This window comes from Mesoplodon densirostris, chromosome 3, assembly GCF_025265405.1.
Source record: "Mesoplodon densirostris isolate mMesDen1 chromosome 3, mMesDen1 primary haplotype, whole genome shotgun sequence".
Taxonomy (NCBI): Eukaryota; Metazoa; Chordata; class Mammalia; order Artiodactyla; family Ziphiidae; genus Mesoplodon; species Mesoplodon densirostris.
This window is the reverse complement of record NC_082663.1, coordinates 142,899,294-142,971,382: the sequence shown is the minus strand read 5'-3', so window position 1 is coordinate 142,971,382 and position 72,089 is coordinate 142,899,294. Positions and strand designations below refer to the sequence as shown.

Genomic DNA, 72,089 nt, shown 5'->3' with positions numbered 1-72,089 from the left:
TTCTCAGCCACTTTTACTAGTTCACCCAGAATACCCCAAGTATCTATTCCTTTCAGAAAAAAAAAGGTCAGTCAGTTAATTCCAAGGCAAGTTTAATTAGTACGTAAGTAATCACACTTGAATACTTTTTGTCTCCAAGTCTAAATCCTGGCATTTCATTTGAAATCAACCAAAAGTAAAGGAGAGTCTAAAAGAACTTACCATACTCACTAGGAATTGAAAAAAAGTGAAATAAAAATTCCTTTTATTTACTTACTTACTTACTTACTTATTTATTTTGGCTGCATTGGGTCTTCGTGGCTGCGCGCGGGCTTTCTCTAGTTGTGGCGAGCGGGGGCTACTCTTCGTTGCAGTGTGCAGGCTTCTTATGGTGGTGACTTCTCTTGCTGCGGAGCCCGGGCTCTAGGTGCACAGGCTCAGTAGTTGTGGTGCACGGGCTTCGTTGCCCCGCGGCATGTGGGATTTTCCTGGACCAGGGCTTGAACCCATTTCCCCTGCATTGGCAGATGGATTCTTAACCACTGCGCCACCAGGGAAGCCTGTGAAATAAAAATTCTTAACAACTGGAATGTAACACTGGATTTTTTTTCCCCCTGAAATTTACCCTTCTTGCCTCTTTGAAAATATTTTATACGGGCTTTCAGCCTCTATTAATTAAGTACATTTTACACTATTGAAAAAAGAAATTTAAATAAGTGAGTAAATCTTTTCAAGGGCACTAACCCAGAGATGGGCAGTGGTCACAGGTTAGCTCGTCCAGAGAAGTTTGAAAAAAAAAAAAACCCTCCACAAAATGATTTCCCATAGGATGTCTCTTCCAAGAAGAAAAAATTGGGAGGAGAAGGGATTTCATACACGTACTTCCAAGTGGTTATTCTCGGCTTTCCGCTCGTGTAAAACATCCACAGACCGCCCTCCTCCCCGATGCAATCCACGGCTCTGCGCAAATAGGATAAACAATTAAAATACTGGGTGTGTTTAAAATACACCACGGGAGACGAATAGTTGATAGATGATGTGAATCGGAGAGGGGAAACTGACTTTGGGAAGGCGGGGAGCGCTCTGGAAATTTCATGAGTTCTTGCCAGCCCTACTAAGAGCTATTCTGCGGGTCAGTTTCATGCCTGGCCACACAGCCTTACACCAAGCCCTTGATCCCTGGAGGACATAAGACCCTCTTCTTCCAGGCAGGACTGGCCTGGGCCATCCTCTTATCACAGGCAATCCGAGGCCAGGGAAAAGTTCTGTCTAGGCGCATTTGGAGAAAAAAAGGACATCCACGCCTGTGCAGAGCATCGCCCCACCCACCTGCCTCAGCGGCCTCCCGCTTGGACAGATTCCCAATACCCCGCCCCCTCGTACCTGAGTGACAACCTGCGAGAGGAAGCCTGACTCAGCAGAATCACTTAGCGCCCCTGGGATTGAATCTGTCCCCGCCTGGCACTTAAGGTTTGTAACAGAACTTTTCCCTGGCCTGGGATTGCCTGGCATGGAACTGTGCTTCTTGTTAAGAAAGGCAGACACTTAGATGTGAACTCACCGTTTGTAATGACGAGGCTGGCTCCAGTTTCATCTTTGCGCCTTGACAGCGCTGAGCCTTCCACCCATCCCTCCCCATCCCCACTCATTAGGTACTTAAGCTAAAGAATCCCAGAGCACTTGGCTTTGGTAGGAGGTCTGAATCACTCAGTCCTAGCTGGGTGCCAGGACAAATCTCAGTCAAACCACAGGCTGTGAGATGTGTGCATTAACTTTTCAGCTGTACATTTTACACTGGAAGGAAATTTATTTTAGATTAGTGTTCCCTGTGTGCCTAGAAAACCTTGAAATGTCAGCATTCAAGGCAATTGTATTCCCATTTCCACTGATAGAAGAAAAACAGTAAGTTGTACTGAAAATTGGAAAATACCTTAAAAGTCTTCCTGCCTCCCCTCAGGTTTATTGAAGTATAACTAACTAATAAAACTGCATTTAAAGATGACAACATGATGATCTGATACACTTATATTGTATTGTATAATTGGAAGTTATGAAGAGAGGATCTTTTTTTTTAAGGGAACCCTAAAAAAAGCATTTTAATGGGGAATGACAGAAATCACAATAGGCTATTATCATCATTGTGGAAGTATCAATCGCACACTTTAAATATATTCATGTTCAATGTCTCTCTGTTTATTCCTTGTTTCTCCCATTCCACAAGTGCATAGGTTGTTTTCTGTAGATCTGTGGAAAATGGGCCAGGGGTGGAAGGTCCATACAGGCTAGACAGAGTGAAGAGCCCATGACTGTTCAGCACAGAAGGAAACTGGAAAAGTGTGTTAGTACCTTGCAGTCTGGCTGGACTTAGGGGAGCAACAGGGCTGAGAGTACTCCAAAAGTGGATACTGGAGACCAAGGGACTCAGAGTCAAGAGGGGTGTCTGTGAAAATAATGCTAGCTTAATCATCAGTGGGCTTGGATCACTGCCTGTGATCATGATGGTTGGCGCTAGCTCTAACCCTTTGGGTTTCTTGGACCTTGATGAATTACTTGTTTTGTCTTTTTCTGGCAAAGCTGAATCCTGGTCTTTAGGCTCCGTGTCTGCGTCCATGTCTGGTCTATGTTTGGGTTGGAACTCAGTGGGCGTGAAGGTGTTCTAGGAGGTTCCTGAAAAGGGCAAATGGACGAAATAGGAGGTGTGGTGGTAAAAGCGGCAGTTGCACTGGATGCAGAAGTTGGTGCTTCTAGCGAAGGCAGTTTGGGGGAAGACAAAGTCTCCAGCGCTTGGGTAGTTTCTTTGGAAGATGGAGAAATACTTGGGTCAGTTGAACTTGTGGCAGCAAGAAGTTCAACTGGTGGCTTTTTGGAAGATGTTACAAATTTGGTAACAGATGGTGTTGGCTCCTGAGGGGATTTTTTTTCTCTGCCAATTTCTCAGCTGGATTCTCAACCTTTATAGATTTGAAAAGCTTCCTGTTGGAGGAGTTCAAAGATCTGAGGGTAAATGAAGAATATAAGCCAGAGTATCTAGTCACTGCAGCTAGGGATCTTGGCACGAGGCTGCGGTGGCTTCTTTTTCCCTCCATTTTCCTCATCTTTGGATCTCTCGCTGCTGACTTCACTGATGCGTAAAGCTTCAGTCTCCCTCAAGCCTGCCCACTGGCATAGGAACTGTGTTCAGAATCTCTGGATGCGAGACAAACTTGTACACAAACTTCTGACCCCTCACGTTTTCAATGATATTCTTCATATAATAGTATCTGAGGGATCAGCTGTGTTTGTCATAATTCATGTTAGCCTTGTTCTTCTGAATCCCTCAGAGACAAGCCACCTCTTCTGCCTGCAAATGCTTGAACTCCCCGTCATTAGAGGTCCAGCAGATCATATGATCGTTCTGAGGCTCCTTTAGGAACTGAAGGAGGAACTGCCACAGGGTGATGGCACTGTTAAGAGCAATGAACGAGGCCACTTGCGAGGCTGCCTCAGGGTCTCTGCCTCAAACATGATGCCTCTCTCCACCGGCCACCTCCTCATGCTGGAAACTCGAGGACAGCACCGTGGCCACTGTGACCCCTGTGGCGGAGCCAGAGAAGGCGGCGGCAGCCAAGCCATTCGTTGCAGCAGCTGGGCCTGCCAGTCGCTCCATGCCTGCTAAGAGAGTGGATCTTAAGCATTCCGACCACACAAACAAAAATAAAATAATTGGGACTTCCCTGGTGGTCCAGTGGTAAAACTCCGCACTCCCAACGCAGGGGCCCGGCTTCCATCCCTGGTCAGGGAAAGAGATACCACATGCCACAACTAAGAGTTTGCATGCTGGAATTAAAAGAGCCCGCATGCTGCAAGGAAGATGGAAGATCCCGCATGCTGCAACTAAGACCCAGCACAGCGAAATTAAAAAAAAAAAAAAGATAGCTAAGTGAAGTAATGGATATTAATTAACCTGGAAATTATTATACTCCCAGGAGACTGCATTGCAAAACTCTTACATTGCAAAACACTTCATGCATTGATTTATTTGAACAACTTTATTGAAATGTATGGCACAAACTGTGGAAGGCACCCATTAAGTATACATTTTCATGCTTTTAGTATATTTGTAGATACATACATTCATCACCACAGTCAATTTTTGAAGATTTTCTCACTTCAAAAAGAAACTCTTCTACTCTTTAGCTGTCACCGCTGATCTTCTCATCTTCCTCCTCCAATCCCCAGCCTTAGAAAACCACTAATCTGCTTTCTTCTTCTCCATCCTGGTCTTTCATATGAAAAGAAATCTATAGTATATGGTCTTTTGATTGACTCAGCATGAGTTTTTTCAAGGGAAAATTATAAGTCAATATTTCCTTCATTTTACATCAGAATAACATTTTATTGATTGGGTAAAACACACTGTTTACCTATTCATCTGTTAATGGAACTTTAGATGTTTCTACCTTTTGGCTACTATGAATCACATTACTCTAAAATTCATGTATGGGCCTCCCTGGTGGCGCAGTGGTTGAGAGTCCGCCTGCCGATGCAGGGGATACGGGTTCGTGCCCCGGTCCGGGAGGATCCCATATGCCGCGGAGCGGCTGGGCCCGTGAGCCATGGCCGCTGAGCCTGCGCATCCGGAGCCTATGCTCCGCAACGGGAGAGGCCACAACAGTGAGAGGCCCGCATACCGCAAAAAAAAAATATAAAAATAAATAAATAAAATAAAAAATAAAAAAATAAAATAAAATTCATGTATAAGTTTGGCCAAACATGTATTTTCATATTCTTGGGCATATCTAGGAGTGGGATTGATGGGTCATATGATAACTCTAAGGTTTAATATTTGAGGAACTCCCAGAACTTTTTCCAGAGTGGTTTCGCTATTTTGTCTTCATTCCAACCTGTATGAGAGTTCAAATTTCTCCATCTATCCTGGATAAAACTTATTATCTCACTTTTTGATTTTAGCCATCCTAGTTTTTGTGACATGGAATCTCATTGTGGTTTTGACTTGCATCTCCTTGATGACTAATAATGGCCAGAATCTTTTCATATGCCCTTGATCATTTGTATATTTTACTTGGAAAAATGTGACTTCAGATGCTTGTCACATTTAATATTGAGTTAATTGACTTTTTATAACTAACTTATAAGAAGTCTCTAGATATTTTCAATATAAGTTCTTTTTTAAATATATGATTTGCAAAATTTTCTTCCATTCTAAGGGTTGTGTTCACTGTCTTGCCTTAAAAGTTTCCTTTAAATTTTGATAATATACACATACCATAAAATTTAAATTTTCACCATTTTAAGTGTATTGTTCAGTAGTACAAAATACATTGACATTGGGAAACCAATCTGCAGAACTATTTTCATCTTTCAAAACTAAACTCTATACCCATGTTGACATAAACAAATAGGATGCCAATTATTTCTCCAGCAAAATATGTGTTTATCCAGGATTAGCAAAGAATTGTAATTTGGGGTCAGCAACCTTGGCATGCAAGTTCCCCTGCAGCAAGGAGAGGAGCATTCTTTTAAAGAAGGGAAAAGGAAGTTGGGAGGGCTATAGTAAGCAAAGAGTTTTGCACAGCAAAGAAACCATAAATAAAACAAAAAGACAATCCACAGAATAGGAGGAAATATTTGCAAATGATGTGACCGAAAAGGAATTAATCTCCAAAATCTACAAACAGCTCATGCAGCTCAATATTAAAAAAACAAACAACCTAATCAAAAAATGGGCAGAAGATCTAAATAGACAATTCTCCAAAGAAGACATACAGATGGCCAAAAGACATGTGAAAAAATGCTTAACATCACTAATTATTAGAGAAATGCAAATCAAAACTACAGTGAGATATCACCTCACACCAGTCAGGATGGCCACCATCAGGAAGTCTACAGAGAATAAATGATGGATGACAGATGAATGGATAAAAAGAAGTGGTACATATATACAATGGAATATTACTCACCCATTAAAAAGAATGAAATAATGCCATTTGTAGCAACATGGATGGACCTAGATGTCATACTGAGTGAAGTAAGTCAGAGGAAGACAAATATCTTATGATATCACTTATATGTGGAATCTAAAAGAAAAAGATACAAATGAACTAATTTACAAAACAAACAGAATCACAAACTTAGAGAACAAACTTATGGTTACCAGAGGGGAGAGGGGGAGGGATACTTAGGGAGTTTGGGATTTACATGTACACACTACTATATTTAAAATGGATAACCAGGGACTTCCCTGGTGGTCCAGTGGCTAAGACTCCACACTCCCAGTGCAAGAAGCCTGGGTTTGATCCCTGGTCAGGGAACTAGATCCCACATGCTGCAACTAAGAGTTCACATGCCGCACCTAAAAATTCCACATGCCAGAACTGAAGATCCTGCATGCCACAACTAAGACCAGGCACAGACAAATAAATATTTGAAAAATAAATAAATAAAATGGATGACCAACAAGGACCTACTGTATAGCACAGGGAACTCTGCTCAATATTATGTAACAACCTAAATGGGAAAATAATTTGAAAAAATAAATAAATAAAATAAATAATTCACAAGGTGCTTTAAGCTCTCCCCTTTGAGAGTATTCCATCATTAGAGGAAAAAACCAAACAAAAACAAAAAAACAATAAATGATGGAGAGGGTGGGGAGAAAAGGGAATGTAAATTGCTGTACCCATTATGGAAAACAGTATGTATGGAGATTCCTTAAAAAACTAAAAACATAGCTACAATATGGTCCAGCAATCGCACTCCTGGGCATATATCCAGAGAAAACCATGGTTTGAAAGGACACGTGCACCCCAATGGTCACTGCAGTGCTGTTTACAATAGCCATGACATGGAAGCAACCTAAAAGTCCATTGACAGGTGAATGGATACAGAAGATGTGGTACATATATACAATGGAGAAAACCATTCTACTTTTTGTCTCTAGGAATTTAGCTACTGTAGGTACCTCATACTAATGGAATCATACAGTGTTTGACCTTTTTTGTCAGGCTAATTTCAGCTAGCATAATGTCCTAAGGTTCATCTATGTTGTAGCAAGAGTAAAATTTGCTTTCTTTTTAAAGCTAAATAATACTCTGATGTATGTATGCACCGTATATTTTTTGTTTATTCAACTGTTGATGGACACTTGAGTTGCTTCCACCTATGGCTACTATGAATAATGTGAAATGAACATATATATCTGTTTCGACATATCTGTTTGAGTCACTGCTTTCAATTCTACTTCAATTGACAGAAGTAGGATTGCTACATCAGATAGTGACTCAGTTTGCAATTTTTTGAGGAATTGCCATTTTTTTCATACCATCAATACAATTTTATATTCCAAGCAATATCACACAAGGATTCCAAAGGATATTTCCACTTTATAGATAGTTTCCTTTGAAGCACAAAATTATTAATTGTCCAAATTATCTAAAAGAATGAAATTAGAACACTCCCTAGCACCATACATAAAAACAAACTCAAAATGGATTAAAGACCTAAAGGTAAGGCCGGATACTATAAAACTCATAGGCAGAACACTTTTTAACATAAATCTCAGCAAGATCTCTTTTGATCCACCTCCTAGAGTAATGAAAATAAAAACAAAAATAAACAAATGGGATCTAGTTAAACTTAAAAGTTTTGCACAGCAAAGGAAACCATAAACAAACACAAAATATAACCTTCAGAATGAGAGAAAAGATTTGCAAATGAAGCAGCTGACAAGGGATTAATCTCCCAAATATACAAACAGCACGTACAGCTCAATATCAAAGAAAAACTCAATCAAAAAATGGGAGGAAGATCTAAGTAGACATTTCTCCAAAGAAGACATACAGTTGGCCAAAAAGCACATGAAAAGATGCTCAACATCACTAATTATTAGAGAAATGCAAATTAAAACTACAAGGAGGTATCACCTCACAGGGGTCAGAATGCCCATCATCAAAAAATCTACAAACAGTAAATGCTGGAGAGGGTATGGAGAAAAGGGAACACCCCCTACACTGTTGGTGAGAATGTAAATTGATACAGCCACTATGGAGAACAGTATGGAAGTTCCTTAAAAACTAAAAATAGAGCTACCATATGACCCAGCAATTCCACTCCTAGGCATATATCCAGAAAAAACCATAATTCGAAAAGATACATGCACCCTAATGTTCATTGCAGCATTATTTACATTTATAATAGCCAGGACTTGGAAGAAACCTAAATGTCTATCAACAGAGGAATGGATAAAGAAGATATGGTACATAAATACAGTGGAATATTACTCAACCATACAAAAGAACAAAATAATGCCATTTGCAGCGACATGGATGGACTTGGAGGTTGTCGTGCTGAGTGCTGTGTGTCAGACAGAGAAGGTTGGATGTCATGTGATGTTGCTTATATATGGAGTCTAGAAAGGGGGTGCAAATGAACTTGTTTTTAGGACAGAGGTAGAGGATGTAGAAAGCAAACTTATGGTTACCAGGGGATAAATAGGGAGGAATAAATTGGGAGGTTGGGATTGATGTGTTCACACTACTATATGTAGAATGGATAACTGATGGGGACCTGCTGTGTAGCGCAGGGAACTCTACTCAATACTCTGTCATGGCCCATATAGGAGGGGAATCTAAGAAAAGAGTTGGTGTATGTATATGTGTGGCTGATTCACCTTGCTGTGCACCTGAGGCTACTACAGCATTGTGGATCAGCTATAGTCCAATACAAATTAGCAATTAATTAATTTATTTATAAAATTTCCTACCAGTGTAAAATGTACACCTGAGAAGTTAATGAACACACATCATAGCCTGTGGTTTAATTGAGATTTGTCCTGGCACCCAGCTAGGCTGACTGATTCAAATTTCCTACCAGAGCCAAGTGCTCTGGGATTCTTTAGCTAAGTACCTAATACGTGGGAATGGGGCAGGGATTGGTGGAATGCCCAGCGCTGTCAAGGACGAAAGATGAAAATGGAGTCAACCCCTTTATTACAGATGGTGAATTCACATTTAAGTGTCTGCGTTTCTTAAGAAGAAGCACAGTTCCCTGCCTGGCCACACTACCTTACACCAAGCCCTTGACCCCTGGAGGACATAAGATCCTCTTGTTCCAGGCAGGACTGGCCTGGGCCATCCTCTTATCTGTACTTGCTGCATCTTGAAACAGAATCAGGAATCCCAGTGCAGGAGGAGCTGCGGAAGACATCTGAGACAATCCCAGGCCAGGAAATGTTGTTTTACCAAGCAAACGTGCCAGGCGGGGACAGGTCCCATCCCACAGGTTGTCATTCGGGCACTAGGGGGCGGGGTATTGAGATCTGTCCAACCAGGCGGCCGCTGAGGCAGGTGGGCGGGGCGGTCCTCCGCTCAGGCGTGGACTTCTTACCCTCTCCTACAGCGGAGGGGGTCGCGTGTCGTTTTCTGTTCACTAACTTGTTAACTCTCACGTACCTTCTGTTGCCCTGTGTTCTGCACTAGTCCTTGGAGTCGTTAGGAGGGACTCAGACCCAGGAAACCTCGAAATGGTGAGTGTGCTGAGCCGGGCTGTGGACGCTGCGAAGTGACTGGTCGCAACCGGCCGAAACTGGCCATCTTTTGACCCGGTCACCTCGCGGTCAACTCCGGAGTCGGCGGATACGCGGGGGTCTGGGGCGCTGCTCGAACCTCAGTCTCTTCCGTGTCTCAGTGGCGGGGTTGGCCCGGCAGCTCGGACCCCGGGCGTCCTGTCCGGTCACTTCGCTGCTGGAACTTTGGCCCCGGAGCCTCACCCGGCTGCTCTGCGTCCGCAGCCCCTCTTCTCCCCCCAGATTGTGTGGTGACCTCAGGCACGGTCTTCAGGTGACAATCGGGACTTGTTTTCCAGGGTTCGGTCGTGGGATTAGCTGTGGTCTGAGGGGTCTCAGCCTTTCCTTTCTGCCCCAGGGGGCACCCGTTTTGATAGGGATAGAATAGGATAATTACACTGGTAGTTGTAGAAGTCCCAGTAGGGGATTGTAAATAGAGAGGGAAATCTAGGGAACTTTGGGAGACCACTGTAACTTATTGATCGCTCAAGAAAGCTATCGGAAATGTCGTGGAACCAAGCAGGCTTCCTTAAGTATAAAGCCATAAATAAAAGCATGAGATATGCCCCAGGTCATTAAGTGAAAGAAAAAATGAGGCCTGCATTCTGCTGGTCGAGTTCAGCAAGATAATGATCCTTAACACCAAGGACAGGAATTTAAGGGAAAGGTGACATTCCAAAGTAGGAGACCCTCATTATATGGAGACCTGAGATGATTCAACATACTTTAGTGTACGTTACCACCCTTCTTCTGATTTGAATAAGCTCTGTGACAGTCCTAGTTTGACCTCATAGGGTCAGACACTCCTGTGCCATACGAAGGAGGAGCTAGTGACCTAAGCCTGACGTCTACTCGAAGAATGAGGAAGAAGGCAGTCTTTTTCCCCTTCCCCACTTTCCTTTGACTATAAAAATATAGCCCACTTAATCCTCAGGGCAGAGCCCCCCCTGCCTGCTTGCATCTCTTGCAAGCGTCCTGTATTAATCTACATCTTGCCTATCTCTTTGCCTCTTGCTGAATTCCTTCTGCGCTGTGACACAAAGAACCCGAGCCTCAGTAAGTCCAACACCAGGTGAGTGATTCTAATTAAAAGACCATAGGTTCAAGTCCCAATCTGGGTTTAGGCAGGGTTCGAGTCCTGGCACGTGGGTTCAAGTCCCATCTGACTTACACGGTTTCATTTTTTCTCTGAGTTTTCCAGATGTTTGGGAAGCAGAATTTCAAAGACCTTAGCCCCCCAGAGGAGCTCTTTGTAGGGCTGGCAATAAATCATTAAATTTCCAGATCGCTCCCCTCAGTCCCAAAGTCAATTTTGCCTCTCCGATTCAAATTACCTATCATCTATTCGTCTCCGCAGTGCATTTCAAACAAATATTTTAATTGTTTATCCTATGTCTGTAGTGACGTGGATGGTATTTTTTTGGGGGGTGGGGGCTGGCCTGTGGATATTTTACATGAGCAGAAGCCGACAATGACCACTTGGAAGTAGGTTGTATGAAGTCCTTTCTTCTGATTTTTTACTGGGAACAGATATCCTATAGGAAGTCCTTTCGTGGAGGTTTTTTTTGAACTTTTATGGACGATCTACCCTGCCCATCCCTAGGTTAGTTCCCTTCAAAAGATTTACTCACGGGCCTCCCTGGTGGCGCAGTGGTTGAGAGTCCGCCTGCCGATGCAGGGGATGCGGGTTCGTGCCCCGGTCTGGGAGGATCCCATGTGCCGCGGAGCGGCTGGGCCCGTGAGCCATGGCCGCTGGGCCTGCGCGTCCGGAGCCTGTGCTCCGCAACGGGAGAGGCCACAACAGTGAGAGGCCCGCATACCGCAAAAAAAAAAAAAAAAAAAAAAAAAAAAAAAAAAAAAAAAGATTTACTCACTTATTTAAGTTTCTTTCTTCAATAGTGTAAAATAGAGCTTCAAAGGCCATATAAAATATTTCCGAAGAGGTAAGAGGTGAATTTCAGGGGAAAAAAAATTCCAGTATTACATTCCATTTGTTAAGAATTTTTTGCTTTTTTTCAATCCCTGAGGGAGTGTGGTTAAGCTTTTGTGGCCTCTCCTTTACTTTTGGTGGATTTCAAATGAAGTTCCAAGATTTAGACTTGTAGAGAAGTATTCAAGCATGATTAATTATGTAGTAAATGAAATTGCCTTGGAAGTGATTGACATTTTTTTCTGAAAAGGAATAAATATTTGGGGTTTCCTGGTTAACTAGTAGAAGTGGCTTATAATTTTATTCTCTCATTTCCACATAAACACTGGATTTGAGTGATTTTGCTGAATTGTTCAAACAGGGTTTGTGTATTTAAAGTATCAGTGGTGGTGGAGAGCACCTGTAGTTGGGAGCAGAGCCTGAGGTCAGTGTCTTCAGGCTAAGGACCCCTTTGAGCCTGCGAGGGGAAGTACTTGAAGACCCTCCTATACTTGGAATCATACAATATATAGCTTTGCCAAATTGGCTTCTTTCCAGTAGCAATATACTTTTGAGCTTTGCTTCATGTGTTTTCATAGCTTGATACTTTATTCCTTTTTATTAGTGAACACTGTTTCATCATATGGATATACCACTGATTATTTTACTCTTGCAAGATATCTTGCTTACCTGTTGACTCATGCCAGTTATGAATAAAGCCCCTACAGGTATTTGTGTATGAGTTTTGTGTGAATATAAGAGTTGATCTCATTTGGACAAATAACAAGGAGTGTGATTGCTGGGTCTTAATATACATACTAAGAGTATATTTTGTTTTGAAAGAAAGCTCTTGTCTTCCTTTGTAGGGGTACCAAGTTCCATTCCCCCCAGCAATGAATGAGGATTACCTACCTTCACATCCATTTGGTGTTTTGCATTTTAGTCATTAAATAGGTGTGTAGTGATAGCTTGTTTTATTTGCAATTTCCCACTGACATTTGACATTGAGCATGTTTTCATATTTCCTGTTTCCCTTCTATATATCTTTTTTGGGGAGCTGTTTGTTCAGATCTTTTGCCCATTTTCAATTGGATTATTTATCTTCTTACTGATGAGTTTTAATATTTCCTGGATATTTTGTATACCAGTTATTTATCACATAAGTGTTTTGCAAATATTAATATTTTTTCATATCCTGTGACTTGACTTTTCATTCCCTTAACACTGTCTTTCTGAGAGGAGACATTTTTTATTTTAATGAAGTGAAATTATCCTTTTTTTCTTTTACAGACCTTGTGTTTGTTGTTATATTTGAAAATTCATCAGCAAACCCAAAGTGACCTAGATTTCCTTCTATGATATTTTCGAGGAGTTTATTACTTTTGCATTTTACATTTAGATCTGTGATGTGTTTTGAGGGTTTTTTTGTAAAACGTGTAAGTCCTATGTTTACATTTACTTTGTGTGTGTGTTTGTTTGTGAATATCCATTATTTACAGCACTATTTGTTTAAAAGATTTTCTTTTCATTTGAATTGCCTTTCCTTCTTTGTCCAAGTTCAGTGTGGGTCTACAGGAAAACGATTATCTTTCAATCTTGAGATATGTCTTCTTTTTTTAAAAAATAAATTTATTTATTTTATTTATTGATTTGGCTGCTTTGGGTTTTCTTTGCTGCGCGTGGGCTTCTCCCTAGTTGTGGCGAGCGGGGGCTACTCTTCATTGTGGTGCATAGTCTTCTCATTGCGGTGACTTCTCTTGTTGTGGAGCACAGGCTCTAGACATGCAGGTTTCAGTAGTTGTGGCACGCTGGCTCAGTAGTTGTGGCACACGGGCTTAGCTGCTCCACGACATGTGGGATCTTCCCAGACCTGGGCTCAAACCTGTGTCCCCTGCATTGGCAGGTAGCTTCTTAACCACTGCGCCACCAGGGAAGCCCAGGATATGGCCTCTTAATTCCAAGAGTTATCTGTTGTTGGAGAATCTTCAAGATGTTTCACAGAGATAATTATGTCCTAGAGACCAAATATTTGAATTTACCTACAGGATACATGAATATGTTCTTTTTCAGGAAGTAGAAGTTCCCTCTATTACTTGTTTGTGATTAAAAATGGATGCTGTATTTTACCAAATCCTTTGAAATTTTCATTTCCCCCTTTGTTCTTTTCTGATATTTCCTTTTACCCTCTGTCTTCCCTTATAGGCATATTGATTAGATGTTTATCAGTGTTATTAATCTTGTCAAAGAACTAGCTTAAAAGTTTTTTTCTACTTCAATTACCCACAATTACATTAATTTCCTTTCTGATTTTTATAATTTTATTTTGCTTATTTTGTGATTATATGGTCTTCTCTTTATTGTTTCTTAAGGTAGATGCTTGTGTTGTTGTTTACAGACCTTTGTTTTTTCCCAGCTGATGATGGCATAAATTTCTCTGTAGGCACTGCTTTTGCTGCATGCCACAATTTAGCTCAAAACAAATCTTAATTTCTTTTCAGACTTCTTCTTTGATCCCATGTATTATTTAGAAATATGTTGTTGAATCTCTTTGTGTTAGGGGTTTTTCCAAATCTCTTGCTTGTATTGATTGCTAGATGAATGCCTTTTAGTTCTAGGAGCATAGTTTGTATGATTTTTCTTCTTTCAGATTTGTTAAGGTATGCTTTATGTCCCAGAAAGTGTTCTGTCTGGTTGAATGTTTCATATGAATTTTAGAAGAATGTGTATTCTGCTCTTGTGGCATGAATTGTTCTTTAGATTACAATTACATTTAGTTATTTCATAGTACTCTTCAAAGCAAGTCTGTCTTTCCTGATTTTCTGCCTGCTGTTATATACAGCTTATGATAAAGGGGTGTTGATGTATGACTATAATAATGGATTTATGTATTCCTCCCTGCATTCTTCATGTCTTGCCTTATGTATTTTGCCGCTTTGTTGCTATGTATGTACACATGAAGGATTGTTATGCCTTCTTGCAGAATGGACCTTTTTGTCATTATGTAAAGTCCTTTCTACCCCTGAGTTTTCCTTGGTCTGAAATCTGCATTCTCTAAAGTTCATATACGAGTACCAGCATTCTTTTGGTTAGTTTTGGCATGGTGTATTTATCTCCATTGCTTTATTTGTCATCTACCAGTGCCTTCATATTCAAAATGAGTTTTTGGTAGACCACATATAATTGTAATTTTTAAAATTACATATTACAATATCAGAAAGGGAAAGTAAGAAAACACAGTATGCATCAAAAAAAATAAAATACTTTGGAGTAAACCTGACCAAGGAGGTGAAAGAGATATGTTGAGCACCATAAAACATCGATAAAGGAAATTGAACTGAATCAAAAAATGGAAAGCTGGGCTTCCCTGGTGGCGCAATGGTTAAGAATCCGCCTGCCGATGCAGGGGACACGGGTTCAAACCCTGGTCTGGGAAGATCCCACATGCCATGGAGCAACTTAGCCCATGTGCCACAACTTCTGAGCCTGCACTCTAGAGCCTGTGCACCTAGAGCCCGTGCTCTGCAACAAGAGAAGCAACTGCACTGAGAAGCCTGCACACCGCGACAAAGAGCAGCCCCCACTCGACACAAGTAAAGAAAGCCTGCGTGCAGCAGTGAAGACCCAACACAGCCAAACATAAATAAATAAATAAATAAATAAGTTTATTTTTAAAAAAATGGAAAGCTAACCCATACTCTTGGATTGGAGGAATTATTTTTGTTACAATGGCCATAGTACCCAAAGCAATCTACAGATTTAATGTGATCCCTTTCAAATTACTCATGACATTTTTCACAGAACTAGAACAAATAATCCTAAAAGGTATATGGAACTGTAAAAGACCCAGAATTGCCAAAGCAATTCTGAGGAAAAAGAAAAAAGCTAAAGGCATAACCCTCCCAGATTTCAGACAATAATACAAAGTTAGAGTTGTCAAAACAGTGTGATACTGCCACAAAAGCAGAAATATAGAATCAATGGAACAGAATAGAGAGGCTAGAAATAGACCCACACACCAATAGTCAATTAATCTTTGACAAAGGAGACAAGAATATACAATGGGGAAAAGCCAGTCTCTTCAGCAAGTGGTGTTGGGAAAGTTGGACTGCCTCATGTAAATCAATGAAGTTAGAACACACCCTCACACCATGTACAAAAATATACTTGAAATGGCTTAAAGACTTAAATGTAAGACATAACATCATAAAATTCATAGAAGAGAACATAGACAAAACATTCTCTGATATAAATTATACCAATGTTTTCTCAGGTCGGTCTCCCAAGGCAATAGAAATAAAAGTAAAAATAAGCAAACGGGTCCCAACGTATAAGCTTTTGCACAGCAAAGGAAACCGTAAACAAAATGAAAACACAACCTACGTACTAGGAGAAAATATTTGTCAATGATGTGACCAACAGGGGCTTAATTTCTAAAATATACAAACAGTGCATACTATCCAATAACAAAAAACAGACAACCCAATAAAAAATGGGCAGAAGACCTAAATAGACATATCTCCAAAGAAGACATACATATGGCCAATAGGCACATGAAAAGATGTTCAACATTGCTAATTGTTAGAGAAATGCAAATCAAAACTGCGGTGAGGTACCCACCTCACATTGGTCAGACTGGCCATCATTAAAAGTCTGCAAATAACAAATGTTGGAGAGGGTGTGGAGAAAATGGAACCCTTTTATACTGTTGGAAGGAATGTAGACTGGTGCATCTACTTTGGAAAACAGTATGGAGGTTCCCCAAAACACTAGAGTTGCCATATCATCCAGCAGTCCCAGTCCTGGGTATATATCTAGAGAAAACTCTAATTCGAAATGATACAGGCACCCAAATGTTCATAACAGCACTATTTACAACAACCAAGACATGGAAACAACCTACATGTCCACTGGCAGATGAATGGATAAAGAAGATGTAGTATATATATTCAGTGGAATACTACTCAGCCATTAAAGGTGAAATAATGCCATTTGCAGCAACATGGATAGACATACAGATTATCATACTACATGAAGTAAGTCAGATGGAGAAAGAGAAATACCATATGATATCACTTATATGTGGTATCTAAAATATGTCACAAGTGAACTTATTTTCAAAACAAAAACAGACTTACAGACATCAAAATGAAAGTTATGGTTACCAAAGGGGAAAGGGGGTGGGGGGAGATAAATTAGGAGTTTGGGATTAGCAGAAACAAGCTATTATATATAAAATAGATAAACAAAGAGGTCCTATTGTATAGCACAGGGTACTGTAAAATCCTGTAGAAAACCTAAATGGAAAAGAATATGAAAAAGAATATATATATATATATATATATCTGAACCACTTTTCTGTACACCAGAACCTAACACAACTTTATAAATCATCTATACTTCAATAAAAATGAATAAGTAAATCTGATATTATTGTAATTTTCTTTCATTTGTATTGAGACCATTGTTGATTGAGATGGTGACTAATACGGTTGGATTAATATCTAACACTTTTTACTCTTTCTATTTGTTGCCCTTATTTTTTCATTTGTCTGAACTCTTTTTTCTACCTTCTCTGGATTTAATTGAGCATTTTGTCTGATTCTTCCTTTTTTCCATTCTTAACCTATACCTTTGTAAAGAACTTTTTTAGTGGTTGCCCTTGAGTTTTCAGTATACATTTAGAACTAACCCACATCAGTCTGCAACTTAACACAGTACCTCTTCAGTGGTTGTTCGGGTACCTCATACCACACTATTCCCATTTCTCCTCCTCTGTCCCTATTGATACGGCTGTCATTTATTTCACTTATCCACAGTTTATCATTATCAATGTCATTCTTGCTAATATGATTTTAGACAAAGTGTCATCTATTATAAAAGAAATATAAAAGATGTTTACCTTTATTTATTCCTCTTTTAATTCCCCTACATAATTTACATTCTTTCTGATGAATTTTAATGTCTTTCAAAGTTGGCATACTAAGGACAAGTTCCATCAATTTTTGTCTCAAAATGGGCTTATTTTTTCCTATTTTTTAAGGAAAATTGTGCTTCCTAACAGAATTCTAGGACACTGTTTTTTTTTTAATTTCAAAACTTTAAATATTTCAATCCACTTAGTTCTTTCATATATACGTATATATATAATTATTATTTTTTTTTCTGAAAAGAAGTCTAGTTTGATTCTAATCTTTATTTCTCTATACCTAAAGTATGCCTCTGGCTTCTTACAATATATTCTCTTTGCCTTTGTTTTTCTCTCTACTTTAAATATAATATACTTTGGTCTCCATTTTAGGTGTTTTCATTTTTATTGTTCACTGGGCCTCATAGATCTATGGGTGTTGTCTATCATTAATATTAGGAACATCTCAGTGGTCATTACTTATTTCTGTCTCTCTTTTCCTTCAGTTATTTTCATTATATGTATCTTAAATCTTCTGTTAAAGAAGGTCATGCCAGAGTTCATGGATACTGTGTTCTATCTTTTTTGATCCTTTTTGTCTTTGTGTTAGACTACAGTGAAACAGTATTTTTGGGTACCGGCCTTAAGAACAGAATATTTGGGGCATATTTAAAAAACGTCTTTCTTTTCTCTTTCCCAGTTTTAGGACATCAGTTTACCCTTTGAAGTCAGTGCTCTCATGGCTCTGGGAGGACTTGTTTATTTCAAGCTTTTTCATTCTCTTCTTGTGAGATGGAGAATCACAACTTCTAATTTCATAAATCCCAGACTAGATTTTCACTTAGCAGTAGGAATAGTGGCTGCTTGGAAAACTCCTGTTCCTGAAATAGCAGGATGGAGACTTTATGTTCTTTTGGAGGAAGCCAATGATGAAACCCTTACATATTTTATAATCATGGGAAAATTCACCATCAAAGTGTTATGGACTTTGGTGAACTCCCTTGTAAACTGTAGCTCTTAACATGTTCCTTGAGGGCAGTAAGACCCAGAGTATACTGTTATGGTGTGAAGAGAAAGAGTTTTTTGGGCATGTAATTGCACTGTGTGTTCTAAAATTTGGCTGGAAGCGCCTTGAGGCACCTGAGTATAGGGATTTTGTGGTCTAACATATTAATGTTTCTTCCCCATGTCTGAGCTCTAAGTTGAAGTAACTTTCTACCTGCATCAAATTATATGTAGAGAGGAAGGAAAAACAGAGTCTGTGCTAATCATTATACAACTTAAAGGCAGTGCATCTGCAGAAGAATATTTATATTCAGGCAACTGTGTGTGATTGTGATTTCTTCTAAAGGCCTGGAGGACTTTGGGACAGTGTGGCCAGCTGGGCTTTGTTAAAAGTTTGATTTCTACAGGTCACCTGGCCTCTGATGTTAGGTGATAGGATTAGAAAAAAGCTTCCAGTTCTTCACTGTGTGTCTATTTATTAAAACCTCATGCAATCTTGATCCTCTGCCTCATGGAGTACTGTAACTTGTGGATCATAAGAAGAAGACGAAAGAATTTTTTCAGCAGAAATCGTTGTTCTTAAAATGATGTTTCTTTCATTTGTAAAGTATTTCTCGTTCTCTGGGCTCTGCCATTATTGTGATATAAGCGATACTGTGACCACAGAAGTTATGTGTAAATAATTTCCATTTGTTCATGATGCTGTTAAATTATTGAGGAAGTGTGGAGAATAAGTTTCTCACGATCAAGTCGTAGAATAACTATTTGTAAACAACAGAATTGTATGTAACCTTCCTATAAATCGAGTGTGGGTGTCTAGTTCTATCAGTCTCATGCATCTCAGTGTGCCCCTATTTTGGATGTTTTAGGACTCATTGGCCTTTGAGGATGTGGCTGTGAACTTCACCCTGGAGGAGTGGGTTTTACTGGATTCCTCACAGAGGAAACTCTACAGAGATGTGATGCGGGAAAACTTCCAGAACCTGGCCTCAGTAGGTAAGAATGAAAAATTCCCTCCCTTTGTCAATTAGAGAACAAGTGTTTCTTACCTGTTGATATTGTTCAAAGATGTGGAATGTGGAGAGGGAAAACTTTGGTAAAGAAACTAGGGGGCGTGGGGATCCAAGGGAAATCCCCAACAGTGCAGTGGTTAGGACTCGGCACTTTCACCGCTGCTGTGGCCTCAGTTCAGTCCCTAGTCGGGAAACTAAGATCCTGCAGGCCATACTGCACAGCACCCACCCCCCCAAAAAAAAGAGAAGAAGAAAGAAAGGAAACTAGACATAGTCAGAGCTCACATGGGCCTAAAATCCAATAATTTTTCTATCATTTCTAATACTTTGGGATCATTTTTCTGTTTCTGCATTTCAGAAACGAAACAGGAAGATCATGACATTGAAGCTCAGTACAAAAACCAGGGGAGAAAATTAAGGTGAGTCACACCCGCAATTCAAAGCATTGTCTTGTAAGAATCATGGTATATTCTGAAATTTTTAAAGAAGCCAACAAAAACAAATAGCCCGGTCTTCAAACTTAGTTATTCTCAGAAAATGTCTCTGAAAAAGTATTTTCTTAAATGTGATATAAATGTTCTGTGTTTCCAGTATAGTTCATGTGCAGTCAATAAACCCTATATTTGAATATCACTTTTTAATAGAAGAGGTGAAGTCCTGTTGCAGAGCATTCTGTTTATTCAACTTCTAATAATTCACACAAGATAGAAAACCTCACTGTTCCTATAAATCTTAATAAATACAAAAAATAAATGATTTCTTAATAAAGAAATCATTAATAATCTTATTCTCATTGTTTACAGAAGTCCTATGGTAGAGAGACTCTCTGAAAGTAAAGGCAGTAGTTTCTGTGGAGAAAACTTCACCCTTATTCCAACTCTCAATCTGAAGAAGAAAACTCCTGGTTTAAAACCATGGGAATGCAGTGCATGTGCAAAGGTCTTCCTGCATCATTCATCCTTTAATAGACACATGAAATGTCACATTGAAAACAAACCAAGAGAGTATCAAAAGTACCATGAGAAAGTATATAAATGTAAAGAATGTGGGAAAGCATTCATTTCTCCTAGTTCCCTTAGAACACATGAAAGGAGTCACACTGGAGAGAAGCCCTATGAATGTGAACAATGTGGAAAAGTCTTTCGATATCAAAAATCCTTCCGACTACACAAAAGAACTCACACAGGAGAGAAACCCTATGAATGTAAGGAATGTGGGAAAGCCTTCATGTGGGAAACAACTTTTCGAAAACACATGGTAACTCACACTGGGGATTTACCTTATAAATGTCAGAAATGTGAGAAAGCATTCATTTATCCCAGTTGTCTTCGAATGCATGAAAGCAGTCACAATGGAGAGAAACCCTATCAATGTAAACAATGTGGAAAAGCCTTTAAAAGTCCTGAAACTATTCAAATACATGAAAGAATTCACAGGGGAGAGAAACTCTATGAATGTAAGCAGTGTGGTAAAGCCTTCAATCATTTCAGTTCCTTACAGCTACACAAAAGACATCACACAGGAGAGACACCGTATGTGTGTAAAACATGTTCTAAAGTATTGAATACTTCCCGGTCTCTTCGAAATCATGAAAGAATCCACACTGGAGAAAAACCCTATGAATGTAAGGAATGTGGGAAAGCCTTCACGTGGAAAATAACCCTTCAGAAACACATGATAACACACACTGGAGATGGACCTTATAAATGTAAAGAATGTGAGAGAGTATTCATTAATCCCAGTTCTCTTAAAACACATGAAAGGAGTCACACTGGAGAGAAACCATATCAATGTGAACAATGTGGTAAAAGTTATAGATATCTAGCTGTTTTGAAAATACATCGAAGGACCCATACTTGAGAAAAACCCTATGAATGTAAAAATGAAGGGAAAACCTTCACTTCCGCATATGTTCAAGTGCATGAAAGAATTCACACTGGACAGAAACCCTATCAATGACAGGAATGTGAGAAATCCTTCATTTGCCTCTCAGTCATTCAAAGACCTGAGACTGCACACTGGACAGAAATCATATAAAATGTGATGAATGTGGGAATAGCTTTTCTGATCTTTGTAGTTTATGAAACCATAAAAGGATTTACTAGATAAAATCTTGTTTGTAAACAGCCTGGGAAACACTTCAATTGGTCAATATCATTACATGTAAAAACTCCCATGGAAAAGAAGTATAAATGTAAGTAACATGAGATAACTTGATGGAAAGTAATCTATGCCTAATGTTCCAGAAAACCTTCAATATGAAAACGTTTTTAAATTATTTATTTATTTATTATTATTTTTTTGCCAGGCTGTGCAGCATGTGGGGGATCTTAGTTCCCCAACCAGGGATCAAACCTGTGCCCCGTGCAGTGGAAGTGCAGAGTCTTAACCACTGGACTGCCAGTGAAGTCCAGAAAGAGTTGTTTTAAAAGTTTATAGGACTTTCCTGGTGGTGCAGTGGTTAAGAATCTGCCTGCCAATACAGGGTACATGGGTTCGAGCCCTAGTCCTGGAAGATCCCACATGACACAGAGCAACTAAGCCCTTGTGCCACAACTACTGAGCCTGCTCTCTAGAGCCCATGAGCCACAACTACTGAGCCCATGTGCCACAACTGCTGAAGCCTACGCACCTAGAGCCTGTTCTCTGCAACAAAGGAAGCCACCACAATGAGAAGCCCATGCACTGCAATTAAAAGTAGCCCCCACGGGCCTCCCTGGTGGCGCAGTGGTTGAGAGTCCGCCTGCCGATGCAGGGGATACGGGTTCGTGCCCCGATCTGGGAGGATCCCATATGCCGCAGAGCGGCTGGGCCCGTGAGCCATGGCCGCTGGGCCTGCGCATCCGGAGCCTGTGCTCCGCAACGGGAGAGGCCACAACAGTGAGAGGCCCACATACCGCAAAAAGAAAAAAAAAAAAAAAAAAAAAAAGTAGCCCCCACTCACCACAACTAGAGAAAGCCCGTGTACAAGAGCGAAGACCCAATGCAGCCAAAAAAAAGAAAAAAGAATTTATAAATATGTTGTGTTTACTCAGGATCTTCCTTCAAGTATATCCTTCAATGGTGGATTTCTACTAATTTCACAAATGAATATTAATGTGAATTCATTCTGTAATTCATCTTTCAACAATAGTACGTAACATTTAAAGGTAGTGATTTTTCCTTTAATTGGATAGTTATTTTGTTCTATTTACTTCTGAAGCCTGTTGGATTCATGGATGAATTTAAGTGTATTTCTAGTATGCAATGAGACTTAAATTTTTTTTTTTTTTTTGCGGTATGCGGGCCTCTCACTGTTGTGGCCTCTCCCGTTGCAGAGCACAGGCTCCGGACGCGCAGTCTCAGCAGCCATGGCTCACGGGCCCAGCCGCTCCACAGCATGTGGGATCTTCCCGGACCGGGGCACGAACCCATATCCCCTGCATCGGCAGGCGGACTCTCAACCACTGCACCACAAGGGAAGCCCGAGACTTAAATTTTTATAATGTTCTATTCATTCTCTGTTAATGGACCATTGAAAAATGGCAGTTTGGTATTTGTTGGGATTTCCTAGTAGTTTTGCGTGGCAGTTCCTAGATATATAATCTATTTTATATATTGTATCCTTTTTACTGAGAAAGATCCTTTTTGGTGGTGGTGCGTATAGGAGCCATTTCCCATTTTCCATTCTATTAAACACTTGGAATAAATTTTATGTATGACTAGTGTGTCAAAGAGTATACTGTTAATGTAAATTATGATTTTTCCTATTTCCTTTTTGTGTTTCCTTCTGACTGGTATTTGTTGAATAGACTGTGAGACTTGTGATAATACAGAGAATCTGGAGTCGGAGATATCTTGCCTGTGAGTCATATTAGGACCTAGACTTTCCAGAATCTATCCCTTTTGTGGCTCCATGTTAGCATTCACCAACAGCTCACCTGTGTGCGATTTTAAAGCAGATGCAGAGAAGACATTCTTCAGATAGTGGAGTCCCCACACTGGGAGAGAGGCAGATACGTAGGAGCTTCAAGGACACCATCTCCCAGCTTATTTTCCAGATTCTCTGTCCTTGTAGCCAAGAGTGTTCTCAACACCACCAAAAAATGTTTGATTTCCATTTTTATAGACATGTAGGCTCCCCTGATATCTTCACAGCTTCCACATCAAAGATCCATCAGAGTTTGAATTTTTTCTGTAAGGCCTCTTGTGTCCACTTTGAAAGTTATTTCAGTATTTTATGGTTGGGAATAGTCTCTGATTCCACTCCTCTCTGGATTATATCTTTATAGTGTCTAATATGTGTAGGAAACACTTTATGTTGTTAATAATACTAGTAAGTATGTGTTCCTGACTCACCACGACATTCACAATGGTGCCACCAAAAAGAATGACATGGGAGTTTTTTCTCTGCTGCATTGCACAGGGGCATTGGTGACCCATTGTTTCCATGTGAGAATAAGCACCTTCCTTCTGCCAGGATGGCTATGCATGTTTCCTATTACTTTTAGCTCAATATAATCCCTCAATATCTTTATTTTATTGTATGTGATTAAAATTATTCAGAATGATTATAGACAAACAACAAGGTCCCAGTGTATAACACAGGGAACTGTATTCAGTATCCTTTATTTAAACTATAATGGAAAAAATACTAAAAGGAATATCTATGTGTGTAACTGAATCACTTTGCTGTACAGCAGAAGTTAACACAAAATTGTAAAGCAACTATACTTCAATTAAAAAAAATGATTACAAACCCTATACGACTGTGGTGTATAATAGTAACAGTGTGCTTGAGAGGACTTCTTATAGCCTTTTCACTTGTGTTAGAGGATTTGATTGCTATTCAAGATAGCAAGACATTTTCCTTTATTGAATGCTTTCAGGCAGTTTATTTTAGCATTGGTGTTCATAATCATTTTCCTGAAGGGAAAAACAGTGTTGTGGAGCTAAACTTAATTAGAAAGAAGCTTCATTCAATTATATTAGTAAGAAGAGGGGACTATTGGTCATTTTTATGGTTTTGCATTTTATCTTTGTTAGAGATAGGGTTATAAAATACATAAATTCACTTATTAGTATACTAGGTAATATTTTAAAAATCTTTTTTATGACTTAACTGAGGTCTATAAATTTAGGTAAATTGTGAGGCAATACAAAGCTGGCAAGGGAGAAAGATAGGACTACTTTGCCAGTGAACCCTTTCTGAAAGACTATACTGGTTTTTTTTATGTTTATCTTATTGAAGTATAGTTGATTTACAATGTTGTGTTAATTTCTGCTGTACAGCAGGGTGGTTTAGTTACACATATTCACATTCTTTTTCATATTGTTTTCCATTATTGTTTATCACAGATATTGAATATAGTTCCCTTTGCTATACAGTAGGACCTTGTCATTTATCTATTCTATGTATAATAGTTGGCCTCCCCTAATCCCAGTCTCCCATCCATCCCTCCCCCCAACCCTCTCCCCCTTGGCAACCACAAGTCTGTTCTCTATGTCTGAAAGTCTGTTTCTGTTTCCTAAATACATTCAGTTGTGTCTTTTTTTTTTTTTTTGCGGTACGCGGGCCTCTCACTGTTGTGGCCTCTCCCGTTGCGGAGCACAGGCTCCGGACGCGCAGGCCCAGCAGCCACGGCTCATAGGCCTAGCCGCTCCACGGCAAGTGGCATCTTCCCAGACTGGGGCATGAACCTGTGTCCCTTGCATCGGCAGACGGACTCTCAAGCACTGCGCCACCAGGGAAGCCCGTTGTGTCATTTTTTTTACGCGTTCTCCATTCCTTTAATGTGCATAGAGTAACCAGTGTATGTAAATAGGCATAGCGCCTTGTCCCCTATTCCTGTTTTTTTTTAATTTTTAAAAAATTTTATTGAAGAATAGTTGATTTACAATGTTTTGTTAATTTCTGCCGTATAGCAAAGTGACGCAGTTATATATATGTATATATTCTTTTCCATATTGTTTTCCATTTTGGTTTATCACAGGATATTGAATATAGTTCCCTGTGCTATACAGTAGGACCTTTTTCTTATCCATCCTATATATATATAATCTTTTGTAGATATGTTGACTTGTGTGATATTTTAGATTCCACATATAAGTGATATCATATAGTATTTGTCTTTCTGTTTCTGACTTACTTCACTTAGTATGATAATCTCTAGGTCCATCCGTGTTGCTGCAAATGGCATTATTTCCTTCTTTTTTCTGGCTGAGTATTATTCCCTTGTTTATATGTACCACATCTTCTTTGTCCATTCATCTGTCGATGGACATTTAGGTTGTTTCCATGTCTTGGCTATTGTAAATAGCACTGCTCTGAATATAGGGATGCATGTATCTTTTGAATTATAGTTTTGTCTGGATATATGCCCAGGAGTGGAATTGCTGGATCATATGGCAACTTTATTTTTAGTTTTTTGAGGAACCTCCATACTGTGTTCCAAAGTGGATGCACCAATTTACATTCCTACCAACAATGTAGGAAGGTTCCGTTTTCTCCACACGTTCTCCAGCATTTGTTATTTGTAGACTTTTTTTTTTTTTTTTCGGTATGCGGGCCTCTCACTGTTGTGGCCTCTCCCGTTGCGGAGCACAGGCTCCGGACGCGCAGGCTCAGCGGCCATGGCTCACGGGCCCAGCCGCTCCGCGGCATATGGGATCCTCCCAGACCGGGGCACGAACCCGTATCCCCTGCATCGGCAGGCGGACTCTCAACCACTGCGCCACCAGGGAGGCCCTGTAGACTTTTTAATGATGGACAATCTGACCGCTGTGAGGTGGTACCTTATTGCAGTTTTGATTTGCATTTCCCTGATAATTAGCATTTTTTTTTCTGTTTCTTCCTGATTAAATCTTGGGTGTTCATACATTTCTAAGAATTTGTTCATTTCTTCCAGGTTGTCCATTTTATGGGCATGTAATTGTTCATACTAGTATCTTATGTTATTTTGTATTTCTATGGTATTGGTTGTAACTTTTCCTTTTTCCATTCTGATTTTATTGATTTAGGCCCTCTTTTTTTCTTGATGAGTCTGGCTAAAGGTTTATCAAAGAACCAGCTCTTAGTTTCATTGGTCTTTTCTGGTTTTTTTAGCTTCTATTTCACTTATTTCTGCTCTGATTTTTTTTTTTTTTTTTTTTTTTTTTTTTGGCTGCGTTGGGTCTTCGTTGCTGTGAGCAGGCCTCCTATAGTTGTGGCAAGCAGGGGCTACTCTTCATTGCTGTGCGCAGGCTTCTCATTATGGTGGCTTCCCTTGCCATGGAGCACAGGCTCTAGGCATGCGGGCTTCAGTAGTTGTGGCACGCGGGCTCAGTAGTTGTCACTCGTGGGCTCTAGAGCGCAGGCTCAGTAGTTGTGGCTCACAGGCTTAGTTGCTCTGCCACATGTGGGATCTTCCCGGACCAGGGCTCGAACCCGCATCCCCTGCATTGGCAGGCAGATTCTTTATTTATTTATTTTTTTTTTGGCGGTATGCGGGCCTCTCACTGTTGTGGCCTCTCCCGTTGCGGAGCACAGGCTCCGGATGCGCAGGCCCAGCGGCCATGGCTCACGGGCCCAGCCGCTCCGCAGCATATGGGATCCTCCCAGACCGGGGCACGAACCCGTATCCCCTGCATCGGCAGGCGGACTCTTAACCACTGCGCCACCAGGGAGGCCCTGGCAGGCAGATTCTTAACCACTGCGCCACCAGGGAAGCCCCTGTAGTTCTTAATAGAACAAAAACTGATCTTCCCTGAACCAGAAGTATTCTGCCACTAGACTGCGTTTGGACTTCAACTACAATTCTTCCCTTAGGTTTCCAACGTGCCCATTTAGATTGAATTTTTTTTTTTCTTTTGGCTGCGCCACATGGCTTGTGGGACCTTAGTTCCCTGACCAGTGTTTGAATCTGGGCCCTCAACAGTGAAAGTGCAGAGTCCTAATCACTGGACTTCGAGGGAATTCCCTCGATTGCATATTTTTAATTTAGCCAATCCTCCATAAGAACATGAGCCGCTTTCTTAAAGAGGAAAAAAAAGGAAAATTAATATATGTGTATAAACACATACACTTACATGCATCATGATGGTTCTGTTTCTGTGAAGGATCATGACTAACATTGTATTTTACTTTTTATCTATTAGAAATCAAATTGTGCCTTATAATTGAGGAGTCATTTTTTCTGTGTAATCTCCTAAACAGTAAATTTTGTGAAGTGTTCAGTATCGTTTTGGAAATCATAAAAAATAAAATTTCTCAATTTTGATCACATATAAAATGACAAATGATTTTAGAGCTATCACTTTCACTCTCTATTGACTGGAATGGGCTTCATACTAAATGTATTAGGATGTCCTTACAGTGTGAGGAGGTTTTCTGACTCACTCCCCAATAAAACTGGTGAAAATTATTTTAATAACAAACATTTCAAGCTGCCAGAAATAGTCTTAAAGGCAAACAGCAGATGAAGAACATTTGTTCAAGGAAATCTAGGAAGAGTCAATAACCACGTAGTATCTTTGTAAGGTGGCATATTGTAACTAGATTTATCACAGTGATCATTTTGAAATGTATAGAAATATTGAATCACTGTGTTGTGTAAGAGGAACTAACATAGTGTTGTATGTCAATTATATTTCAAAAGCAAACAAACTCATAGGAATAGAGAGCAGATTTGTGGTTACCAGAGGTGGGGGAGGGGAATTCAATAAACGCAGTCAAAACTTCCAGTTCAAAGATAAATAAGTACTAGGAATATAATGTACAACATAGTAAATATAATTCGCACTGCTGTATGTGGTATATGAAAGTAGCTGAGAGAGTAAATTCTAAGAGTTCTCACCACAAGGAAAAACTTTATTTTCTATTTCTTATTTTTGTATCTATAGGAGATGATGGATGCTCATTAAACTTAGTGTGATAGTCATTGCATTGATGTATGTGGGTCAAATTATTATGTGGTACACCTTAAATGTATACAGTGATGTATGCAGTTATATCTCAATAAAACTTGAAGAAGAGGAAAACTCAAAGATTTGTATGAAATATGAGTCTGTGTTATTTGAACCAAGAGCACTCCCTGTCAATGAAAAATTAATCAGTCAATCTAAGAAAGAATTGGAAAATTTTATTTGAGCCAAATTTGAGGATTGTAACCCGGGAAGAGCATCTCAGAAAGCTCCGAGAACTATTTCACCCATTAGAAGTCACAGCACAGGCCGGAGGGCTGTGAGGATGCACGGTGCCCAGACCAAGTATCTGAAAGACCTGGCTGAAGAGGAAGCCAAGGAGGCTGGGGTGGCCCTGGAAAGCACCCAGACCACACTCCAAGCAGGTCTGGCTGCAGATGCCTGGGCGACCCCAATCTCCACCCAGATCTACAAGAAGCACCTGGACCCCAGGCCTGGGCCATGCCCACCAGAGCTGGGCCTGGCCCTGGCCCATCTGGCTTGCTGCTGCCTGCACCACCAGGCCAAGAGGAGACCGCCCCCCCCCCACAAGCCACGTGTACCAGAGGCTGGAAAAGCTGCAGGCGGCAGTGGCAGGGCCGTCTCTGGAGCCAGAGGCCGCCAGTCGCCGACCCCCTTCCCCGCAGGAGAACTCCTACGTGTCCACCACCAGCAGTGCCCTGAGCGATGCCAGCCCATGGCAGCCGCTGGCAGCGCCCTCGGGAGCCCTGGCCCAGGCTACAGAGTGGCTGCAGAAAGGTGCCAGCCAGCCCATGGACAGAGACAAGAGCATGTCTGGCCTATCTGCTGCTCTGCATTGCTGACCCCGAGCTGCCCCCTGGGCCCAGCCCAGCCAGGCAGCCCTGGCCCAGGGGCTGCTGTGTGTGCACAAGCACCCCTCAGGCAGGCTGGCTGTACTCAAGGGTGTGCCACCCGAGAGTCAAGCTGGGGGAGCGGCCCGGGGCTCCAGCCCACAGCTATGGAAGGACCACTCCTGGGCAGCTCGATGTCGTCACAGCCCCCGCAGATCGTCATCACTCCGGCACAACAGAAGATGCTGCAGGGGCTTCCCTGGTGGCGCAGTGGTTGAGAATCTGCCTGCTAATGCAGGGGACACGGGTTCGAGCCCTGGTCTGGGAGGATCCCACATGCCACGGAGCAACTGGGTCCATGAGCCACAACTACTGAGCCTGCGCGTCTGGAGCCTGTGCTCCTCAACAAGAGAGACCGCGATAGTGAGAGGCCTGCGCACCGTGATGAAGCGTGGCCCCTGCTTGCCACAACTGGAGAAAGCCCTCGCACAGAAACGAAGACCCAACACAGCAAAAATAAATAAATAAACTCCTACCCCCAACATCTTGTTAAAAAAAAAAAAAAAAAAAAAAAAAAGAAGATGCTGCAGAAGCTGGCCTTGCACGAGGATGGGGTCCTAGACAGCCTGCAGCTGCTGTCCAGCTCCCTCCCAGAGTTGGGCCTGGAACACCAGTACAGGCAGGGGCCCCAAGAGAGTGATGAGTTTCAGAGCTGAACTGTCCACCTGGTCAGATCCCTAAACCCGGAGGTCAAAATTCTCATGGTTGGAAGTTCTCACAGCTTGCGAACCCTCTGCAGTCTGTGGGTAGGGGGGTGGGGGCTCCGTCCTCACGGAGGAGGGCAGGTGGTGGCCCTGCTGCTCTTGGGATGTGGGCACAGGCAGGGCTCAGAGCTCCCTGGGCTGGCTGCTGCTGGCTGTCAGTAGGGCAGGACTTCTCAGCAGCCTGCCTTCAGGCCAGCATTCGCGGGAGAGGAAAGCCGATGTCGTTGGAGGGGCTGGTGGTGGGGAGGAGGGCAGGTCTGAAGGCTGCTGGCTACACAGGCCAAGGAGGAGAGGTGAGTGGTCCAGTGGGAGTAGCGGGGTGCCAGCTCCCCTGAGAGTTGGGCAGGGTTTCTGCAGCCCAGGCCTACAGCAGCGGCCCTTAGCCCTTCTTTTCGGACTTTGCTGAAGCCCTGGGGAAAAGCAGCCACTCTGATGACAGAGCTGATGAGGCCAGGGGCCCTCCCAGCTGCTTGTAATTGGGAAAAGGAAAAGTGAGGTGTGGCTGTCCCGTGTTTCGGTCCAATAACTAGAAGTGGGAGTTCTGAGAGGCCCCAGGGAGTGCAGTAGCGCCTCCCATCAGGCCAGTGTCCACAGGCTTCCCCAGGGAGCCGGGAGCTAGCCTAACAGGCCACCCCTTGGTGCTGCACACGGGCACCAAGCCAGGTTGGGCTCCAGAGGCCACAGGCTCAGCCTCAGGCCCCGGGCACTGCTTGTGACAGAGGGGTCTCACTACCCCAGGTTTGGCTAGGCCCAAGCCTTGTTACCCCAACAGTGAGAAGCCCCAAGAAGGCAGGAAGTAGAGAGCAAGGCAGAGAGGAAGGAAAATGAAAATGGGACTCACATTTTTAGAAGCAAGTCACGGTTCATGTAACTGAATGTCTTTGAAAGTAGCCCAGAGCTGTAGCACAGGCTTCAAATGATTTTTTGTCTGCAATCATGAGTCACACTACATGCCCCACGAAAGTAGGCATTGGTGAAGTCCAAGTTGTGCTGGAGTAGTAAAAGCTTACACTTCGGAAAAAAAAAAAAAGAAATCAAGGCACAGTTATATAAGTTTTTTGAGGTAGAGGGCTGTACATCAAATGACATATTATTGACAGTTTACATAATCCAGATTTAAGCAGGATCGTGGTGGGTCATGTAACCCCTTACAAGATCAAGAAGAAATGTTATCTTTTAAGGAGTTGTCTTGTTGATGCTAGAAAAATGTTACTCTTTATGGTTGAGCAGACATTCCTGCTGATGGGGGAGGTCTAGTTGATGCATAATGAAGATACACAATGCACAGTGGGAGGAGAGAGGAAGCCAAAGGACAGAGAAGAATTTATGTTTAAATTTTTCTTGACTTGCCGTAAAATATGCATTTTATTTCACTCCCTCTCTAGCTCCTCTCAGCTTAGGTTGCTGAAGATTCCACTTTAGACTACTGTGACCTAGAAAACATGGCACACTGTTACCCCAGCTCCCACTCAAGAGGACTGTTTTCCTAGAAAGAACAGACTTCAACTTTTCAAACCGGCCCCCACTGCCTGTTGCTGGGGGTTAATACTTGCTGGATGACTCTTCTTACAAACCTGGGACACGATTCTTTTATTCCCTACACATGGAACAGAGGTGATGCCTTTGTGTGCACTGACAATACAGGGTGTTGATTGCCCTTTTCCCAGCAGGTGAGGTGGCTGTATCATAAGTCATTCCTAAGGTGCCTGAAGATACAATCAAGAGGACCACTGGCTGCTGTCACCCCTCCATTGAGCACTCAGCTCTTAGGATGGGATTGTCATTCAGAGAGGCTTCCTATTACCCCCAAACAGCTCCAGGATTGGCACAGAGGTTTTTTCCTGAGTACAGGGTGGTGGGGTGTAGGTGGGTGGGTGGGAAGCGAGCTCTGACTACCTTTCCAAAGAATTAAAGTGCCTGGCAAAAGATTATGAAAAGTGGAAGTCAAAGGACCCTAGCAAAAAAGTGGAAAATGAGGTGAAAATCAGTTAGGAGTAGATTCTGTATTTAATGAAAGTAGCCTAACCTGTACACTGCCTAGTTTTCTGGGTAGAATTGGGAACTTAGAGTGCTGAGAGGAGGATCCCAAGGGTTAAACAAATATCACATACTGATTTTGGGAAATATTTCTACAAAGGAACCAGAATTGCACTGAATAAATTGGAGAGTAAATTATGCCCTTTCCCCCTCTCCTCCCCCTCTCTGCCCTGTGTCGGTGAAAACAGTCAAGCCATCAGCCACAGATTGATTTAATTTCACCACTGGGTGAGGTCCGTGAAAGAGCAAGAGAGCCTCACCAATGGTCCTGTCATCCCAGGATACAGCGGGTTTACCCAAAGCTGCGCCCAACCTGAGGACCTGTGTTAGAGGTTTCACTCTGTCTGGGGTGTGGTGAGAAAAACCACTTTTCGAAAAACTGCTTTTGTCTTTCCTAGTCACTGCCTAGGCATTTTACAGTATGATAATCCTGCTCACACCCAGAATCTGGACATTTAGATAAAGACTTGAGTTTAGGATTCCACTCTTAGTTCCTGCTAAGGTTTTTTCAGGACATTTATTAAAATAACCACTTAGAAGGACTTCCCTGGCGGTCCAGTGGCTGAGACTCTGCGCTTCCAATGCAGGGGGCGCAGGTTCCATCCCTGGTTGTGAAAGTAAGATCCCACATGCTGCCAGGTGTGGCCAAAAACAAACAAACAACAACAAAAACAAACAAATAATAAAACCACTTAGAGTTATGCTTGTGAAAAGTTAGTGACCTCTGCACTGTGGATGAAGACTGTTATCTGCCATATCAGTAAACAAAGGATGTTGGGGCCATCTAGCCAGCAAGCGCTGCTGCCTTCCCCAAGGGTGCTCCCTGAGGGGATTCAGGATGGAGAAGAGCAGGATACTGGTCCTAGATAGTAAGGACCATCAAGGATAGTAAGTTAAGGTGCATATCAAAGGAACGATTTCAATGAGCCCAGACTATTGCATCTTCCTGTACATGGAAAACTGCTAAATTCGTTAACCTGAGATATCTGGTTTTCTTTAATTAACCAGACTACCTGATTTTCATGTTCCAACTACCTAGTTTTTATTGGAAAAAATTCCTATGTATTCTGTCTCCTCCCTAACCTCTTTAGAGCAGTCCCTCAGAGTTATCTGAGAGGCTGTCTCCAGGGCTTGAGTCCTCAGAAGTTCTGCCAAATAAAACATATTTCTCGGGCTTCCCTGGTGGCGCAGTAGTTAAGAATCCTCCTGCCAATGCAGGGGACACAGGTTCGAGCCCTGGTCTGGGAAGATCCCACATGCCGCGGAGCAACTAAGCCCGTTCGCCACAACTACCGAGCCTGTGCTCTAGAGCCCACAAGCCACAACTACTGAAGCCCGTGCGCCTACAGCCCATGCTCCACAACAAGAGAAGCCACCACAATGAGCAGCCCACGCACTGCAACGAAGAGTAACCCCCACTCGCCACAACTAGAGAAAGCCTGTGCGCAGCAACGAAGACCCAACGCAGCGAAAAATAAAATTAATTAATTAATTAAAAAAACCATATTTGTCAACTTTTAGGTTGTGCACTGTTTTTTTTACTTGACAGCGCCATCTGTCTTATAACTGATAGGTGCCTACTCTCTCTCCTGCTTGCTCCTGACCTGGGACTGAGGACTGTCCTTTTCCCAGGGTCATTGTAACCCCCGCCCCAGCCCCCAACTTCTGGGATGTGTAAGTAATAGATCTTCTGGCTGTACTTGCTTTCTCTGGGTTTATTGAAACTGTACCTTTAATCAAAACAACCCCATGGGTTTCACTTACCCAAAGTGGGAACTCATTTGCTGAGAGAGATACCTGCCCACCCCATGTGGATGGTTATGAGAATTTATAAAAGGGAACCTCGCTAAAATGGAGTTGGGAGCCTATGATGGGGACCTGTAGCCCAGTACCTCTCCACATCAGTTGTAGGAGGAATTGTCATTTACACACCTCAACAGTAGAATCTTCATCAGGAAAGAATCATCCTTTATAGGTCACAAAGAGAAGAATGTACATTGCATTTCCTACAAAAAATTGAGTTGCCCAGCAGCTCAGCCAATGAGAAACTGTCATCACCCTGAACTCTCACTTTTCTCCGGTGGACTTTCCATCAAAGCAACTTCTCCCGATTTCCCTGGTGGTCCAGTGGTTAAGACTCTGTGCTTCCAATGCAGGGGGTACAGGTTTGATCCCTGGTCAGGGAACTGGGATCCCGCATGCTGTGCAGCACAGCCAAAAAAAAAGCTCTTCTCAACTTCCTCCTTTACCTCAATAAAACAACATTCCTCTCCTTTCTTTGTTGGTCTTGACTATGGCTTTTGTTATAGCTTGCTTGTCCAGAGTCGCAATCCTTTGCTGTTTCTGCATAAACTCATTTTTACTGGTAAAATAACTTATTTTTAAGGTCAAGTACAGGATGTGCCTGTTATTCAGCAGGGCATAATCTGCATATTCTTAATTCAATACACCAGCTCTGACTTCTCAGTGGGAACGGGCTTCATTAAAATAATCCAGGCAGTCACTGAACAAATAAATAAGCACATAACCATAATAATCCCCAGAGGAATGGGTCCAGAACCCAGAGTTGCTGCAATATATTATCTAAAATGTCTAGTTTACAACAAAATATGAGACATGCAAAGAAACAGGAAGGTAGGAACCAGATGGTGGGAATAAAGAGCAATTGAAAAATGACCCAACTCTTCCAAGGAGACCCCAGTAAAACCAGGTGATGTCTCAGCAAAAAAACAGGGAGGCCAGGGCTTCCCTGGTGGCGCAGTGGTTGAGAGTCTGCCTGCCGATGCAGGGGACACAGGTTCGTGCCCCGGGCCGGGAAGATCCCACATGCCGCAGAGCGGCTGGACCTGTGAGCCATGGCCACTGAGCCTGCGCGTCCAGAGGCTGTGCTCCGCAACGGGAGAGGCCACAGCAGTGAGAGGCCCGTGTACCGCAAAAAACAAAACAAAACAAAACAAAACAGGGAGGCCAGAAGGCAGAGGGAAACATTCAAAGCGCACTAGGAAAAAAACCTGTAAACCAACAATCCTATATTCACCAAAACTGCCTTCTGAAAAAAATGAAGGCTGTCCTTCATTTTTCATATCAACAAAAGCTAAAAGAATATATTGACAGTCAGTTGCCCCACAGGAATTACTGGAGGAGCTCTTCAGGCTGTAAGCAGGGGACTCCAGAAGGTAATTCATATCAACATAAAGAAACAAAAACACTCATACAGGTAATTCTGTAAGTAGAAAAGGCAGAATCAATACACATTTCTTCTTTTCTTCTTTTAATTGATGTCAAAGGAACTGTATGAATCCTATGTATGTAATGTGTTACTAGACTGTGTGTAGTAACACACAGTCTAGTAACTGTAACAGTAACAGTCTAATGTGTAACATAGAGCAAATATCTGTGTAGTGCATTTGCCATTAAAGAGCACAAAGGTTTGCCATTAAAGAGCACAAAGGTGGGAGTAAAGCTGTACTGGGCTAAGGAGATGACTACAGATGGTAGATAAGTGTAAGAAAATACTTTGGGGGTTATTTCATAAGTTGAAGTAATCTGCATAACAATAATAACACAAAAATGGCAAAAGGGAATGGAGCTTTATATGAGTAACGTTTCCATGTATCACTGGAATTAAGCTAGTATAAATCTGAGTCTCATTTTAGTAATTTAATACATCTATGTTAAAAGGGCAACCTCTGAAATTTTTTAAAATATATAATGGAGAAGTCATTTGAAAATGAAAGTGTTACACTTGAAAATATTCACTTAATGCAAAAGAAAATTGTAAAGGAAGACTAAGAACTAAAAACAACATGAGAATTGTAGAAAACAAAAAGTAAAATGGCAGGTATAATTGCAACTATGTCAAAAATACTAAATGTGAATGGATTACATGATCCAAACAGGAGGAAGAGATTAAAGAGACCATCACCCCAGATAAAACAAACAAACTATGATCTAAATTTATATTCTGTGTAGAGGTGATCTCAGAGAGACAACAGCAAGTGGTCTTGAAGCTGGGTTTTAGTTCCCTGCCCAGGAATTGAACCTGGGTAGCTTGGATGAAAAACCAGGAATCCTAGCTGCTAGACCACCAGGCTAGAGGCAAAGTTCCCCTGGCTCTTGCCCCATTTGAAAAATGGATTTCTCAAAGAGGCAAAAACTGTAAAAACAGGTACAGAGTTTATTATCAGAGACACAGCATAACATGTGAGAGAGCACACAGAGAAACAGTTTGTTTAAGACAGAAGCAAGGCAGAACTACACACCCGGATAGAAGGGGTGTGAGGTCCTCCCTAATGAGGAGGAGCACAGTAAAGAGGTGGTTAAATCATTTATACAAGGCAGTTCTTCTGGATCTTATTTACGTTTGGCCAGTTATCTCATTTGTTTTCCACACTTGACCTGTCCTAGAGCTCTCCCCAATATGCGTGCGCAACTTTTTGTCAAAATGGATTCCAACACAGAGGACTTCAGGAGTATGTCCACACTTTTTATGGGGTGGTGCCCCCTCCCTTTTTGACTTCCAAGGAGCCTTCCTGCACATGTGCAGATAGGGAGGTTTCCTTGACCTCAGGATTGATAGATGTGGTCCTCTTATCTCGTTACTCCAGCAGAGCTCAGCTCCTGCCATTAACTTTGTCCTTGGTGTGTCTAAGGAAAACAAAGCTCCAATCTACTCTGTTTGACACACTCCCAGCTGCTCAGCCCAGGGACCCATCTACCTTCTACCTGAGAGGAAGCACACATTAGATGCAAAGATACCAACAGATTGAAAGTAAAAGCATATGATAGGTACATCTGTGAACAGCACCAACATGAAAACTGGAGAGATTATATAAATACCAGGCAAAATAGACTAGAAAACAAAACATATTAGTAGAGAATTAGCAGATGCAAACTATTATATATAGAATGGATAAACAATAAGGTCCTACTGTATAGCACAGGGAACTAGAGTCAATATCGTGTGATAAATCATAAAGGAAAAGAATATAAAAAAGAATGTATATGTATAACTGAATCGCTTTGCTGTACAGCAGAAACTAACACAACAGTGTAAATCAGCTATATTTCAATAATAAGTTTAAAAAATACATATTAGTAAAAAGAAAAAAATAACGGAAAAAGAAAAAAACCCAGAAAATCAGAATAGTACTATAAAAAGTGAAGTGAGGGCTTCCCTGGTGGCGCAGTGGTTGGGAGTCCGCCTGCCAATGCAGGGGACACGGGTTCGTGCCCCGGTCCGGGAGGATCCCACATGCTGCAGAGCAGCTAAGCCCGTGCACCACAACTACTGAGCCTGTGCTCTAGAGCCTGCACGCCACAACTACTGAGCCCACATACCACAACTACTGAAGCCCGGGTGCCTAGAGCCCGTGCTCCGCAACAAAAGAAGCCACGGCAATGAGAAGCCTGTGCACCGCAACGAAGAGTAGCCCCTGCTCACGGCAAATAGAGAAAGACCTTGCGCAGCAATGAAGACCCAATGCGGCCAAAAATTAAAAAATAAAATAAAATAGAAGGAAATGTCCTAACCTCATATTGAGCATCTATGGAAAACCCACAGCTAATATTATATTTAATGGCGAAAGAGTGAATGCTTACCCCCAGCCATAACTAACAAAAGATGTCTACTCTTGTCACTTCTGTTTCACAGTTTATTGGAGATTTTAGCCAAGAACCCATTAGGCAAGAAAAGGATTAAAATGCGTGCATATTGGTTAGGAAGATGTAAAACTGTCTCTACTTCCAGTCAGGTATCTTATATATAATAAACTCTAGGGTCTGCTAAAAAAAACTATAGGAACTAGTAATTGAATTTAACAAGGTTGTATGATACAAGATCAAAATAAAAACAACTGTATTTTTATACACTTGCAATGAACATTCTGATAATGAAATTCAGAAAAGAAATGTATTTACAATAGAATCAAAGGCAATAAAACAGAATAAATATAACAAAAGAAGTATAAAACAAATACTCTGAAAACTACAAACACGTTTGAAAGAAATTAATTAATGTATAAACAAATGGGAAAACATCCCAGTTTCATGGATCGGAAGACTTAACATTGTTGAAATGGCACTTCTCTGCAAAATGATCTAAGATTCAATAATCATAATCTGAACAGTAATTTGATTGGCAATCTGTTTCATAAATTTATAGGGAATTGTAAGGAAACCAGAATAGCCACACCATTGAAAAAGAAAAAAAAATTGTAGGATTAACATTTCTTGATTTCAAAACTTTGTACTAAACAAAGGTAATCAAGATATTGTGGTAGTAACAGAAGGATAGACAATTTTGTTAGTCAATGATACCTCAAGAAAGCTGTGGGGGAAGAGTTTCCAGATGAATCCCAAGTTTATAGGATGATTTATTGTTTTTCTTGTAACAGAGATAATAGGAATCAATTGCCTTAGGGATATCATGGTCGTTTACATTTCAAAGTTCACTAGGGTTTGAAGCAAAAACTGATGTAAAATAAATCTCCCTTCAGTGTAAATGTAGACATGAGAACCTAATGAACACATCTCACACCCTATGGTTAGACTGAGCAGAGTCCTTGCACCCAGCTAGGACTGCGGGCTTCAAATTTCTCACCAGGGCCAAGTGTTCTGGGATTCTTTACCTTAAGTACCAAAAGAATGGGGGTGGGAAAGGGATGAGAGAAATCTCAGTGCTCGCTAAGATCAAAGACTAAAATGGACCAGCCTCTGTTACAGACGGTGAGGTCACACTTAAGTGTGTTTCTTATGAAAAGAACTGTGTCAGGAATGAGTGAGATGTGACCAAAGGCCCCCCATCTTTGCTTCCCGCGTTGGAATTTTGCTGAGCTCTCTAAATAAAATGGCTGAATAGTTGCTGAGTTGCCAAATAATGATGATGATGATGATAACTGGACTTATTCTGGACTAAAGAAAACATACCTTTCCCTAGAAACGGATGAGATGTGTTCCGTAACCCAATGGTATGTATAGACGAATTTTACCCTCCAATCCAAATTCTTGGTAAAGAAGTTTTGTAAGCCTGAATGTACAACCCCCTTTTTCCTAGAAAAACTTTTACCCATTTTCCTCGGGTGGGACACCATTCTGGGTCTCTCCAGAATCTGTGACCCCTGAATTGCAATTCTAAGATCCCTCAATAGACTGCCATTTTGCCTCTTTATAATTGGTGGTTCTTATGGTTGACATTCTAAACAAGGGTCATAGTTCCATGAGTGGTTCGCCACAGCCTTACGCCAAGCTCTTGACCTGCAGAGGACAGATGGCCCATTTGTTACAAGCAGACCTGGCCTGGGCCATCCTCTTGCTCTGTATTTCTCTAACCTGAGACTGAATCGGGAATTCCTGGCGCACATCTGAGCCCACACTTTCACAAAAAGCTGGGTGAAAACACCATAGGCAGCCTCAGGCCAGGAAAACTTTCTGTTTAAATGCAAATGGAGCTGGCTGGTGAGGTTACCACCTAGAGGCGAAGATGTTTGGGCGGAGCCCAGCCCTCCTGCTCTGCAGACACTCAGGCACGAAGTGGCGGGACTTGCGAACTGTCCAATCAGGGGCGCTGCTGGTGGAGGTGGGCGGGGCGACGCACAGCACCCGCAACAAAGTCGCCAGGGACTCCGACGTCCCAGGGAGGATATCAGGCGTTCCCCGCCCTTAATGGTCCCAGTCGTTTCTGCACTGCTCGTGGGAGGCGTAGGAAGGACTCGGGGAGACCCAGAAAAGCTGGATATGGTGAGTGTGCCTCCCCGGCGTGGGGAGACGGAGCGGAGAAATTGGTAGGAACCGGCGGGAATAGGCCGAGGCGGGACCCGGGCCTCCCCGCGTTCAACTCCGGAGTCTGCGGACCCGTGTCCACTTGGACAACCACTGGGACCTCATTCCCTCCGGCTCGCAGCGTGGGGACGGGGCCTGCAGTTGGGACCCCGGGCGTCCTGTCCCGTCACTGCGCGCCACGACTTCGGCCCCGGCCCCTAGCGTCTCTGGGCAGCTCTGCGCCCGCAGTCCCGCGTTTCCCCCAGGGTGTGCGGTGACCACGAGGAGGGTCATCAGGGAGCAATATTGACTCAGTCCCCGGGGTACCTGTGTATGAGGAAATGTGTGGGGTCCCCAGTCCCTCCTTTCTCCCCAGGGCGGGACCCGTTTTCTCCTGAGTTTTCCAAATGGTTGGGGAGCAGGGTCTCAAATCCACGACCCTGTCCCTCTAGCCTAGCTCTTCCTAGAGTGGCAATAAATGCCTCAATTTCCAGATTCCTTCTCGAATTCTAGAACTCCAGCTTCTCCTCTTCGATTCACAGCATCATTATCAACTATTTGTCTTCTGTGGTGCATTTCAAGCAGACCCAATTTTTTTTGTTTTAATTTTTCCCCCCACAGAGTCATGGATGACTCCTTTTTATAGATTTATATTCGTTGTGGATATTTGACATGAGAGGACAGCCATGAATAACTACGTGGAACTACTGTTTGAATCCTCACGCCTCTCCCTCAGGATCTTTTCTGGGCACAGACATCCTATCCGAAATCATGCCAGTGGTGGTCCTCTTCGGAAGCTTTCCTGGTTGATCTGTCAGCCTTGCTCCTCTCTGGCTTTGTCATAGGACATTTTTCTTCATCCTTTTAACATTCTTCTGTCTGTGTCTTTAGGTTTAAAGTGGATTTCTTGGGGACAACATACGATTAAGTGTGATTTTAAAAATCTGTCATTACAGTATTTGTCTTTCAGTTGTATTGGGACCATGATTAAAGTGGTGGCTAATACAGTTGGATTAATTAACACCTACCACACCTTTTATTGTTACCCTTGTACTTTGTTTCTTTTTGTCTTCCCACTTTTTCTGCCGTCTCTGGCTTTAATTGAGCATTTTACCTGATTGTTTTTCATAATCCTCTGTTAGTATATCAATTACACATATTTTTTCACTTTTTTAGTGCTTGCCCTTGAGTTTTCAGTATACATTTACAACTAAGCCCCATCATTTGTCAAGTGCCACTATACCACTTCATTGGGCATGCAGGTACCTCATACGAAGTTATTCCCACTTCCCCCATCTCTGGTCCCTTGTCACATAGCTCTCATTTATTTCACTTATCCATAAGTTTATAATTGCCAAATACATTCTTGTTCATATTTGAAACAAAGTGGTTATCTGCCATATTAATTATAAGAATTACAGTAGATATTTTACCTTCATATATTGTTTTTCTAATCCTACATCTTCATCATTTACATTCTTTCTACATTCTTTCTGATGAGTTTCTGAACGTTTCTTTCAAAGTAGGTCTATTAAGACAAAGTCTCAATTTTTTTCTGAGAAAGTTTTTATTCCTTTATTCTTGGAAGATAATTTTGCTTGACACAAAATTCTAGGAGAGTTGTTTTTTGTTTCAAAACGTTAAATATTTCACTCCACTCTTTTATTTTCTTGCGTGGTTTCTGAAAAGAAGTCTGATTTAATTCTAATCTTTGTTTCTGTATAACTAAGGTATTTTCCCCTCTGGCTTCCTTCCATATATATTCACGTTGTGTTTGGTTTTTGTCTAGTTTGAATAAGAGCTACTTGGTTGTGCATTTTTATTGTTTATGTGTTTAGTGTCCTCTAAGCTTCCTGGATCTACAGTGTGTCGTGTATCATTAATTTTAGGAAAATCTCAATGATTGTTACTACACTAATTTCTTCTGTTCTTTTCTGTCTTTTCCTTTTGTAATCCCATGATGGTTATAAATCTTCTTTTTAAGGCAGTTTATGTTAGGGTTCATGGATATTGTTCTTTTTTTGTGTGTTTCCATTAAACTCTGCTGAAATAGAATTTTTTGACAGGCCATGGTAAGGACAGAATATTTGGGGAATATTAATAATGTTGTATAAATTTTCTCTTTGCCAGTTTTAAAGATCGTGGGTTGCCCTGTGACCTAAATGCTGTGAAGAATCTAAGAAGAGAAGTTTATTTCAAGTTATTTTGCTTTTTTCTTGAGAGGTTGGGAATGATAGCTTCTAAGTTATTAAATGCCAGAGCCTGAAGTAGAAGTTTCTGACTCCAATTTTTTGACAGTTGACTGTGGACAGCTTTAGAGCCTCATCCCTCCTTCTTCCCCTTGTGACCCACATATATCCAAGGCAGTGAGAAAGGCTTTGCTCCTACCTTTGGCGCAGGAAAAGATTGAATCCACGCATACTCTGCCCTTGTGTGTGAACTCTCACTATATCCCACCACAAAACCAAAATAAAAAAGTCCACACACGTTTCCTTGCTCTCTCAAGCTATTTCACGCCTGCTTGAGAGGCCTGCCTTATACTCACCAGAGACCTCAATTATGGAGGAATATACTCTTTTTTTTATAGCCTGCTGGCAGTATGTGCTGTCTTCAGCTAAGGGATTCTTATTCTTAGGGGTTGAACTGCATGTTCCTTTTCTCCCTAGAGGAGCTTGACAATGGCAGAGGAAGGAAGGACACCTCTACAGTGGCTGGTCACAGAGGACTTCCTTCTGATTAGAGGATGGTGATTTTATGTTCTTTGGGAGGAAAACACTGTGGACAGGTTTATTTATTTTATAATCATGGGGCTATTCACCATGAAAACATCATGGACTTCAGTGAGCTCCCTTACAATCTGCAGCTCTTAAATTTTTTTTTCAATTTATAAATTCCTTATACTATATTCAAATCCTTGTTGTTTATCTATTTAATATGTAGTAAACTGCATGTGTTAATCCCATACTCCCCATTTATCCCTTTTCCCCCCTTCCCTTTTGGTAACCATAGGTTTCTTTTCTATGTCTGTGAGCCTGTCTGTTTTGTAAATAAGTTCATTTGTACTCTTTTTTAGATTCCACATATAAGAGATATCATATATTTGTCTTTCAATGTCTGATTTACTTAGTCTAATAATCTCTAGGTCCGTCCATGTTGCTGCAAATGGCATTATTTCCTTCTTTTTTATGGCCGAGTAATAATACATTGCATATATAAACCACATCTTTGGAATCTGTTCACTTGTTCATGGACACATAGGTTGTTTCCATGTCTTGGCTATTGTAAATTGTGCCACTGTGAACATTGGGATGCATGTATCTTTTCGAGTTAGAGCTTTCCTCTTTTCCTGATATAAGCCCAGGAGCGGGATTGCTGGATCATATGGTAACTCTTTTTAGTTTTTTAAGGAACCTGCATACTGCACCAATTTACATTCCTACCAACAGTGTAGGAGGGTTCCCTTTTCTCCACATCTTCTCCACCATTTATTATTTGTAGACTGATGATGCCCATTCTGACTGGTGTGAGGTGTTACCTCAGTGTAGTTTTGATTTGCATTTCACTAATAATTTGTGATGTTGAGCATCTTTTCATGTGACTATTGGTCATCTGTATGTCTTCTTTGGAGGAATATCTATTTAGGTCCCTTTTTAAAAATTAATTAATTAATTAATTAATTAATGGCTGCGTTGGGTCTTCGTTGCTGCGCGTGGGGTTTTTTCTAGTTGTGGTGAGCGGGGGCTACTCTTCATTGCGGTGCGCGGGCTTCTTACTGCAGTGGCTTCTCTTTGTTGCAGACCATTTGCTCTACGTGCACGGGCTTCAGTAGTTGTGGTACATGGACTCAGTAATTGTGGCTTGCCGGCTCTAGAGCGCAGGCTCAGTAGTTGTGGCCCATGGGCTTAATTGCTCCATGGCATGTGGGATCTTCCTGGATCAGGGCTCGAACCTGTGTCCCCTGCATTGTCAGGCGGATTCTTAACCACTGCGCCACCAGGGAAGCCCTGTTTGTATATTTTAGAAATTAAGCCCTTGTCACTCACATCCTTTGCAAATATTTTCTCCCAGTCCATAGGTTGTCTTCTTGTTTTGTGTGTGGTTTCCTTTGCTGTGCAAAAGCTCATAAGTTTGATTATGTCCCATTTGTTTATTTTTGCTTTTATTTCTATTGCCTCGGTAGGTTGACCTGAGAAAACACTGCTACAATTTATGCAAAAGAATGTTTTGCCTATATTTTCTTCTAGGAGTTTTATGGTATTAGGTATTATATTTAAGTCTTTAAACCATTTTGAGTTTATTTTTGTGTATGGTATGTGGGAATGTTCTAACTTCATTGATTTACATGCGGCTGTCCTGTTTTCCCAACACCACTTGCTGAGGAGAATATCTTTTCTCCATTGTTTATTCTTGCCTCCTTTGTCAAAGATTAATTGATCATAGGTGTGCGGGTTTATTTCTGGGCTCTCTATTCTGTTGCATTGATCTCTATGTCTGTTTTTGTTCAGTACCACGCTGTTTTAATTACTGTAGCTTTGTAGTATTGTCTGAAGGCTGGGAGGGTTATTCCTCCAACTTTGTTCTTTTTCCTCAGAATTGCTTTGACAATTCTGGGTCTTTTATGGTTCCATATAAATTTTAGGATTATTTGTTCTAGTTCCTTGAAAAATGTCATGAGTAATTTGATGGGGATTGCATTAAATCTGTAGATTGCTTTGGGTAGTGTGGCCATTTTAACAATATAATTCTTTCAATCCTAGAACATAGGATATCTTTCCATTTCCTTGAATTATCTTTGGTTTCCTTTATCAATATTTTATAGTTCTCAGCATATAAGTCTTTCACCTCCTTGGTTAGGCATATTCCTAGGTATTTCATTTTTTTGATGTGATTTTATTTTATTTATTTATCTTTTAATTAATTAATTAGTTTATTTTTGGCTGCGTTGGGTCTTCGTTGCTGTGCACGGGCTTTCTCTAGTTGCGGTGAGCGGGGGCTACTCTTCGTTGCAGTGCATGGGCTTCTCATTGCAGTGGCTTCTCTTGTTGAGGAGCACAGGCTCTAGGCGAGCGGGCTTCAGTAGTTGTGGCATGAGGGCTCAGTAGTTGTGGCTTGCAGGCTCTAGAGTGCAGGCTTAGTAGTTGTGGCGCACGGGCTTAGTTGCTCTGTGGCATGTGAGGTCTTCCCGGGCCAGGGATCGAACCTGTGTCCCCTGTGTTGGCAGGTGGATTCTTAACCACTGCACCACTAAGGAAGTCCTGATGTAATTTTTTAAAATAAATTTATGTATTTATTATTTATTTACTTTTGGCTGTGTTGGGTCTTCATTGCTGCGCAGGCTTTCTCTAGTTGTGGCGAGTGGGGGCTACTCTTCGTTGCAGCGCGTGGGCTTCTTATTGCGGTGGCTTCTCTTGTTGTGGAGCCCAGGCTCTAGGCACGTGGGCTTCAGTAGTTGTGGCACACAGGCTTAGTTGCTCTGCAGCATGTGGGATCGTCCCGGACCAGAGTTTGAACATGTGTGCCCTGCACTGGCAGACGGATTCTTAACCACTGTGCCACCAGGGAAGTCCCTGATGTGATTTTAAATGGGATTTTTTTTTACTTTCTCTTTTTTGTATTTATTTTTTGGTGTAAAGAAATGCAACAGATTTCTGTATATTTATCTCATATTCTGCTGCCTTGCTGAATTCATTTGTCAGTTCTAGTAGTTTTTTTTTTTTTTTTTTTTTCTTTTTCTTTTTTTCTTTTTGCGGTATGCGGGCCTCTCACTGTTGTGGCCTCTCCCGTTGCGGAGCACAGGCTCCGGATGCGCAGGCCCAGCGGCCATGGCTCACGGGCCCAGCCGCTCCGCGGCATATGGGATCCTCCCAGACCGGGGCACGAACCCGTATCCCCTGCATCGGCAGGCGGACTCTTAACCACTGCGCCACCAGGGAGGCCCAGTTCTAGTAGTTTTTGTGTGGAGTCTTTAGGGTTTTTATATAGAGTATCATGTCATCTTCATATAATGACAATTTTACCTTTTCCCTTCGATTTGGATTTCATTTCTTTTTCTTCTGTGATTGCTGTGGCCAGGACTTCCAATACTCTGTTGAGTAGAAGTGGTGGAAGTGAGCATCCTTATCTCGTTCCAGAATTTACTGGGAATGCTTTCAACTTTTCACCATTGAGTGTTATGTTGGCTGTGGGTTTGCCAAAAATGGCTTTTATTATGTTGAGATATGTTCTTTTTATAACCACTTTGGTGAGAGTTTTTATCATGAATGCATGTTAAATTTTATCAGATACTTTATCTTCACCTGTTGAGATGATCATGTGGTTTTTGTCTTTTCTTTTGTTGATGTCATGTATCACATTGATTGATTTATGTGTGTTGAACCATCCTTGTGAGCCTGGGATGAATCCAACTTGATCATGTTGTGTGATCCTTTTTATGTATAGTTGGATTTGATTTGATCACATTTTGTTGAGGGTATTTGCATCTGTCTTCTTCAAAGATATTAGCCAGTAATTTTCTTTTTTGTGTAGTATCTTTGGTTTTGGCATCAGGGTGATGATTGCTTCATAGAATGACTTTGGGAGTGTACCCGCCTCTTCAGTCTTCTGGAATAGTTTGATAAGGATCAGTATAAGTTCTTCTTTGTATGTTTGGTAGAATTCCCCAGGGAAGCTCTCTGGTCCTGGACTTTTGTTTGCAGGGAGTTTTTTGTTTTTGTTTTTATATTGCAGCTTCAAGTTTTTTTAAATTAAATTAATTTATTTATTTTTAGCCGCACCACATGGCTTGTGGGATCTTAGTTCCCCGACCAGAGGTTGAACCCAGGCCACAGCAGTGAAAGTGTTGAGTCCTAACCACTGGACCACCAGGGGATTCGCACAGCTTCCATTTAACTTCTAGTGCTTGGTCTGTTCAAATTATCTCTCTCTTCTTGACTCAATTTGGGTAGGCTGTATATTTCTAGCAACTTGTACCTTTCTTCTAGGTTGTCCATTTTGTGGGCATATACTTGTTTATAGTATTCTCTTATGATTATTTTGTATTGCTGTGGTATTGGTTGTTGTTTTTCCCCTTTCATTTCTCATTTTGTTTCTTTGGGTCCTCTCTTCTTTTTGGTGAGCTTGGCTAGAGATTTGTTGATTTTTTAAAATCTTTTCAAAAAACCAGGTCTCAGTTTTATTGATCTTTTCTAATGTGTTTTTTTTTTTTTTTTTTTTTGCGGTACGCGGGCCTCTCACCGTTGTGGCCTCTCCCGTTGCGGAGCACAGGCTCCAGACGCGCAGGCTCAGCGGCCATGGCTCACGGGCCCAGCCGCTCCGCGGCATGTGGGATCTTCCCAGACTGGGGCACGAACCCGTGTCCCCTGCATCGGCAGGCAGACTCTCAACCACTGCGCCACCAGGGAAGCCCTAATGTTTTTTTTTTTTAATCTCTGTTTACTTCAGCTCTGATCTTTATTATTTTCCTCTTTCTGTGACTTTAGGTTTTGTTTGTTCTTTTTCTAATCCTTTTAATGGTAGGTTAGCTTATTTATTTGGGATTTGTTGTTTTTGTTTAAAGAAGCCCTGTATCGCTATGAAATTCCCTCATAGAACTGCTTTTGCTGCATCTATTATGTATGGTTGTGTTTTCATTTTCATTTTTCTTGAGGTATTTTTTAATTTCCTCTTGGATTTCATTGTTGACCCATTGTTTTTTTTTAGAGACATGTTGTTTTTAGTCTCCATGGAATCATTTTTTTCTTGTTTTTCTTTCTGTGGTTGATTTCTGGTTTCATGCTGTTGTGGTCAGAAAACATGCTTGAAATAATTTCTGTCCTCTTAAATTTTTTGAGCCTTGTTTTTTGTTCTACTTTGTGGTTTATCCTAGAGAATGTTCCATGTGCGCTTGAGAAGAATGTGTATTCTGGTTTCGTTGGATGAAGTGTCCTATAAATAGCTATTAAGTCTAACTATTCTATTGTGTCATTCAGAATCTCTGTTGCCTTACTGATTTTCTGTCTGGAAGATCTGTCCATTGATGCCACTGGGGTGTTAAACTCTCCTACTATTAACTGTATTCCCATCAATTTCTCCTTTTATGTCTGCTCATTTTTGTTTTATGTATTTAGATGCTCCTACATTGGGTGCATGTATGTTAATGAGTGCAATATCCTCTTCTTGTATTGATCCTTTTATCATTATCTAGTGTCCTTCTTTGTCTTTCTTTATTGCCTTTGTTTTTTTTTTTCCTTTTTGCGGTATGTGGGCCTCTCACTGTTGTGGCCTCTCCCGTTGCGGAGCACAGGCTCCGGATGCGCAGGCCCAGCGGCCATGGCTCACGGGCCCAGCCGCTCCGCGGCATATGGGATCCTCCCAGACCGGGGCACGAACCCGTATCCCCTGCATCGGCAGGCGGACTCTCAACCACTGCGCCACCTGGGAGGCCCTATTGCCTTTGTTTTAAAGTCTATTTTGTCTGATAGGAGTATTGCTACCCCTGCTTTGTTGTAATTTCCATTTGTATGAAATATCTTTTTCCATTCCCTTACTTTCAATGTTTATGTTTCTTTTGCCATAAATCGGGTCTCTTGTACGCAGCATATTGAAAGTTCTTGTTTTATTATCCAATTTACCACTCTGTCTTTGATCGGAGCATTTATTCCATTGACACATAAAGTAGTTATTGATAAGTATGTATTTATTGACATTTAAAACCTTGTTTTCCGGTTGATTTTATATTTCTTATTTGTTCCTTTCTTCTTCTTTTTGTTTTTCCCTTTGTAGTTTGATGGTTTTCTTTGTATTATGCTGGAGTTTCTTTCATTTTGGGTTTTGTGAATCTATTGTATGTTTTTGGTTTGTGGTTAGCCTGGTTTTCAAGTTTGTTAACCCGTAAATGTATGTACTTGCTTTAGACTGGTAGTCATATAAGCTCAAACACATTGTAAAAGATCTCCATTCTTACTCCCCTCCCACACACCCATTTTGTGATTTTGATGTCTTATTTTACATCTTCATGTTTATTACCCTTTTGCTGTTCCTTATAGTTATAATTGCTTTCACAGTATTCTTTTGATTCTTTTTATTTTTTTATTTTTATTTTTTTTTCTTTGTGCGATATGCGGGCCTCTCACTGTTGTGGCCTCTCCCGTTGCGGAGCACAGGCTCCGGATGCGCAGGCCCAGCGGCCATGGCTCACGGGCCCAGCCGCTCCGCGGCACATGGGATCCTCCCAGACCGGGGCACGAACCCGTATCCCCTGCATCGGCAGGCGGACTCTTAACCACTGCGCCACCAGGGAGGCCCTTGATTCTTTTTAAATCTATGTACTGGTTTATTTAAGTGATTTTCAGTCCTCTTATATATTTACCTTTACTATTTTGATTTTCCCATTCATATAGATTCTTCCTTTTCCCTTTAGATAGGACCTTTCTATATTTCTTGTAAGATAGGCTTAGTACTGCTGTATTCTTTTAGTTTTTGCTTTTCTGAGAAATTCTGTATCTCTCCTTCTATTTTAAGTGATAATCTTGCTGGGTGGAGTATCCTAGGTTGCAGGTTTTTCCCTTTCAGGACTTTCAGTGTATCTTGCCACTCCTTCTGCCCTGCAAAGCTTCTGTAGAGAAATCAGCTGATAGCCTTATGTGGATTCCCTTGTGATTGACTCTTTGGTTTTCTCTTGTTACCTTTAGAATCCTCTCTTTATCTTTACTTCTTCCCATTTTAATTATGATATATCTTAGAGCAGGTCTGTTTGGGTTCATCTTGTTTGAGACCCTCTGTGCTTCCTGTACCTGGATATCTGTTTCTTTCTTTAGGTTTGGGACGTTTTCAGCCATAATTTATTCAATAGTTTTTCAATCCCCTTTTCTCTTTCTTCTCCTTCTTGGATTCTATTATATGTAAATTGGCATGCTTTATATTGTTCCATACATCTCATATTTTGCTTTCATATTTTTCATTTGTTCTTCTGTCTGCTCTTCTGATTGGGTGCTTTCCATTATTCTTTCTTCCAGGTCACTTGTTCATTGTTCTGCATTATTAAGTTTGCTATTTATTGTGTTTAACTCAGTATTCATATTGTCAATGGAGTTGTCTAATGTTGATTGACTCATCTTTATAGTTTCTAGTTCCTTGTTTCAGTGATCCACATTTTTATTGGTAGCCTTTCTTAATACCTTCAGCATTTTTATTACCTCCTTTTTGAACTTGGGGTCTGGAGAGGTCTGTTTCATTGTTTGTTCTTTAAGGGGATTTCTCTTGTTCTTTTAATTGGGAGTAGTTCCTCTGCTTTTTCATTTTTCTTATATTTCTCTGACTCTGTCAGTTTAGGAGAAACAGTTATCTACTGTGGTCTTACAGGGCTGATGTTTTGTGGGAGTGTCCCTGTGTAGACTGCTTGAGTCCAGTATTCATGGTGCAAGGGCTGTTTTTAGTATGCATGCTTGCCATGTGTCTCATCAGGTTCTGCTGGCCCTTGTTGGTGTGTTTGGCTTTGTGGTGACCAGAGACTGCACTGGATGTTTGGTGGGGCCTCCTCTTTGCTCTGTGGTTGTCACAGGTCTTTTGGGGGCAGGGTCTGCTATCTAGTCGTTGGAATAGAAGCTCCTAGATCCGGTTCTAAACTGTGGCGTGAGGTAGGTGACACTGGAGGCCTCCCACTGGGAAAGGAGCCGGCTTCTTCTTCATCCTCAGGAGATGTCTGTGGGATGTGTGATTCTGTGATGCTAATTGCCACCTGGTGTGTGTACCCACAAAGATCACCGCTGCTGGCACTGTCCTTGATTGCCGCCTTCACTTGTGGGCTCTGGTAATCAGGTTAGAGGTTCTTTAGGCAGGTATGCGTGCCCACAGGGCCACCAGTGTTTAAACCCACAGAGTCATGTCCCCTGAGCCAGCAGATAATCGGCTCAGGTGGCTCTCAGGCAAGCACAAGCAGTCCTGGTCCCAAAATCTGCTGGAACGAGAACCCGCTGGAGCTGCATCCCAGCACCCGCAGTAGGACTGCCTGCAATTGGCTCAGATTTCAGCCCTGCCTCTGCTTGTGCAGGCCCACAAAGTTCAAAGAACCCACTGCAGCTAGGTCCCTGCTATGAGCATGCTGACAATGAGGCTGCTATGGCAGACCTGTTCCCCTCCTGCCCATGTTGACAATGGGGCTCCTATGGTAGACCCACTCTCCATGCTGCTCATGCCCCCAGTTGTGACCCAGGCCACAGTCCAGGCCCTGTGGGCTGTCTCTGTGCAGGCACACTGAGTCCTCTCCCCGGGTCTGTCCATTGAAGCCACATTTCTGCACCTAGTCATTGCACACATCAGCAGGCACATGTCTTGGGCTGAGAAGTGTGGGCACGTTACCAGGACCTTCAGTTCTGATCTCTCTCTACCCTGCCAGGCTGCAGGCCAGCTGCCACACTCTCCTTTCCAGCCTTTGAAGCTCCCTATCTATCCTGGTGGACCTCCCAGCTGGTGAAGGAGGTTCCCTGGCTTAGGGGACCTTTCCTCTTTTACAGCTCCCTCCCAGGGGCACAGGTCCTGTCTCAGTTCCTCTTCTCTCTTCTCCCTTCATCCTACCCAGTTATGTGGGGATCTTTCTTGCAGCTTTGGTTATATGAGATCTTCTGCAAGCTTTAAATAGGTATTCTAAAAAAATTGTTCCACATGTAGATGTACTGGCGGGAGGAGGTGAGTTCCATGTCCCTCCCCTCCGCCATCTTGTTCTCCTCTCCTTAAATTGTTTTTTAATGTCAGCAGGGATGAGGATCAACTGTCATGGTGTGCCACATGGGCTCTTCTGACATTATTATCTCAGTGTATGCCTGTGTGTTCCCAGAATTGGCAGGAAGCTGCCCTGAGGCACAGGTGTGTAGGGATTTTGTGGTCTAAGTTGTCATGCCTTCTTTGTCATGTCTGAATTCTGTTCCAAATAACTTTCTAGTCCATTAAATTGGACAGAGAGACAAAGGAGGTACTGAGTCTGTAATACATATGACATAGGGCAAAAGCAGTGCTTCTCCCCAAGAATATTTTCATTCAGCCAGTTGCATCTTGTCACTTTTAATGTCCTGGAGGACTGTAGGATCTGTCACTAGCTGGACCTTCTTAAATGTTACATTGCCAGAGGCCTCCTGGACTCTCATGCCTGGTAATGGGAAGAGAAGAAAAAGCTTGTAGTTATTCACAGTGGTTTACGCATTGAAACCTCACACAGATTTGACCCCTTGTCTCTTGGAGTGCTGGAATTGGTGGGTAATAAGGAAGGAAATGAAAGAATTTTTCTCATAAGGAATTGATGGTCTTAAACTGATAATATTGGTTTCATTTGTAGAGCATTTCTGTCATTTCCCAGTATTCTCTGGGCCCTGCCATTAGAGAGAAATAAAATGTAATGTGATCACAGTAAAAATGGGTAAATAATTTTCATGTCTTTATGGTACTGATAAATTAATGACAAAGAAAGTGTGGACAGAGGGTGAGTAAATGTTTGGAAAGGACAGAATCATACATAACCTTCCCATAAATGGAATATAGGTGTCCAGTGCTGTCACTCATCCTACTGTACACATACTTGGGATGTTTTAGGACTCAGTGACCTGTGAGGATGTGGCTGTGAGCTTCACCCTGGAGGAGTGGGCTCTACTGAATCCTACACAGAAGAAACTCTACAGAGATGTGATGCAGGAAACCTTTAGGAACCTGGCCTCAGTAGGTAAGGATGGGGACTTTCTGTCAGTTAGTCAGGTAGAGATCAAATGCCTCTTGCTCATTGATGTTCTAAGTTGTGTAATGTGAGAAGGAAGGATGTTGGTATATAAACCAGGCATGATCACAGCTAACAATGTACATAGAGTCAAATAATATTTCTTTAATTTCCAATCTTTGGAATCATTTTACTGGGTCTGCATTTTAGGAACAAAATGGGATGATGATGACATTGAAGAGCAGTACAAAAACCAGGAGGGAAAACCAAGGTAAGTCACACTGACAATAGAAAGCATTGACTCACCTGAGAATCCTGGTATATTATGAAATTTTAAAAACGTGCAAACAAAACAAATAGCCCTTTCTTCTAATTTAGTAAGAGAGGAGTATAATGAATTTTAATAAGAATGAACACAGACCGCAAAGGACTGTGAAGTATAATAGCAACAGGATGCTGAAATGGACTTCTTATAGGATTTTGACTCTTGTTAAAGGATATGATTTCTATTTAAGTAAGCAAGATGTTTTTCTGTATTGAATGCTGTGAGGAGGTAAACCTTTCTCTCATTGGTGATCATAACTGTTGTTTTCTAGAAGGTAAAAACGAGAATTAGAGCGGAAGTTTTTTCATAAGACATTCCAGTCAGTCATATTAGTAAGAAAAGGAAAGTACTGGTCATTTTTATGATTTGGAACTTTTATCTTTTACCATTTTTAGAGATAGCGTTACAAAATATCCATATAAATGTCTTGGTCCTTCATGGCCACTGAGTGCCTTGATGAAGGAGGTATGTGACATTTTCTTTTCAACAGGAAAAGACTTGGCCTTACAAAGAATACAGGCCAGCTCCTGGTCCTTTGGAACAGCTTTTGCCTTTCCTACTTGTCATCTAAACACTGATGTATTTCCTGAGGTACCATGCAGTACTTCAGTTATAACATATAAATTTACTGTTCAGTATACTATGTAATATTTTAAATATCTCCTTTATGACTCAACTGAAGCCTATAAATTTAGGTAATTTGTGTCATTTCATGTAATATCATAATTGAGTATAAAAGGAGATATGGGAAATTTTTAATGTTCTTTCCTTTAAGCAGGACGCCTCTCGTTTTGATGATCCACAAATCCCATAGCACATTTTGCTGTTCACAGCTTTCATTTCCATATGCTTAGACTTCCAGCACATTTTCTGGAAACCTGAAAATAAAAGTAACAGCTTCGATTTTTATTAAAGAGCAGAAGAAATTAAATATTTTCCATGGTGTTTAGTGTCAAGTAAAAACCAGGGGAGAAATATACAAGGACAGTTGTATGCAGCATAAGGAGTAGTAAAAGGGAAGGTTGTAGTGATATACACCTATGATATACACCATGATTACAACACTCAGAATAACAGGAATAGAAAGAAATTTCTTAACCTCATAATGAACATCTGTGGAAAACCCAAAGCTAATATTTTTAATGATGAAAGATTGGATGCTTTCATCTGAAGATATGGAACAAAATAAGGATATCTGGTCTTGCCACTTCTATTTGAGAGTGTACTAGAGATTTTAGCCAAAACTATTATACAAGAAAAGGCAATAAAATGCTTAAAGATTGGTTAGGAAGATGGAAAACTATTTCCATTTCCAGATGAGATATCTTCTATTCAGAAAAAACTAAAGAATTTTTTAAAAAAGTATTAGAACTCATTACTGAGTTCAGCAGAGTGATAATATACAAGATCAAAATATAATAATTATTTTTAGTGTATTTCTATACACTTGCAATGATATAATGAAACTAAGACATGCATTTCTAATAAGATGAAAAGGAATAAAATAATAAGAATAAATTTAGCGGGCCTCCCTGGTGGCGCAGTGGTTAAGAGTCCGCCTGCCGATGCAGGGGATACGGGTTCGTGCCCCGGTCTGGGAGGATCCCATATGCCGCGGAGCGGCTGGGCCCGTGAGCCATGGCCGCTGGGCCTGCGCATCCGGAGCCTGTGCTCCGCAACGGGGGAGGCCACAACAGTGAGAGGCCCACATACCGCAAAAAGAAAAAAAAAAAAAAAAAAAAAAGAATAAATTTAGCAAGAGGAATACAAAATGAATACTCAGAAAACTACAAAGCATGGTCAACATAAATAAATGAATGTAAGATAAATGTGAAAACATCCTAATTTCTTGGATCAGAATATTTAACACTGTTGAAATGGCACTGTATGGTTTCATTGGTATGAGGTACCTAGGGTTGTTGAACTCCTAGAGACAAAAAGTAGAATAGTTTTTGCCAGGGGCTGGGCAATGGGAGAATGAGGACTTGTTGTCTTACGGATGTAAAAAATTAATAAACAGAAACCTAAATTAAATAGGAGACCAGAAGGGAAGATATCACACCCTATGAGGATAGCTGAGCCCAACAGAAAGAAGGAGGACTTTCTCCTCTTGCCTCAAGATCTTGGCCAGTGAGAAACTGTCATAACTCAGCCAATGAAAGCCACTGTACTTTGAACCCTCAGTTGCTCAGATCATTCTTTGTTTACTATAGCCCTCCCAACATCCTTTTCCCTTCTTTAAAAGAGTCCTCTCCTTGCTCCAGGGATCTTGCATGCCAAGGTTGCAGATTCCAAATTACAGTTTTTTGCTCGTCCTGAATAAACCCATACTTTGCTGGAGAAATAACTGGCAGTCTATTTTTTTATCTTAACATGTTTGGGGAAGATGAAAATTGTCTGGAGATTGGTTTCACAATGGCAATGTATTACATAGTACTGAACTATACACTTAAAAGAGGTGAACATGTACATTTTATGGTATGTGTATATTACTACAATTATAAGTAAAATTTTTAGGGCAAGAGAGTGAAAACACAACCCACAGAATGGAAGAAAATTTTGCCAATCTTATATCTGAAAAGGAACTTGTAATGAAAATATCTAGACATAACATAATTTATAAAAATCAAATTAAATATGACAAAGGATCTGAATACACATTTTTCCAAGTAAAATACACAAATGTTCAAGGGCATATGAAAAGATTCTGGATATCATTAGTCATCAAGGACATGCAAATCAAAACCACGGTGAGATTCCACTTGACAACAATTAGGATGGCTAAAATTAAAAAGTGAGGCAATAAGTTTTATCGAGGATACATGGAGAAATTTGAACTCTCATATGGAGTGGAATGAAGATAAAATGGCGAAGCTGCTCTGGATAAAGGTCTGGGAGATCCTCAAATATTAAACCTAGAATTATCATATGACCCATCAATCCCACCTAGGTACATGCTCAAGAAAATGAAAACACATGTTTGATCAAAACTTATATATGGGGCCTCCCTGGTGGCGCAGTGGTTGAGAGTCCGCCTGCCGATGCAGGGGATACGGGTTCGTGCCCCGGTCTGGGAGGATCCCATATGCCGCGGAGCGGCTGGGCCCGTGAGCTATGGCCGCTGGGCCTGCGCATCCGGAGCCTGTGCTCCGCAACGGGAGAGGCCACAACAGTGAGAGGCCCACATAACGCAAAAAGGAAAAAAAAAAAAAAAAAAAAAAAAAACTTATATATGAATTTTATAGTAATGTGATTCATAGTAAGCAAAAAGGAGAAACATCCAAATGTCCATTAACAGGTGAATAGGTAAACAGCATGTTTTATCCAATCAGTAGAATATTATTCTGACACAAAATGAAGGAAATATTCATGCATAGTTGTCTCTTGAAGAAATTATGCTGAGTGAATGAAGTCCTTCAAAAGGCCATATATAATTCTTTTAATATGAAAGAGCAGAATATGGAAATAGAAAGTAGAGTAGTGGTTTTTTAGGCTGGGGGATTGGAGGAGGAGGATAAGAAGATTAGCAGTGATAGCCAAAGGGTAGAGGAGTTTCTTTTTGAAGTAATAAAAATCCTCAAAAATTGTGGTGATAATTGTGTGTATCTGCAAATATACTGAAACCATTAAAATGTACACTTAATAAATGCCTTCTAAAGTATGTGCATTATATCTCCATAAAGCTGTTCAAATGAATCAATGCCTGAAGTATTTTGCAATGTAAAAGAGTTTTGCAGTTCAATCTCTTGGGAATATAAGACTTTCCAGTTTAAACACATCCATCACCTCACTTAGTCACCTTTATTTTTGTTTGCATGGTGAGTATGCTTAAGATCCACTCTCTCAGCAAATATCAATTATACAATACAGTGTAAGTATCAGAATCATCATGTTTTAATCTTTAGATGCAAATTTATTATATTTCAATAAAGATGGGGGCAGGAAGAGTTTCTAAGTGCATTCCAATTTTAAGTACAATTTATAGTTTTTCTTCTGTCAGTGGAAATAGGAATACAATTGCCTTATATATATATATATATTATAGCTGTTGACATTTCAAGGTTTTCTAGGCACACAGGGAACACTGATCTAAAATAAATTTCCTTCCAGTGTAAAATGTACACCTGAGAAGTTAATGCACACACCTCACAGCCTGTGGTTTGACTGAGATTTGTCCTGGCACCCAGGTGACTGATTCAGACCTCCTACCAGAGCAAGTGCGCTGGGATTAGGTACCTTAAGTACTTAATGAGTGGGGATGAGGCAGGGATGGGTGGAAGGTTCAGCGCTGTCAAGGACCAAAGATGAAAATGGAGCCGGCCCTTTACTACAGACGGTGAATTCACATTTAAGTGTCTGCGTTTCTTAACAAGCACAGCTCCAAGAATGGCCATACAGCCTTACACCAAGCCCTTGCGCCCTGGAAGACATAAAACCTTGTTCCAGGCAGGGCAGGCCTGAGCCATCCTCTTATCTGTACTTGCTCCGTCTTGAAACTGAATCAGGAATCCCAGTGCACGAGGAGCTGCGGAAGACAGCAGAGGCAATCCCAGGCCAGGAAAAATTTCTGTCACAAACCAAAAGTGCCAGGCAGGGACAGGTCCCATCCCAACTGCGGAAATTGGTTCCGCTGACTCAGGCTTCCTTCCCCAGGCTGTCACTCAGGCATGAGGGGGTGGGGCACTGGGACCTGTCCAATCAGGAGGCCGGTGAGGCGGGTGGGCGGGGCGACGCGGCGCACCGGCGTGGACGTCGGTTCTTCCCACCACGCAGGGATGGCGGCTTACCTACCCTTCAGGGTCTTTGGTAGCGCTTCCGTCTCTTCTGTTCTCTGACCTGCTCTGGTGGTTGGAGTCGAGGGAAGGACGCAGGAAGACCTAGGAAACCTTGCAATGGTGAGTGTGCTGCCCCGGGGAGCGGAGACGGGGCGGAGGGACTGGTCGGAAGCGTCCGGAACCGGCCTCTTCGCGGTCAACTCCGGAGTCTGCGGACCCGAATCCATCGGGAGCGCCACGCGGACCTCAGTCCCCTCCGATTTGCAGCATGGGGGCTGAGCCGGCAGCCGGGACCCGGTCCATTAGGGTGGCGTCTTCAGCCCGACCCCGGAGCCTCTCTGGGCAACTCTGCACCCGCAGCCCAGTGTCTCTTCCAGATTGTGCGTTGACCACGGGGAGTGTCATTAAGGGACCATTCTGTTTACTATAGTAGAGGGACCAACTATAATGTCCCTTGTCCTTTTAGTTTGAAAGGAGGTTTTCATTTTTTATGGATTACAAGTTTATATCCATTACTGTCTAAAGGATCAGATCTTGCAGTAGTTTCCTTTGTAGAAAAGTGTAAACTCCTAAGGGAGGAAAGTATCTCAGGACTCCCTGCCCGCATATCCTCCTCCACTCTTCCGATGTTAACTCCAGACACCCTCAGATAACTAGTTTTGATTACTACTTCATCATCCTTTTAGTGTTTCTTTATACACAAACAATCCATTGCGAATGCCTGTTTTTCTTACAGTTTTTGTGCTTGGAATAATTACTTGAGATCCGCATATTTGATGTTTGACTACTGAAAGTTAAGCCTCATCCCTCCCTTTTCCCCTAGTGCTTCTTACCTGGACGGGCGATAAGAAAGCCTGGAGGCTCCTGCCCCGTGAGCTGCTGTTTGCTGGGGTCTCCTGTACGCTGTGCTGCCCTGTATTGCATTGTTGACCTCACCAAGCCTGGGTTGTATACACGGAGAACTCCGAGTTGGCAGTTTCTGCTAATCCCTTGTACTTTGGGAGCAGGAATATGAGAATGGGGCCCTCCTTCCAGTGGTCCTGGATTGATGTCTGAGCTGGAACCTATCTGTGTCTAGAGTGAAGGTGTGACTGAAGCTGGGTTTGCCGAGACATTAGTGTTGAGGGGAGGACTGGGGGAGTAGGAGGATGATTATACCCTGTGAATGAGGTGAGCCCAAAAGATAGTCACTACTTAGAGAGCAGTTACTTCAAAGAAGTGAAAGAAAAGAGACAGGGAAAAGCAGCTAGTAGGTGGTGAGATTCCAGAAGGCTCACCAAAACTTTAAAAATAACTTTTAAGAGGCTGTTGCCCCTTCATCTATTACAACAAGGCTCCTTACCCTCTGGGTTATGATGGACAACACCCACTGTCTCAGTTTGGCACAGTAAAGAGATTAGTTCAAACCCAACGTAAGTGAGTTCCTTAAATTCTATAAAGCAGTCAGTGTCATGAGGAGGCCTCTAACCCTGCTGGCAGTGATGGGAGGCTCTCTGGAGGAGGGCCTTAAGTTGGCCATAGGCTTCTGATGCAAGGCACTGCCCAGGTCCCATCTTAATATGCCATTAAAGCTGTAATTGTCTCCATGTACTGGGATCTTTTAAAAATAGAGGGCTCCACTGAGGTGCCTGTTAATGGCTTTGGTACTGGAAAGAGCACCCCAGTCAGCTCAGACTGACTACTTACACCTACTTGTTATATGATGGAGCTAAACCTTGGCCCTCTGGCTTATGCCTCCCGGTGGAGAGATGACATTTCTTTCTACAGTCCTTTGAAACATGCTGTGGTGGTGGAGGAGCCATTGTCTCCAACACCTTGTTTCCCTGGGTAGTTGCTTGGGATTAACTGAATGCACAGGTCTGGGGAAGTGCATATAAGGATGACACCTTAGTATACACCCTGAGGTATTGTCAGGGTGTGCTGGAGCTCAGTGGAGAGTTGCTGCCCTTCATCCCTCAATTGGGACAGCCTTGGTAGATAAGCACACCCATGGTTCACCACACCTAAGGAAAAACCAGGAAGTCCTCAGGGGTGAGCTGTACAGATCTGTCATCGTCTTCTTCTTCTTTTGGTGTAGACTTCAGCGTTTTTAGATCAGTTTTAGGTTTAGAGAAGAATTGAACAGAAATTATAGAGAATTCTCACATAACCCTTCTCCATCCGTACAGTATTCACTGTTTTTTAAATCTTGTAGGACTGCTACATTTGTTAGAATTGCTGAACCAATACTGATGCATTAGAAGTGCACAGGTTGTATTAGTGTGGACCTTTTGTATTGTGTTATGTAATGTTTGGATTTGACAAATATACAATATGTGTCCATCATTTATGCACATGTAGTGTAATATTACTTATGTAAAAATACTCTGTGCTCAACCTGTTGATTCATCTCTAACCCTCAAATCCTTTAAAATGAAAGCCAAAAATCTTCACAGCCAAAGATCTTTTTATGGTCTGATGCTTTTGTTTTTTCCAGAACCTCATATACTTGGCACCATACAGTGTATAACCTTGTTAGACTGGCTTCTTTCACTTAGCAATATACTTTTAAGCTTCCTCCATGTATTTGCAAGGCTTGATACCTCATTTCTTTTTATCACCAAAGAGTATTTCATTGCACTGATCATTTATTTATTAGACTCTTGAAGTATATCTTGCTTAACTCTAACTCGTGCCAATTATGAATAAAGCCTCTACAGATTTTTGTGTACAGGTTTTCTGTGAACATAAGATTTCAATTCATTTGGACAAATAGCAAGGAGTGTAATTGCTGAATCTTACTATACATAATAAGAGTATATTTTTTGAAAGAAAGCTCCTGTCTTTCATTGTTAGGGTACCGATTTCCTTTCATCTCAGCAATGAATGAGGATTATCTTCCCATCTTCACCAACATTTGGCGTTCTGAGTATTTTGAATTATAGCCATTTATAAGTGTGTCGTGATACCTCATTGTTGTTTACTCAATTTCCCATTGACATTTGATGTGGAGTATGTTTTCATGTGGCATATTTCTTTTTGGTGTATCTTCTTTGGGGAGCTGTTTGTTCAGATCTTTTGCCCATTTTTAATTAGGTTGTTTTTCTTCTTACTGTTGAGCTTTAAGAGTTCTTTGCATCTGTTGGATACCAGTCATTTATCAGATAAATGTTTTGCAAAGATTTTCTCCTACTCTCTGACTTGTCTTTTCATTTTCTTAACACTTTTCTTTCTCAGAGCAGGAATGTTTTGATTTCAGTGAAGTGAAATTATACTTTTTTCTTTTACAGACCTTGCATTTGGTGTTATATTTCAAAATTCATCACTAAGCCCAGAGTCACCTACATTTCCTTCTGTATTATTTTCTAGGAGTTTATTACTTTTGCATTTCACATTGAGATCTATGATGTGTTTTGAGTTATTTTTTGTGAAATGTGTAAGGCCTGTGTCTGCATTCATTGTTGTGTGTCTGTGTGTGTGCATGTGTTTTATGTGGATATCTGTTATTTCCAGTGCTATTTGTTTAAAAGGTTCCCTTTTCATTTGAATTTCCTTGCCATCTTTCTCCAAGTTCAGTTGAATACATTTGTGTGGGTCTATAGGAAAGCAACTGATTAACCCTTAATCTCAGTCTCTTATTGATTCCAGGAGCTATCTCTTTCATTGTGGATTCTTTCAGATGTTTCACAGGGATAATCATGTTTTACGAACAGATGTTATAGATTTAGCTACAGGATTCATGAAGATGTTCATTCTCAGGAAGTGAAAGTTCCCTCTGTTAGTAGTTTGTTTTCATAAATAGATGTTGGATTTTTATCAAATTCTTTTTCATTTTCATTTCGCCCTCTGTTCCTTTCTGATATTTGTACTTGTCTTCCCTCTTTTCTTAGTTATCTTGACTAGATATTTATTAATGTTATTAATCTTGGTAAAGAACTAGAGTTAGGGACTTCCCTGGTGGTCCAGTGGTTAAGGCTTCTCGCTCCCAATGCAGGGGGCCTGGGTTCCATCCCTGGTCAGGGAACTAGATCCCACATGCATGCTGCAGCTAAGAGTCTGCATTACTGCAGTGAAGATCCCATGAACCGCAACTAAGACCTGGTGCAGCCAAACAAATAAATAAATATTTTTTTAAAAAAAGAACAAGAGTTAAAAAAAATTTTCTCGATCAATATCCCACAGTTACCTTACTTTTTTTCTAATTTTTATTATTTCTTTTATTCTGTTTACTTTGCGTTTCATATGCTCTTCTTTTTATCGTTTCCTAAGGTACATGCTTTTACGTTATTGTTTACACATCTTGGTGTTTTTCCAGTGTATTTGTTTTATGGCATAAATTTCCCTCTAGGCACTGCTTCTGCTGCATCCCACATCCTTTGACACATTATGTTTTCATTTCGTTTAGTTCAAAATAAATTTTATATTTCTTGAGACTTCTTTGATCTTCTGTATTATTTCGAAGGGTGTTGTTGAATCTCCAGGTATTGAGAGGTTTTCCAACTCTTGCTGTCATTGATACCTAGATTAATTGCCTTTGAGGTCTAAGAGTGTCGTTTTTTTGTTTGTTTGTTTTTTTGTTTGCGGTTACGCGGGCCTCTCACTGTTGTGGCCTCTCCCATTGCGGAGCACAGGCTCTGGACGCACAGGCTCAGCAGCCATGGCTCACAGGCCCAGCCACTCCGTGGCATGTGGGATCTTCCCGGACCGGGGCACGAACCCACGTCCCCTGCATCGGCAGGTGGACTCTCAACCACTGCGCCACCAGGGAAGCCCTAAGAGCATAGTTTGTATGATTTTTCTTCTTTCAGATTTGTTAAGGTATGTTACATATCCTCGAATGTGTTCTGTCTTAGTGAATGTTCCATGTAAAGTTGAGAAGAATGTGTATTCTGCCCTGTTGCATAAAGCATTCCATAGGTTACAGTTAAGTTGAGTTGTTTCATAGTTCTTGTTCACTTCAACTCTGTCCTTCCTGATTTTCTGCCTGCTGAAATTTATAGCTTGTGGTAAGAGGGTGTTCATGTACAATTATAATAATGGATTCATGTATTCCTCCCTGCATTCTTCACATCTTTCCTTAAGTACTTTGTCCCTTTGTTGCTATGTATGTACACATGAAGGATTGTTATACCTTCTTGGAGAATGGACCTTTTTGTCCCTATGTAAAGCCCCTTTTTATTGCTGAGTTTTCCTTGGGCTGAAATTTGCATTATCTGAAATTCATATACCAATGCCAGCTTTTTTTGGATTAGTTTTGGCATAGTGCATTTATCTCCATCCCTTTACCTTTCATCTACCTGTGTCTTCATATTTAAAATGGGTTTTTTGTAGACAACATATAATTACAGTTTTTAAAATCTGATATTACTGTATTTGTCTTTCACTTGTATTGAGACCATTGATGATTGAATTGGTGATTAATACAGTTGGATTAATATCTACTGCACATTCTCCTGTTTCTATTTGTTGCCCTTGTTCTTTCTTTCATTTGCCTTCTCCCTTTTTTCTACCTTCTCTGGCTTTAACTGAGCATTTTACCTGATTCTTCTTTTTTTTTTTTTTTTTTGCGGTACGCGGGCCTCTCACTGTTGTGGCCTCCCCCGTTGCAGAGCACAGGCTCCAGACGCGCAGGCTCAGCGGCCATGGCTCACGGGCCTAGCCGCTCCGCGGCATGTGGGATCTTCCCAGACCGGGGCACGAACCCATGTCCCCTGCATCGGCAGGCGGATTCTCAACCACTGCGCCACCAGGGAAGCCCTGATTCTTCATTTTAATCGTCTCTTAGCCTCTCAGTTACACATTAAAAAAAATTTTTTTTTGGTGGTTGCCCTTGAGTTTTCAGTATATATTTAGAACTAGCCTACGTCTTCTAAATATATTTAGAATTAGCCTACGTCTTCTATACCTCTTCATTTGTTGTACAGGTATCTCATACCACACTATTCTCAATTCCCTCCTGTCTTACCTTACTTAACCACAAGGCTTTCATTACCAGTGTCATTGTTGTTAATATTATTTTACACAAAGGTTTATCTGTTATATATGATAATATTAAAGATGTTCATTTATTCCTCTCCTAATCCATCTTCATCATTTGTATTCTTTCTTATGAATTTTGAACATTTGTTTCAAAGTAGATGTAGTAATAACAAATTCCCTCAATTTTTGTCTCAGAAAGTCCTCAGTTCTTCCTTGTTTTGTAAGGATAATTGTCCTTGATGTAGTGTTCTTAGAGTGGCTTTAATTTCGGAACTTTAAGCATTTCAATCCACTCTGTTCTTGCTTGTTTGTTTTCTGAAAAGATGTCCAGTTTAATTCTAATTTCTCTATACCTGAGGTCTGTTTCCCCCTCTGGCTTCTTAAAATATGTTCTTTTTGCATTTGATTTTTCTCTAGTTAGAGTATGATATACTTTAGTCTTCTTTTAGGTGTTTTCATGTTTAGTGTTCACTGAGATTCATGGATCTACAGTTGTTGTCTATCATTAACTTTAGAAAAATCTCAGTGATTGTCACTTACATCTTCTGTTTCTTTCTGTCTCTCTTTTCCTTCAGTTATTTTCATTATGTGTGTTTTTAATCTTCTGTTAGAAAAAGTTATATTAGGGTTTATGGATAGTGTGTTCTATCTGTTTTGTTCCTTTTGTCTTTGCATTACACTGGTGAAACTTTTTTTTTTCAGTACAGGCCTTAAGAACAGAATATTTGTGGCATATTTCAAAACGTCTTTATTTTCTCTTTCCCAGTTCCAGAGACACCAGTTTGTCTTTTGAAGTCATTGGTCTCATGGCTCTAGGAAGACTTTCAAATGTTTTCATTCTCTTCTAGTAAGATTGAAAATCACAACTTTTAGGTTCATAAATTCCAGAGCGTAAGTTGGCCAGGCAGCAGCTAGCGTGGCTGCTCCGGAAACATTAGGTCCTGCAATTGCAGAATGGAGACCCTATGTTGTTCTGGAGGAAACCACTGATGAAACCTTTACATATTTTATAATCATGGACAAATTCACCATCAACCCATATGAACTTAAGTGAACTCACTCGCAGTCTGTAGCTCTTAACGTTTTCCTCAAGGGAACAGGGTTTGATCAGAAAGAGCTATTCTGGCTATTATCTCAGTATGTGTTCTACAGTTTGGCTGGAACAATCCCTGAGGCACATGAGTGGAGGGCTTTTGTGGTCTAAGCTGTTATTCCTTTTTCCTCAGGTCTGAGCTCTAAGTTTAGAATAACTTTCTAGCTGCATGGAATTATACATAGAGAGAAGGGAAGAACACAGTCTGTGATCATTATTACACAACTTAAAAGCAGTGCTTCCCCACAAGAAGATTTACATTCAGTCAGGTGCATCTAATTACTTCTAAAGAGCTGGAGGACTTTGGAACAGTGGGGCCAGCTGGGCTTTGGTAAAAGTTTGATTTCTACAGGCCCCCTGGACTCTCATGTTTGGTGATAGGACTTGGAAGAAAAGCTTCCAGTTCTCCTCAGGAGACTCATTCATTGAAAACTCATGCAGATTTGATCCTCTACCTCATGGAGTGCTATAAATGGTGGATAATAAGGGAGAAGATGAAAGAATTTTCTCACACGAAATCAATGTCTCTAAAATGATATTTGTTTCAGTTGTATAGCATTTCTGTCGTTTCCCAGCAATCTCTGGGCTCTACCATTAATGAGGTATAAGTTATCATGTGATCACAGAAATAATGTGTAAATGATTTCCATGTGTCCATGATAACGTTAAATTTATGAGGAAGCATGGAGAGAATAAGTTTCTCATGATCAAGTCATAGAATAACTCTTTGGAAACAACAGGTTCATAAGTAACCTTACTATAAATGGAGTATAGATGTCTAGTGCTGTCAGTCTCATGCATCTTACTGTACACATATTTTGGGTGTTTTAGGACTCATTGGCTATTGAGGATGTGGTTGTGAACTTCACCCTGGAGGAGTGGGCTTTGCTGGATCCTTCACAAAAGAAACTCTACAGAGATGTGATGCAGGAAATCTTCTGGAACCTGGCCTCAGTAGGTAAGGATGGTGACGTTCTTTCACCTAGTCAATTAGAGGACAAATGCTTTATGCTACTTGACATTGTTCTAAGATGTGGAATTGGGGAAGGGAGGATGTTGGGATATCAACTGGGCTTGGTCACCCTAAACAATGGAGATAGAATCAAATAATTCTTATTAATTTCTAATATTTTGGAATAATTTTTCTGGGTCTGCATTTTAGGAAAAACATGGGAATATCATGACATTGGAGATCAGTACAAAACCCAGGGCGGAAACCTAAGGTAAGTCACACTCACAATACAAAGCATTGTCTCAAGTGAGAATCCTGGTAAATTATGAAATTTTTAAAACAAGCAAACAAAACAAATAGCCCCTTCTTCAAATTTGGTTCTTCTTAGAAAATTTCTACCAAAAACATTTTCTTAAATGTGACATAAATGTTAGGTGTTTGCAAACTAGTTCACTTGCAAATATTATTAATAAACCCTATATTTGAATATCACTTTTAATAGTAGGAAAGGTGAAGTCCCATTGCAGTACATTCAGTATATTCAATTTCTAACAATTCACACAAGGTGGAAAACTTATACTATTCCTATAAATCATAATAAATACAAGAAATATAAGATCAATAAAGAAATCATTAGAAATGTGCTTTTCATTTTTCCCAGAAGTCCTATGGTAGAGAGACTCTCTGAATGTAAAGACAGTAGTTCCTGTGGAGAACACTTCAGCCTTATTCCATCTCTCAATCTGAAGAAGAAAACTATTGGACTAAAACCATGTGAATGCAGTGCATGTGGAAAAGTCTTCATGGATCATTTATCCCTTACTAGACACATGAAATGTCACATTGAACATGAACTGGGAAAGTTTCAAAAGTATGGTGACAAGCTATATAAATGTAAGCACTGTGGTAAAGCCTTTAATCATTTCACTTCCTTCCTAATGCACAAAAGAAGTCACACTGGAGAGAAACTGTATGAATGTAAAATATGTTCTAAAGCATTGAGTACTCTCAGTTGTCTTCAAAAACATGAAAGAACTCATACTGGAGAAAAACCCTATAAGTGTAAGGCATGTGGGAAAGCCTTCACATGGCTCATAACCTTTCAAAAACACATGATAACACACAGTGGAGATGGACCTTATAAATGTAAAGAATGTGAGAAGGTATTCGTTAATCTCAGTTCTCTTAAAATACATGAAAGGAGTCACACTGGAGAGAAACCCTATCAATGTAAACTATGTGGCAAAGCCTTCAGTTATTACTATTCCTTACGAGTACATGGAAGAACTCACACTGGAGAGAAACCCTATGAATGTAAACAGTGTGGAAAAGCCTTTAGTTGTCATGAAAGCATTCAAGCACATGAAAGAATTCACACAGGAGAGAAACCCTATCAATGTAAACACTGTGAGAAAGCAGACAGATACCACAGTTCTCTTCGAACCCATGAAAGGAGTCACACTGGAGAGAAACCTTACCAGTGTAAGCAGTGTGGAAAAGCCTTTCGACGTAAACAAACCTTTCGAGCACATGAAAGGAGTCACGGAGGAGAGAAACCCTATGAATGTAAGCAGTGTGGTAAAGGCTTCAGTTATTTCAGTTCCTTCCAAAGACACAAATGGCATCACACTGGAGAGAAACCGTATGTGTGTAAAACATGTTCTAAAGCATTGAGTAGTGCCACATCTCTTCGAAATCATGAAAGAACCCACACTGGTGAAAAGCCCTATGAGTGTAAGGAATGTGGTAAAGCCTTCACCTGGCACAAAACCTTCCAATATCACAGGAGAATGCATACTAGAGATGGACCTTATAAATGTGAAGAGTGTGAGAAAGTATTCCTTAATCCTAGTTCTCTAAAAGTACATGAAAAGAGTCACACTGGGGAGAAACCCTATCAATGTAAACAATGTGGTAAAAGTTTTAGTTCTCAAAGAAGTTTCCAAATGCATGAAAGAACCCATACTGGAGAAAAACCCTATGAGTGTAAAATATGTGGGAAAGCCTTCACCTGGCACAAAACCTTCCAATATCACATGATAACACACACTAGAGATGGACCTTATAAATGTAAAGAATGTGAGAAAGTTTTCATTAGTCCCAGTTCTCTTAAAATCCATGAATGGAGTCACACTGGAGAGAAACCCTATCAATGTAAACAATGTGGTTTAAGTTTTAGTTCTCAAAAAGGTTTACAAAATCATGAAAGAAATCACACTGGAGAAAAACCCTATGAATGTAAGGAATATGGGAAAGCATTGTTTGTTACCAGTTCTTCTCAAAGACATGAAAGGACTCACACTAGAGAGAAACCGTATGTGTGTAAAACATGTTCTAAAGCATTTAGTACTCACAGTTCTCTTCGAAATCATGAAAGAACCCACACTAGAGAAAACCCCTACGAATGTAAAATATGTGGGAAAGCGTTCAGTTCCACCTATGTTCAAGTGCATGAAAGAACTCACACTGGAGAGAAACCCTATCGATGTCAGGAATGTGGGAAAGCCTACATTTCTCTGTCAAGCATTCGACGGCACATTAGACAGCACACTGGAGAGAAACCATATAAATGTGAAGAATGTGGGAAAGCCTTCTTTTATCACAGTAATTTACGAAGGCATGAAAAGGTTCACTAGATAAAACCTCTTGTTTGTAAACAGCTTGGGAAACACTTCAGTTGGCCCACATCCTTAGACGTGAAAACTCCTATGAAGAGGTATAAATGTAACATGAGATAACTTGATGGAAAGTAATCCATGCCTAATGTTCCAGAAAACCTTCAGTATGAAAGAGTTGTTTTAAAAGTTTTTAAATATGCTGTGTTTAGCAAGGATCTTTCTTAAAGTGTATCCTTGGATATAGGATCTCTATGAATTTCAAAAATAAATATTAATGTGAGTTCTGTAAGTTGTCTTTCAACAATAGTACATAAGATTTAAAGGTAGTGATTTTGAGTTTAATCACATGATTTTTTTCTCTTTCCGTTTTGAAGTCTGTTGGATCCATGGGTGAATTAAAATGTATTTCTAATATGCAGGTAGGCTTAAATTTTTATAATATTCTATTCATTCTCTGTTAAAGGGTCATTGAAAATGGCAGTTTGGTATTTGTTGGGATTTTTCTACTGGCCTTGGGTCACAGTTTCCGTATACCCCTAATCTATTATATATATTGCACCTTTTTTACTGAGAAAGATCCTTTTTGGGGGGTGGTGGGTATAGGAGCCTTTTTCAGTTTTCCATTCTATTAAACACTTGGAATAAATTTTTATGTACAGAAAGGTTGTCAAAGAGTATACTTTTACGTAAAATATGATTTTCCTCTTTGCTTTTTGTTTTTCCTTCTGACTGGTAGTTGGTGAATAGAATTTGAATTAAGAAGAGAGACTTATGGGACTTCCCTGGTGGTCCAGTGGTTAAGACTCTGTGCTCCCAATGAAGAGGGCATGGGTTCAATCCCTAGTCAGGGAACTAGGTCCCGTGTGCTGCAGCTAAGACCCGGCACAGCCAAATGAATAAATAAATACTGAAAAAAAGGGGGTGGCTTCCCTGGTGGCGCAGCGGTTGAGAATCCGCTGGCCAATGCAGGGGACACGGGTTCGATCCCTGGTCCGGGGAGATCCCACATGCTGTGTAGCAACTAAGCCTGTGCGCCACAACTACTAAGCCTGTGCTCTAGAGCCCATGAGTCACAACTACTGGGCCCATGTGCCACGACTACTGAAGCCCACACACCTAGAGCCCATGCTCTGCAACAAGAGAAGCCACTGCAATGAGAAGCCCGCGCACCACAACAAAGAGTAGCCCCCGCTCGCTGCAACTAGAGAAAGCCTGCGTGCAGCAACGAAGACCCAACCCACCCAAAAATAAACAAATAGAAATAAAATTTAAAAAAAAAAGAAGAGAGACTTGTGATAGGACAAAAAATCTATAGAGTTGGAGATACATTGCCTGTGAGTAATGTTAGGAGGTAGATTTACCAGAATTCATCTCCTTTGTGACTCTGTGTTAGAAGTCATCAGTTGCACTACCTGAGTTGAATTGAAAGGCAGATGCAAAGAGGGTATTCTTCAGATTTTGGAGCCACGACACTGGGAGAGAGACAGATGAATAGGAGGTTTGAGGACAATGTCTTGCAGCTTATTTCCCAGATTCTGTGCCCCTGTAGTTAAGAGTATCCCCAACACCACCAACAAATATTTGATTTCCATTTTCTTAGAAGTCTAGTTTTCCCCTGATGTCTTTACTAGTTCCACATCAAAATCCATCAGAGTTTGAATTTTTCTGTAAGGCCTCATGTCCACTTGGAAAGTAATTCATGTTTCATCGTTGGGAGTATTGTCTGATTACCACCTTCTGTAGATTATATCTTTATAATGTCTAATTTGTATAGGAAACACCTTATGCCATTAATAGTACTACTGAGTATGTTCCTGATTCACCATGACATTCAGAAGGGTGCAGCCAAAGAGGTCAACATGGGGGTTTGTTTCTCTGCTGCACTGGGTAGTGTCTGCCTTGACCCATCGTTTACATGTGAGAATAAGCTCCTTCCTCATATCAGGAATACTGTGGTTCTGAAACCTAATGGTGTATCCCAAGTGGGATCTACCTGGGGACATCCTCGTTCGTATAAATCACATTTCCTCCCATCACCATCTGTAGACTATTTCCAGCTCTCAAGCCTACTCTGTGCCTGTTTACGTGGAAACGTCTTTAGAAATCCATGCATATCCCACTCTGGAAAACTTCCTGAGGCAACACCAGTGACTGTGAGTTGAGAGGGCAGTAGAAGCAGTTGGCAGAACCTATGTTATGGGCACATTCCATCGGCCATAGTAATCCCGGCTGTCTCATATTTGTAAAATATGTTTGCTTGCTTGTTCACACAGCACTTCAATTTTTACCGAGTTTGAATGGGGAATCATACGCTCTGGAATTTGTCTGAGTAACAGTTACTCCATTATCATCTCCCTCCCCACACCCGTTTACCATAAAGGCTTTAGCAGCCTCTGTTTATGCATCCAGGTGTCTCTAAACCACCCATGGTGGACAAGTTATCCAAGGCATTCTTGTACCAGAAACTAGTCTCCTCAGCTGTTACTGCACACAATTAGAGCAGCTCTCCTGGCAGCTGACAGAGTTGTTCTGTAAATGGAGGCCCTCCCATGGCCAGAGTTGAGCCTCCACAGCCAATTTCCCATTTTGCCTTGGGTCATGAATGTAGGACCCCTCAGTTTTGCTAACCAGAGTCTTCCTCATTAAAAAGGCATTGGTACTTGCAGCATAAAGCAAAAATTGGCCCCTCTGTCACATCCCACTTGCTGAAGGAACTGTGTCCCCCCCCCCCAAGTTGATGCCTTTTGTTCTGGAGTAGGTCACTTCTTTCTGGACACATGGCCACTTGAGGAGTCACTTGGGATCCCAGGAGAGACCAGGGAGTCCACATACTTTATATACAGTGTGTTGCTGCCACGCCTGATGGGGTCCACTGCAGAGATGCTGTGTTCTGTCACTAAATCAGACAGGCCATCTGGGATGAGATGGATTAGCCAAGCATCAGATGGATTAGTCAAACTTCAGGCAATCGTGCTAGCAATAGAGAATTACCTGGCCAAGAATGGAACTCATCTGCACATTGTTACAGATCCTTTGGCCACTGCCAATGATCTAGGTGTACCAATCATAGCTCCTTATCCAAGGTTGCCTCCTTTGGCATTAAGAACTCTGAGAGTAACTTGCCTCACAATATCCAAGTCCAAATCAATGCGAGTCCTTACTCTGCGCATATATTAAACCTCAGTCTGCAGAGGCTCAGTGTTCAGAGTGATAAATTGACTTCTGGGCACACTCTCACCTGGGATCTGATGGTATTAACCTTGGTCCTGTGAGCCCCCGCGATCCGTAACCACTTAGAGGCCTCTAACCTCAATGTTAGGCAATATTCATGGGACACCCCTTCTCTGCCATGGCTGCCTTAGTGACTGACCAAGGCATCTGATGTGAACAAACACACCATTGGTAATAAACTCAACAGACATAGTTTCCTGACCAAGGAAGGGGTCCCTACAGCTGATGGCAAACAGACTTTGTAGGGCCCTTCACCCCCTCTACTGGCTACTTGCTATGCTCTAACCTTGGTAGATACTTATATACAAAAATTACTTATCCTATCACACATAACACTTCTGAAACCAAAATGCAATCACTCACCGGCAAACAGTAGAAATTGCTGATATCCACTCAATTCTGAACAACCAGGCTCTTGAAAAAGGCATTCAGTGGCAGTCTTAGGACCCCAGTCTACAACCCTCATAGGATGTCCTAATGGCTTACTTAAAGCTTACTTTCTTCTATACATAGGTCTTCCTGCTGTTCAGGGCATTATTCAGATTTAATCCACAGTCTTTGGGGCCAGTTACTTTGTTCTGGTCATCAGGCTTACTGTTGACTTACGAGTAGAGCCTTTCTATACTAGACATTCTGTCAGTGACATTTCTGGTCACTCCTGCAGGTCTTTGGTTTATTGTCATAGTACATCCTGGCCACCACATGTATATCCCACTCCCGGTTCTTCCTCCTAACATCATCCATAGACTGGGTAACCTACATGTCAGTATTTCATTTTGGGCACCCTCCTTCAAACCC

At 41.2% G+C, this 72,089-nt stretch overlaps 1 protein-coding gene and 3 pseudogenes across 1 annotated transcript; 3 read left to right on the top strand and 1 right to left on the bottom strand.

The window, feature by feature from the left end:
- Positions 1 to 2,128: 2,128 nt before the first annotated feature.
- LOC132486926 (ETS domain-containing protein Elk-4-like) lies at positions 2,129 to 3,625 on the bottom strand (annotated as a pseudogene).
- Positions 3,626 to 16,923: 13,298 nt separating this feature from the next.
- LOC132486925 (zinc finger protein 709-like) lies at positions 16,924 to 21,417 on the top strand (annotated as a pseudogene).
- Positions 21,418 to 21,548: 131 nt separating this feature from the next.
- LOC132486924 (interleukin-1 receptor-associated kinase 1-like) lies at positions 21,549 to 29,820 on the top strand (annotated as a pseudogene).
- Positions 29,821 to 57,432: 27,612 nt separating this feature from the next.
- Positions 57,433 to 68,396, top strand: LOC132486579 (zinc finger protein 709-like). The gene is made up of 4 exons (XM_060093974.1): positions 57,433 to 57,559; positions 65,322 to 65,448; positions 65,653 to 65,713; positions 66,104 to 68,396. Exons 1-4 carry the CDS (start codon positions 57,557 to 57,559, stop codon positions 68,076 to 68,078), a joined length of 2,166 nt encoding a protein of 721 aa, XP_059949957.1. The 5' UTR covers positions 57,433 to 57,556; the 3' UTR covers positions 68,079 to 68,396.
- The last annotated feature ends 3,693 nt before the right edge of the window (positions 68,397 to 72,089 follow it).

What these genes read in the sequence shown, in the direction of transcription:
- LOC132486579 (XM_060093974.1), top strand. An exon ending in CTGGAACCTGGCCTCAGTAG is followed by an intron (nt 65,449 to 65,652) that starts GTAAGGATGGTG and finishes TCTGCATTTTAG; the next exon opens with GAAAAACATGGGAATATCAT. An exon ending in ACCCAGGGCGGAAACCTAAG is followed by an intron (nt 65,714 to 66,103) that starts GTAAGTCACACT and finishes CATTTTTCCCAG; the next exon opens with AAGTCCTATGGTAGAGAGAC.